The sequence below is a fragment of the Ylistrum balloti genome, unplaced genomic scaffold (assembly GCF_031769215.1).
Source record: "Ylistrum balloti isolate Yb309-2 unplaced genomic scaffold, AGI_CSIRO_Ybal_v1 Utg371646, whole genome shotgun sequence".
In the NCBI taxonomy this organism is placed as follows: domain Eukaryota; kingdom Metazoa; phylum Mollusca; class Bivalvia; order Pectinida; family Pectinidae; genus Ylistrum; species Ylistrum balloti.
Window position 1 is genome coordinate 1 of NW_026782837.1, and position 72,089 is coordinate 72,089.

Genomic DNA, 72,089 nt, shown 5'->3' on the forward strand with positions numbered 1-72,089 from the left:
AATGTTGATAATTACCTTGCCTTTGTCACAGCTATAAATAAATGTTGATAATTACCTTGCCTTTGTCACAGCTATAAATAAATGTTGATAATTACCTTGCCTTTGTCACAGTTGATAATTACCTTGCCTTTGTCACAGCTATAAATAAATGTTGATAATTACCTTGCCTTTGTCACAGCTATAAATGTTGATAATTACCTTGCCTTTGTCACAGCTATAAATTAATGTTGATAATTACCTTGCCTTTGTCACAGCTACCTTGACTTTGTAAATAAATGTTGATAATTACCTTGCCTTTGTCACAGCTATAAATAAATGTTGATAATTACCTTGCCTTTGTCACAGCTATAAATGTTGATATGTTACTTTGCCTTTGTCACAACTATAAATAAATGTTGATTATTACCTTGCCTTTGTCACAGCTATAAATAAATGTTGATAATTACCTTGCCTTTGTCACAGCTATAAATAAATGTTGATAATTACTTTGCCTTTGTCACAGCTATAAATAAATGTTGATAATTACCTTGCCTTTGTCACAGCTATAAATAAATGTTGATAATTACCTTGCCTTTGTCACAGCTATAAATGTTGATAATTACCTTGCCTTTGTCACAGCTATAAATAAATGTTGATAATTACCTTGCCTTTGTCACAGCTATAAATTAATGTTGATAATTACCTTGACTTTGTCACAGCTAAAAATAAATGTTGATAATTACCTTGCCTTTGTCACAGCTATAAATAAATGTTGATAATTACCTTGCCTTTGTCACAGCTATAAATGTTGATATGTTACTTTGCCTTTGTCACAGCTATAAATAAATGTTGATAATTACCTTGCCTTTGTCACAGCTATAAATAAATGTTGATAATTACCTTGCCTTTGTCACAGCTATAAATTAATGTTGATAATTACCTTGCCTTTGTCACAGCTATAAATTAATGTTGATAATTACCTTGCCTTTGTCACAGCTATCTGTATGGCATCCTCTATAAGTTTTCCTTGGCCTGCCTGGTCCTCCGGTACAGGGACGGCTATCAGGACTCCACTCTGAACACCAAGTCTCTCATGGCTATCTAGTCACACAAATCACAAATTTACATTCTGAATCACCGCTATAAGTTGCATGCTGACCACATTAGAAAATATTCAAAATGCAGATGGAAACACTACAGCCTGTTCACTTTTAGATGGTCTTTTTTTAAGGGAGGGGGCTGTGTTTTCTTCTTTGTATACAAAAAAAAGTGACGAGCCATAGTTTAGCTATTTTTGTCTTTCTTCAGCCTTTGCCAAAATACTACTGATTTTTTAAGTCACTGACTATATAATTTCTATACAAATACCATTCAATACCTTTAGATTACATCTAATCATATCTTACTTGTAAACCACAGATTTACTCTTCAACCTTACTTACCTATCAGTCTGGCTGCACTACTTGGGTCCTCAACATTGTATGGGGACAAAAGTCCACTTCGTGGTGAGAAAAAGGCAGGGAAGTCTCTACTAGGACCATAAGTTGCCACACAAACACCTTGTGTCTCCTAAGGAAGAAAATATGAAGACTGATGAAAAACTTCTACTAATACGCAGACAGAATGAATTACCAGGTAAACAATCTGCTGAATACTGATGTGTTCTTGGGAAAATATTTTAATTAAGGGCAAATGACTTCTTTTAGGGTAGAGCTTTGAGGTAAACTTCTAGTATTATGGATTTTAACTTCTCCAGCTAAATGTGAAATTGACAGTAGAATTATACAGAATAGTTAGTTATTTCAATGGTCTTTGGTATATTATTTCCTTCACAATTGAAGTAGTGAAAATTAGAACTCCTCAAAAACACATGTAAGAAGTTTAGGTGGAGTTGTACAGACATGACGTTAAATGAAAGTCCTGTTCATATGACACATTATTTAAGCAATCACACATTTCTTGTTGCATGGACATGATACATAAGTTTAGGAAAACTTGTCCAGACCAAAATTGGAAACAAAATCCTATTTATATTGACTGATTATCATGGCAACCAATATCATGCTAAAAAAAGTAGCATTCACATTTACACATGTACCCAACAATCCATTGTAGTTTCATGAGGTTTAAAATCAATCCAGTAGTTCTGGAGGAGTTTTCTAGACAAACTTTTCTACAGTCAGATGTACAGAGACAATGTGATGCCAGTACAAACCCTCTATCTTTGTTGTGAAGGATATAAAAATGATTTCTGATAAATTTCCCTATTCTGGTCCCAGATTTGTGATCAAAAACAGATGTCAGATTCACTATTCATAAAAATTGCTTCAGACCAAACTTGGACAATATCCTTGTACAGAAGAATTTTTTAAGACATTACCCCAATTGTGCCACACTTTTCCTTCAGCACCAGTGGGGCGGAATACATTGTTTATATAGAACTGATTCCCCTTCACCCAAGAATACTTCAAACTAAGTTTAGGCAATATCCATTCATTCATACAGAAGGAGTAGGATTTTAAAGAACAAAATTTCTCCTTTTGAGCCCAGCCCCTCACCTCCCATGGGGTCATGAACCAACATCCATAAAAAACTGTCTTATCTTCCCAAGGATACTTTTCACCAAATTTGGTCAAAATTTGTTCAGTCATTTATGTCTAGTAAAAAGTTCAGAGACGACAGATGCTGGATGGAGAATAGACGCCTCACCATTGCCTTGGTGAACCAAAAACTGATATATACTTCATCACAATCTATTAACTCTTTATATTTTATCATCACAATCTATTAAATCTATATATACTTTATCATCACAATCTATTAACTCTATATACTTTATCATCACAATCTATTAACACTTTATACTTTATCATAACAATCTATTAACTCGATATATTTTATCATCACAATCTATTAACTCTATATACTTTATCATCACAATCTATTAACACTATATATATTTTATCATCACAATCTATTAACTCTATATACTTTATCATCAAAATCTATTAACTCTGTATACTTTATCATCACAAATTATTGACACTACATATATTTTATCATCACAATCTATTAACTCTGTATACTTTATCATCACAATCTATTAATTCTGCGAACTTTATCATTACAATCTATTAACTCTATATATATACTTTATCATCAAAATCTAATAACTCTATTTACTTTATCATCACAATATATTTACTCACAAGGAATTCTAAAGTCCTGGCAATGTCTAGTATTGATTTAACCCCAGAGGATACTACAGTGACCGGTGTCCGACCCAGCTCTGTCAGGTCAGCACTCACGTCCATAGCTGTATAAAGATAAATAAACAACATATATAGCTAGTTTCCAGGAATGGTAAACAACAGTGTTACATACAAGTATCTTTGTGTATAACAAAACATAAAGAATTGTAAACAACAGTGTTACATACAAGTATCTTTGTGTATAACAAAACATAAAGAATGGTAAACAACAGTGTTACATACAAGTATCTTTGTGTATAACAAAACATAAAGAATGGTAAACAACAGTGTTACATACAAGTATCTTTGTGTATAACAAAACTTAAAGAAAGGTAAACAACACTGTTACATACAAGTAACCTTGGTAAACTCAATGAAATTTTTATATTTCAATGAAAGTATTTTTTAGAAATTAAAAAAAATTCTCTTTGCTATTTCCAAAGTATAGCATAAATATTTACTGTTAGTAGAAAACTGTATATTGATATCTGTTTTTATTGCTTTAATTAATTAGTAGCTTTATCGATTGCCGAGATATCCATTGCCTTCATTATCAAATGATTTTCTCAGACAATATCTGAAGACCTACTGGCTTCCACTCCTCTGTGAACGCCACCAATTCCTCCTGTGACAAATACAGCGATGCCTGCCAAGTTGGCTATGACCATGGTACCAGCGACCGTTGTCCCTCCATCACATCCCTGATTTACATATAAGTTTGTAGTATCTAATTAATCACCAAAATGATAACTTTTGTCTGCTCTAAACTATTGCTTAAAACTTGTTAGTTTTGTAAACAAAGACTTCTACAAGTTTGAAATATGTAATACATTAGTTCATGTATTAATACTACAAATCTAACTAAAACCTAAAGTGCAGAATGAGTTAGCCCACTAACAGGTGTTAGCTATTTGAAATTTCAAATTTAAACCTGAACTAATCTATCAGCTTTTAGTCAATAATGATGATAGTGAATGCTTTCTTAGAACAAATTGATTGTTTTCACTTTGAAGAATTAAATTAAAGCGTCTTATTTGTATTTTATATTGCATCACAAGTCAGAGTACATTGTACATGTGTTTTTGAAGGTTTTTGAACATTTATTCGAACAGGAAAATTATTTGAAATCTCTGTTTAATTAGTCTTGCAATTAACTTGTTGAAGAATCGGAATGAGACTCAATGCAATGTGGCTTACGAGACAAGATCTGGTCAAACATGAGCAATGATATACATCCCCCTCCTCAAAAACATGCATGCATAAATGCACACACACACACACACACACATAACACGCACACACACACATATAAACACACACACACACACACATACATATACACATCCTATGATGGCATAAAAGACAGGTTTCTTTTCCAAAATTATAGTTGATCTAAGAGAGATAACTCTGTGTTTACAAAATTTATCCTCCTTGTGAAAAGACTTTTAAAGAAATCCTAAGCAGATCTAGTGCTATGAAAGTGAGGGACTTACTTCTGATATTACAAAAGGGAGATCTCGTCGGGATGTTTTGATAACAGTTCTGGATGGACTAGCCAAGTGCTCCAGTTCTTCAGTACTTAAACCTAATGAAAATAAAATTTTATCTCGAAGCTCATTCAAAACCTAAACTTCATATATATAAATAAACATGTAAAAAAGTGACTTTATATAAACATATGAATTATATAAACATATGTATTATATAAATATGAGGCTGATACAAATACATCAATTATAGTCAAACTTGATAATCATAGAAAATAATCACACAAAGTGTTCTAACCTGATAATTATAATAACCACACAAAGTGTGTACAAACCTGATAATTATAATAACCACACAAAGTGTGTACAAACCTGATAATTATAATAACCACACAAACCTGATAATTATAATAACCACACAAATTGTGTACAAACCTGATAATTAAAATAACCACACAAAGTGTGTACAAACCTGATAATTATAATAACCACACAAAGTGTGTACAAACCTGATAATTATAATAACCACACAAATTGTGTACAAACCTGATAATTATAATAACCACACAAAGTGTGTACAAACCTGATAATTATAATAACCACACAAATTGTGTACAAACCTGATAATTATAATAACCACACAAATTGTGTACAAACCTGATAATTATAATAACCACACAAATGTGTGTACAAACCTGATAATTATAATAACCACACAAATTGTGTACAAACCTGATAATTATAATAACCACACAACCTGATAATTATAATAACCACACAAATTGTGTACAAACCTGATAATTATAATAACCACACAAAGTGTGTACAAACCTGATAATTATAATAACCACACAAAGTGTGTACAAACCTGATAATTATAATAACCACACAAATTGTGTACAAACCTGATAATTATAATAACCACACAAATTGTGTACAAACCTGATAATTATAATAACCACACAAATTGTGTACAAACCTGATAATTATAATAACACACACAAACCTGTGTGTACAAACCTGATAATTATAATAACCACACAAAGTGTGTACAAACCTGATAATTATAATAACCACACAAATTGTGTACAAACCTGATAATTATAATAACCACACAAATTGTGTACAAACCTGATAATTATAATAACCACACAAAGTGTGTACAAACCTGATAATTATAATAACCACACAAAGTGTGTACAAACCTGATAATTATAATAACCACACAAAGTGTGTACAAACCTGATAATTATAATAACCACACAAATTGTGTACAAACCTGATAATTATAATAACCACACAAATTGTGTACAAACCTGATAATTATAATAACCACACAAATTGTGTACAAACCTGATAATTATAATAACCACACAAATTGTGTACAAACCTGATAATTATAATAACCACACAAAGTGTGTACAAACCTGATAATTATAATAACCACACAAAGTGTGTACAAACCTGATAATTATAATAACCACACAAAGTGTGTACAAACCTGATAATTATAATAACCACACAAATTGTGTACAAACCTGATAATTATAATAACCACACAAAGTGTGTACAAACCTGATAATTATAATAACCACACAAATTGTGTACAAACCTGATAATTATAATAACCACACAAATTGTGTACAAACCTGATAATTATAATAACCACACAAAGTGTGTACAAACCTGATAATTATAATAACCACACAAATTGTGTACAAACCTGATAATTATAATAACCACACAAAGTGTGTACAAACCTGATAATTATAATAACCACACAAATTGTGTACAAACCTGATAATTATAATAACCACACAAATTGTGTACAAACCTGATAATTATAATAACCACACAAATTGTGTACAAACCTGATAATTATAATAACCACACAAATTGTGTACAAACCTGATAATTATAATAACCACACAAATTGTGTACAAACCTGATAATTATTAACCACACAAATTGTGTACAAACCTGATAATTATAATAACCACACAAAGTGTGTACAAACCTGATAATTATAATAACCACACAAATTGTGTACAAACCTGATAATTATAATAACCACACAAAGTGTGTACAAACCTGATAATTATAATAACCACACAAAGTGTGTGATAATTATAATAACCACACAAAGTGTGTGTAACCACACAAATTGTGTACAAACCTGATAATTATAATAACCACACAAAGTGTGTACAAACCTGATAATTATAATAACCACACAAATTGTGTACAAACCTGATAATTATAATAACCACACAAAGTGTGTACAAACCTGATAATTATAATAACCACACAAATTGTGTACAAACCTGATAATTATAATAACCACACAAAGTGTGCAAACCTGATAATTATAATAACCACACAAAGTGTGTACAAACCTGATAATTATAATAACCACACAAAGTGTGTACAAACCTGATAATTATAATAACCACACAAATTGTGTACAAACCTGATAATTATAATAACCACACAAAGTGTGTACAAACCTGATAATTATAATAACCACACAAATTGTGTACAAACCTGATAATTATAATAACCACACAAATTGTGTACAAACCTGATAATTATAATAACCACACAAAGTGTGTACAAACCTGATAATTATAATAATTATAATAACCACACAAAGTGTGTACAAACCTGATAATTATAATAACCACACAAATTGTGTACAAACCTGATAATTATAATAACCACAAATTGTGTACAAATTGTGTACAAACCTGATAATTATAATAACCACACAAAGTGTGTACAAACCTGATAATTATAATAACCACACAAAGTGTGTACAAACCTGATAATTATAATAACCACACAAATTGTGTACAAACCTGATAATTATAATAACCACACAAATTGTGTACAAACCTGATAATTATAATAACCACACAAAGTGTGTACAAACCTGATAATTATAATAACCACACAAATTGTGTACAAACCTGATAATTTATAATAACCACACAAAGTGTGTACAAACCTGATAATTATAATAACCACACAAATTGTGTACAAACCTGATAATTATAATAACCACACAAAGTGTGTACAAACCTGATAATTATAATAACCACACAAATTGTGTACAAACCTGATAATTATATAAGTGTGTACAAACCTGATAATTATAATAACCACACAAACTGATAATTATAATAACCACACAAAGTGTGTACAAACCTGATAATTATAATAACCACACAAATTGTGTACAAACCTGATAATTATAATAACCACACAAAGTGTGTACAAACCTGATAATTATAATAACCACACAAATTGTGTACAAACCTGATAATTATAATAACCACACAAAGTGTGTACAAACCTGATAATTATAATAACCACACAAACCTACAAAATAATTATAATAACCACACAAATTGTGTACAAACCTGATAATTATAATAACCACACAAAGTGTGTACAAATGATAATTATAATAACCACACAAAGTTGTGTACAAACCTGATAATTATAATAACCACACAAATTGTGTACAAACCTGATAATTATAATAACCACACAAAGTGTGTACAAACCTGATAATTATAATAACCACACAAAGTGTGTACAAACCTGATAATTATAATAACCACACAAATGTACAAACCTGATAATAATGTGTGTACAAACCTGATAATTATAATAACCACACAAAGTGTGTACAAACCTGATAATTATAATAACCACACAAAGTGTGTACAAACCTGATAATTATAATAACCACACAAATTGTGTACAAACCTGATAATTATAATAACCACACAAAGTGTGTACAAACCTGATAATTATAATTACAAACCTGATAAATAATAACCACACAAATTGTGTACAAACCTGATAATTATAATAACCACACAAATTGTGTACAAACCTGATAATTATAATAACCACACAAATTGTGTACAAACCTGATAATTATAATAACCACACAAAGTGTGGTCAAACCTGATAATTATAATTTTTTAATTATAATTGAAACCTGCTCTATAACCACACAATTTGTATTTGGTCCTGATAACTATAAGGGTTGAGGAATATACTTTTTATGTACACACAAATTGTGCTTTGATAATTTGAAACACAAATTGTTTACAACAAAAGAGTATTATTTAACTGAAAACACAAAGTTAAGTTTTTATGGTTTTTAAAGGACATCAAGTTTGACAAGACAGCTGATAATTATAATGTCCACACATGTGTACAAATTAATTATAGTTTATTGTGTGTTGATGGTTTATCACAGGGGTCCTAATTATAATTATCATGTACCCTTACTGTAACTATTCTGTACACACTTTTGTGATATACTTTCAAGAAATCAGGTTTGTACATTCTGATAAAAAGGACTAGCCCTCCACAACCCTCAAATAATCATTATGCTTGTTTATGATTTTGTCTCCTTATGAGGTTTGACAGCAAGTTTCCCCTTTTTGAATTGAAACATAAATCAGTTGTCACTCACTAGTTATATAAAGGATTACACATTTTTTTTAGATGTCTAATGCCAAATGTTTATGAGTTATTCCCCTTACACAATTTGTGTTGTTATTAAAAAGAAAACCAACACTTAAGAAGCAGATTTGTCATATGTGTATTTCCTAACACTAGGAAATCACAGATATTCCAAACATCACAACAATATGTGTACACATCAAAATTCACTCAATGTGACATTTTAACACCCATATAACTTACATACACATCAACATGTCTGTCATTTGTTCAGTCTGTCCTAAAACTTACTTTTCCAAACAAAGAATGTGTTTAACTGCATTCAATTATGTTTCAATTAAACACAGAAAGTACAGACATACTTGATACTCAAGGAGTTCGGATCAATTTGATTGGTCTAGAGCAGGTTTGACACAGTTATTAGAAAAAAACTGAACATTAGATTTTGCTATGAAAATCACACACATAGTCCTTGGTGTGGATTTGCTCACTGTTGAAGCTGTTACAAAGTTATTGTGTCTTAATAAATAGCGACACCCAGCTCCAAAGCCAGTAAAACATTGCATTATGTGACCTTGATATTTGTTTGGTGTACATTGTATATCAAAAGATCAGGTTTGCTTTAAACTTTGTGTAGCATTCTAGTATCATCCACAATTTGTCGTTTATTATAAACATGTTACATTTTGCTATGAAATATTTGAGGGTTGTGGAGGGCAATTGTGAGCATAGTCCTTGGAATATTAAATGGTTTGTACAGAGTAATACTGATGGTTGTATTCATTGATAACAATGAGAGAGGGACTTTACAAACATTTGAAATTACATTTTCTTAACTGTTAAATCATCTTTAGATATGACTCCTTGTACACAGGCTGTGATATCTATAATCAGTTACACATTGTGTCTTAATAAATAGGTTTGTAACACTTTCAGTAACAGCATATTCAGGTTTGTACACACCTTCTGTGTGCTTGTAAATCAATTACACACTTTGTGTGGTGATAACATTTGATGTTAATTAGGACTATCTGTGATTTGTACACCATTGTGTGGTTATTATAATTATCAGGTTTGTACACACTTTGTGTGGTTATTATAATTATCAGGTTTGTACACAATTTGTGTGGTTATTATAATTATCAGGTTTGTACACACTTTGTGTGGTTATTATAATTATCAGGTTTGTACACATGTTGTGTGGCATATAAATAGTTTCATCAGCTTTGTGTGGTTCCATTTGATTAATCAGGTTTGAACACACTTATGTGTAATATGCTTTGAATTATTTTGCTGGTTTGTACTTTCATACAATTTGTGTGGTTATTATAATTATCAGGTTTGTAACACAATTTGTGTGGTTATTATAACATCATCATATTGTTATATATATAAACAGTATGTAACTTTGTGTGGTTATTATAATTATCAGTTTGTACACAATTTGTGTGGTTATTATAATTATCAGGTTTGTACACACTTTGTTGGTTATTATAATTATCAGGTTTGTACACAATTTGTGTGGTTATTATAATTATCAGGTTTGTACACACTTTGGTTTTTATAATTATCAGGTTTGTACACACTTTGTGTGGTTATTATAATTATAGGTTTGTACACAATTTGTGTGGTTATTATAATTATCAGGTGTTGTACACAATTTGTGTGGTTATTATAATTATCAGGTTTGTACACACTTTGTGTGGTTATTATAATTATCAGGTTTGTACACACTTTGTGTGGTTATTATAATTATCAGGTTTGTACACACTTTGTGTGGTTATTATAATTATCAGGTTTGTACACACTTTGTGTGGTTATTATAATTATCAGGTTTGTACACAATTTGTGTGGTTATTATAATTATCAGGTTTGTACACAATTTGTGTGGTTATTATAATTATCAGGTTTGTACACACTTTGTGTGGTTATTATAATTATCAGGTTTGTACACAATTTGTGTGGTTATTATAATTATCAGGTTTGTACACAATTTGTGTGGTTATTATAATTATCAGGTTTGTACACAATTTGTGTGGTTATTATAATTATCAGGTTTGTACACACTTTGTGTGGTTATTATAATTATCAGGTTTGTACACACTTTGTGTGGTTATTATAATTATCAGGTTTGTACACACTTTGTGTGGTTATTATAATTATCAGGTTTGTACACAATTTGTGTGGTTATTATAATTATCAGGTTTGTACACAATTGTGTGTGGTTATTATAATTATCAGGTTTGTACACACTTTGTGTGGTTATTATAATTATCAGGTTTGTACACAATTTGTGTGGTTATTATAATTATCAGGTTTGTACACAATTTGTGTGGTTATTATAATTATCAGGTTTGTACACAATTTGTGTGGTTATTATAATTTCAGGTTTGTACACACTTTGTGTGGTTATAATTATCAGGTTTGTACACAATTTGTGTGGTTATTATAATTATCAGGTTTGTACACAATTTGTGTGGTTATTATAATCAGGTTTGTACACAATTTGTGTGGTTATTATAATTATCAGGTTTGTGTGTGGTTATTATAATTATCAGGTTTGTACACACTTTGTGTGGTTATTTATAATTATCAGGTTTGTACACACTTTGTGTGGTTATTATAATTATCAGGTTTGTACACAATTTGTGTGGTTATTATAATTATCAGGTTTGTACACACATTTGTGTGGTTATTATAATTATCAGGTTTGTACACACTTTGTGTGGTTATTATAATTCAGGTTTGTACACACTTTGTGTGGTTATTATAATTATCAGGTTTGTACACACTTTGTGTGGTTATTATAATTATCAGGTTAGAACACTTTGTGTGATTATTTTCTATGATTATCAAGTTTGACTATAATTGATGTATTTGTATCAGCCTCATATTTATATAATTCATATGTTTATATAATTCATATGTTTATATAAAGTCACTTTTTTACATGTTTATTTATATATATGAAGTTTAGGTTTTGAATGAGCTTCAAGATAAAATTTTATTTTCATTAGGTTTAAGTACTGAAGAACTGGAGTACTTGGCTAGTCCATCCAGAACTGTTATTAAAACATCCCGACGAGATCTCCCTTTTGTAATATCAGAAGTAAGTCCCTCACTTTCATAGCACTAGATCTGCTTAGGATTTCTTTAAACGTCTTTTCACAAGGAGGATAAATTTTGTAAACACAGAGTTATCTCTCTTAGATCAACTATAATTTTGGAAAAGAAACCTGTCTTTTATGCCATCATAGGATGTGTATATGTATGTGTGTGTGTGTGTGTGTTTATATGTGTGTGTGCGTTTTATGTGTGTGTGTTTGTGTGTGTGTGCATTTATGCATGCATGCTTTTGAGGAGGGGGATGTATATCATTGCTCATGTTTGACCAGATCTTGTCTCGTAAGCCACATTGCATTGAGTCTCATTCCGATTCTTCAACAAGTTAATTGCAAGACTAATTAAACAGAGATTTCAAATAATTTTCCTGTTCGAATAAATGTTCAAAAACCTTCAAAAACACATGTACAATGTACTCTGACTTGTGATGCAATATAAAATACAAATAAGACGCTTTAATTTAATTCTTCAAAGTGAAAACAATCAATTTGTTCTAAGAAAGCATTCACTATCATCATAATTGACTAAAAGCTGATAGATTAGTTCAGGTTTAAATTTGAAATTTCAAATAGCTAACACCTGTTAGTGGGCTAACTCATTCTGCACTTTAGGTTTTAGTTAGATTTGTAGTATTAATACATGAACTAATGTATTACATATTTCAAACTTGTAGAAGTCTTTGTTTACAAAACTAACAAGTTTTAAGCAATAGTTTAGAGCAGACAAAAGTGATCATTTTGGTGATTAATTAGATACTACAAACTTATATGTAAATCAGGGATGTGATGGAGGGACAACGGTCGCTGGTACCATGGTCATAGCCAACTTGGCAGGCATCGCTGTATTTGTCACAGGAGGAATTGGTGGCGTTCACAGAGGAGTGGAAGCCAGTAGGTCTTCAGATATTGTCTGAGAAAATCATTTCATAATGAAGGCAATGGATATCTCGGCAATCGATAAAGCTACTAATTAATTAAAGCAATAAAAACAGATATCAATATACAGTTTTCTACTAACAGTAAATATTTGTGCTATACTTTGGAAATAGCAAAGAGAATTTTTTTTAATTTCTAAAAAATACTTTCATTGAAATATAAAAATTTCATTGAGTTTACCAAGGTTACTTGTATGTAACACTGTTGTTTACCTTTCTTTATGTTTTGTTATACACAAAGATACTTGTATGTGACACTGTTGTTTACCATTCTTTAAGTTTTGTTATACACAAAGATACTTGTATGTAACACTGTTGTTTACCATTCTTTAAGTTTTGTTATACACAAAGATACTTGTATGTAACACTGTTGTTTACCATTCTTTATGTTTTGTTATACACAAAGATACTTGTATGTAACACTGTTGTTTACCATTCCTGGAAACTAGCTATATATGTTGTTTATTTATCTTTATACAGCTATGGACGTGAGTGCTGACCTGACAGAGCTGGGTCGGACACCGGTCACTGTAGTATCCTCTGGGGTTAAATCAATACTAGACATTGCCAGGACTTTAGAATTCCTTGTGAGTAAATAGATTGTGATGATAAAGTATATAGAGTTATTAGATTTTGATGATAAAGTATATATATAGAGTTAATAGATTGTAATGGTAAAGTTTGCAGAATTAATAGATTGTGATGATAAAGTATACAGAGTTAATAGATTGTGATGATAAAATATATGTAGTGTCAATAATTTGTGATGATAAAGTATACAGAGTTAATAGATTTTGATGATAAAGTATATAGAGTTAATAGATTGTGATAATAAAATATATATAGTGTTAATAGATTGTGATGATAAAGTATATAGAGTTAATAGATTGTGATGATAAAATATATCGAGTTAATAGATTGTTATGATAAAATATAAAGTGTTAATAGATTGTGATGATAAAGTATATAGAGTTAATAGATTGTGATGATAAAGTATATATAGATTTAATAGATTGTGATGATAAAATATAAAGAGTTAATAGATTGTGATGAAGTATATATCAGTTTTTGGTTCACCAAGGCAATGGTGAGGCGTCTATCCTCCATCCAGCATCTGTCGTCTCTGAACTTTTTACTAGACATAAATGACTGAACAAATTTTGACCAAATTTGGTGAAAAGTATCCTTGGGAAGATAAGACAGTTTTTTATGGATGTTGGTTCATGACCCCATGGGAGGTGAGGGGCTGGGCTCAAAAGGAGAAATTTTGTTCTTTAAAATCCTACTCCTCCTGTATGAATGAATGGATATTGCCTAAACTTAGTTTGAAGTATTCACGGGTGAAGGGGAATCAGTTCTATATAAACAATGTATTCCGCCCCACTGGTGCTGAAGGAAAAGTGGGGCACAATTGGGGTAATGTCTTAAAAAATTCTTCTGTACAAGGATATTGTCCAAGTTTGGTCTGAAGCAATTTTTATGAATAGTGAATCTGACATCTGTTTTTGATCACAAATCTGGGACCAGAATAGGGAAATTTATCAGAAATCATTTTTATATCCTTCACAACAAAGATAGAGGGTTTGTACTGGCATCACATTGTCTCTGTACATCTGACTTTAGAAAAGTTTGTCTAGAAAACTCCTCCAGAACTACTGGATTGATTTTAAACCTCATGAAACTACACTGGATTGTTGGGTACATGTGTAAATGGGAATGCTACTTTTTTTAGCATGATATTGGTTGCCATGGTAACCAGTCAATATAAATAGGATTTTTGTTTCAAATTTTGGTCTGGACAAGTTTTCCTAAACTTATGTATCATGTCCATGCAACAAGAAATGTGTGATTGCTTAAATAATGTGTCATATGAACAGGACTTTCATTTAACGTCATGTCTGTACAACTCCACCTAAACTTCTTACATGTGTTTTTGAGGAGTTCTAATTTTCACTACTTCAATTGTGAAGGAAATAATATACCAAAGACCATTGAAATAACTAACTATTCTGTATAATTCTACTGTCAATTTCACATTTAGCTAGAGAAGTTAAAATCCATAATACTAGAAGTTTACCTCAAAGCTCTACCCTAAAAGAAGTCATTTGCCCTTAATTAAAATATTTTCCCAAGAACACATCAGTATTCAGCAGATTGTTTACCTGGTAATTCATTCTGTCTGCGTATTAGTAGAAGTTTTTCATCAGTCTTCATATTTTGTTCCTTAGGAGACACAAGGTGTTTGTGTGGCAACTTATGGTCCTAGTAGAGACTTCCCTGCCTTTTTCTCACCACGAAGTGGACTTTTGTCCCCATACAATGTTGAGGACCCAAGTAGTGCAGCCAGACTGATAGGTAAGTAAGGTTGAAGAGTAAATCTGTGGTTTACAAGTAAGATATGATTAGATGTAATCTAAAGGTATTGAAAGGTATTTGTATAGAAATTATATAGTCAGTGACTTAAAAAATCAGTAGTATTTTGGCAAAGGCTGAAGAAAGACAAAAATAGCTAAACTATGGCTCGTCACTTTTTTTTGTATACAAAGAAGAAAACACAGCCCCCTCCCTTAAAAAAAGACCATCTAAAAGTGAACAGGCTGTAGTGTTTCCATCTGCATTTTGAATATTTTCTAATGTGGTCAGCATGCAACTTATAGCGGTGATTCAGAATGTAAATTTGTGATTTGTGTGACTAGATAGCCATGAGAGACTTGGTGTTCAGAGTGGAGTCCTAATAGCCGTCCCTGTACCGGAGGACCAGGCAGGCCAAGGAAAACTTATAGAGGATGCCATACAGATAGCTGTGACAAAGGCAAGGTAATTATCAACATTAATTTATAGCTGTGACAAAGGCAAGGTAATTATCAACATTAATTTATAGCTGTGACAAAGGCAAGGTAATTATCAACATTAATTTATAGCTGTGACAAAGGCAAGGTAATTATCAACATTTATTTATAGTTGTGACAAAGGCAAAGTAACATATCAACATTTATAGCTGTGACAAAGGCAAGGTAATTATCAACATTTATTTATAGCTGTGACAAAGGCAAGGTAATTATCAACATTAATTTATAGCTGTGACAAAGGCAAGGTAATTATCAACATTAATTTATAGCTGTGACAAAGGCAAGGTAATTATCAACATTTATTTATAGCTGTGACAAAGGCAAAGTAATTATCAACATTTATAGCTGTGACAAAGGCAAGGTAATTATCAACATTTATTTATAGCTGTGACAAAGGCAAGGTAATTATCAACATTTATTTATAGCTGTGACAAAGGCAAAGTAATTATCAACATTTATTTATAGCTGTGACAAAGGCAAGGTAATTATCAACATTAATTTATAGCTGTGACAAAGGCAAGGTAATTATCAACATTTATTTATAGCTGTGACAAAGGCAAAGTAACATATCAACATTTATAGCTGTGACAAAGGCAAGGTAATTATCAACATTTATTTATAGCTGTGACAAAGGCAAGGTAATTATCAACATTTATTTATAGCTGTGACAAAGGCAAGGTAATTATCAACATTAATTTATAGCTGTGACAAAGGCAAGGTAATTATCAACATTTATTTATAGCTGTGACAAAGGCAAGGTAATTATCAACATTTATAGCTGTGACAAAGGCAAGGTAATTATCAACATTTATTTATAGCTGTGACAAAGGCAAGGTAATTATCAACATTTATAGCTGTGACAAAGGCAAGGTAATTATCAACATTTATTTATAGCTGTGACAAAGGCAAGGTAATTATCAACATTTATTTATAGCTGTGACAAAGGCAAGGTAATTATCAACATTTATTTATAGCTGTGACAAAGGCAAGGTAATTATCAACATTTATTTATAGCTGTGACAAGGCCAAGGTAATAATCAACATTTATTTATAGCTGTGACAAAGGCAAGGTAATTATCAACATTTATTTATAGCTGTGACAAAGGCAAGGTAATTATCAACATTTATTTATAGCTGTGACAAAGGCAAGGTAATTATCAACATTTATTTATAGTTGTGACAAAGGCAAAGTAACATATCAACATTTATAGCTGTGACAAAGGCAAGGTAATTATCAACATTTATTTATAGCTGTGACAAAGGCAAGGTAATTATCAACATTTATAGCTGTGACAAAGGCAAGGTAATTATCAACATTTATTTATAGCTGTGACAAAGGCAAGGTAATTATCAACATTTATTTATAGCTGTGACAAAGGCAAGGTAATTATCAACATTTATTTATAGCTGTGACAAAGGCAAGGTAATTATCAACATTTATTTATAGCTGTGACAAAGGCAAGGTAATAATCAACATTTATTTATAGCTGTGACAAAGGCAAGGTAATTATCAACATTTATTTATAGCTGTGACAAAGGCAAGGTAATTATCAACATTTATTTATAGCTGTGACAAAGGCAAGGTAATTATCAACATTTATTTATAGCTGTGACAAAGGCAAGGTAATTATCAACATTTATTTATAGCTGTGACAAAGGCAAGGTTATGTATCATTATCGGACACATTTGTTTATCCCTACCTGATCAATGCACTTGCTCAGATTTTTCCTATTTTACCCATTCAATATTGAAATCTTTATTTAGGCTGTATTAGTTAACATTTCAGATTTTATAAAGGACAAATAAAAGTGATTTTTTTCCAGGATGAAAGAGTATGTCTCCCTGGTAAAATACTATTTTCCAACTGCCTCAGCTAGACAGCTGTAAACATATCATCAACACCTAGGATTTATATGCATATTTCGTATTGCAGAAAATGAAACAGAATTATGACTTCACATCTTTGCTTGTGTAAGATGCATATTTTTTCATTTCAGAGAGGCAGGAATTTCTGGGAGGGAAGTTACACCATTTATACTACAGCAGGTTAACGAGATCACGAAAGGTGTTTCTCTCAATGCCAGTATCCTTTGACAGTGGTAGCTAGGATGATTGTGTGATGAAATCTTGGTTGTTACATTGTAATAATCATGGCTGTTTTGGGGGTCACATTCAATAATTGTAATAATCATGGCTGTTTTGGAGGTCACATTCAATATATTGTAGTAATCATGGCTGTTTTGGAGGTCACATTCAATATATTGTAGTAATCATGGCTGTTTTGGAGGTCACATTCAATATATTGTAATAATCATGGCTGTTTTGGAGGTCACATTCAATATATTGTAGTAATCATGGCTGTTTTGGAGGTCACATTCAATATATTGTAATAATCATGGCTGTTTTGGGGGTCACATTCAATATATTGTAATAGCAATGGCTGTTTTGGAGGTCACATTCAATACATTGTAGTAATCATGGCTGTTTTGGAGGACACATTCAAAATATTGTAATAATCATGGCTGTTTTGGAGGTCACATTCAATATATTGTAATAATCATGGCTGTTTTGGAGGTCACATTCAATATATTGTAATAATCATGGCTGTTTTGGATATTTCATTCAATATATTGTAATAATCATGGTTTGTTAGATATCATATTCAGTATAATGTTTAATAATTTTGGTTTGGTGAGTATAATGTAATAATAAAGTGAATTTGGTGTTACATCCTAAATAATGTAATAATGAAGTGAATTTGGTGTTACATCCTAAATAATGTAATAATAAAGTGAATTTGGTGTTACATCCTAAATAATGTAATAATGAAGTGAATTTGGTGTTACATCCTAAATAATGTAATAATGAAGTGAATTTGGTGTTACATCCTAAATAATGTAATAATGAAGTGAATTTGGTGTTACATCCTAAATAATGTAATAATAAAGTGATTTTGGTGTTACGTCCTAAATAATGTAATAATAAAGTGAATTTGGTGTTACATGCTAAATAATGTAATAATAAAGTGAATTTGGTGTTACATCCTAAATAATGTAATAATAAAGTGATTTTGGTGTTACATCCTAAATAATGTAATAATAAAGTGAATTTGGTGTTACATCCTAAATAATGTAATAATGAAGTGAATTTGGTGTTACATCCTAAATAATGTAATAATGAAGTGATTTTGGTGTTACATCCTAAATAATGTAATAATAAAGTGAATTTGGTGTTACATCCCAAATAATGTAATAATAAAGTGAATTTGGTGTTACATCCTAAATAATGTAATAATAAAGTGAATTTGGTGTTACATCCTAAATAATGTAATAATGAAGTGAATTTGGTGTTACATCCTAAATAATGTAATAATAAAGTGATTTTGGTGTTACATCCTAAATAATGTAATAATAAAGTGATTTTGGTGTTACATCCTAAATACCGGTATAAGTAATACAGTCATTAGGGATGGTTGGGCTTCCCATCTTATTTTTCAAAAGATTTTAAAGATAAATTTTCAAGGTTACTTTCTATGGTTAATATAGGGGGTGCCTGTATGCTTTAATTTTTGCAGTTTTCACCAAAATAGCTAGTTTTTCCAAGATCAAGAAAGAAACCATGATATTTGTTTTTGGGTCCTAAAAATATGATGAAGTGGTGTACCAAGTCAGAATTCAGAATTTACAAATCTGTAATTTGTGGTGATAATTCATTCCAAATTTAGTTGAAATCTACCCAGAAATTCCAGAGTTATATACTCAAGAGTATTACCTTAATTAGCAACCAAAATATGTTGAAATTGTTGACGCTTTTAACAGAATCACAACTATGTTGTCGAAAAAAGCATTCCACAAGCAAAATTTTTTAAAATGTCAAAAAATTGTAAATTGATAGTACAACTATTGATAACAAAGTGTATAAGAACACAAAAATAGATAATCTGGTGGAATTCATTTTATATTGAATTATGTCTTACTTGTGGTCACACATCATTTGCCAGATGGTTATATATTGGCATGAGAAATTTACACAAAATTGACATCTGATAATGTGACAAATCTGAGAAGTATTCCTTAACTTCACTGAAGACATTGCTCTTATCAAAAACAATGCTATGGTTGGAAGTCAGATAGCTCGCCACTTATCTGTCTGTAGAGAGTCATCAACAGATGGTACCACTAACACAGAAAGGGATGATGTAACTATGGTAACAGCACCACGTATAAAATCAAGGTCACAAAGTCAGCAATATACCAAAGGCAAAGGGAGAGTGGTATGAACAACTTCTTTTTTTTGTTTTTAGTGATTATAAATTTAAGTTACATTAAAATAAGTGTAATGTAAACTTCTGGCAGACTGCAATGTCTGTCATCTTTTCCAACATTTCACTACTTGTTATTAACAACTAAGTGAACAGATATTGTTCTAAGTTAGTCAGAAACATCCTTGGGGGAAAAAGATTAATTTTGTATCAATAGCGGGCCTGACTACCCTTAGATATGCAGGATAGGGACCATAAGGGAAATTTAAAGCGACATCACATTAAAACAAATTTCTTTTCTTCTGGTCTTGTTTGTTATTGCATATAAATATCAAGTGAATCCCCTTATGAGCAATGTTTGTTGTTCTTCACTGAAGTATGCACCTGAAGATTTCATGAAATAACATAAAACTGAAATCTCTTACTGTTGATCAACAGACAGGACATATACATTCACATAGTACACACCACCGTTACACAAAATGTCTTCCCATGTCAATAAGCTGTGGTAAAAAATGTTACAGTGGGGGTTTACACAAAATGTCTACCCATGTCAGTAAGCTGTGGTAAAAAATGTTACAGTGGGGGTTTACACAAAATGTCTACCCATGTCAGTAAGCTGTGGTAAAAAATGTTACAGTGGGGGTTTACACAAAATGTCTACCCATGTCAGTAAGCTGTGGTAAAAAATGTAAAAAAGAGCAAATTCTTAGAAGTCCTTCTTTAGGAATGATAGAAATCTGTCCAATTTGATCTGAAGCATTCTTTGTTGAAGGAGAATCAGTTTCTTATTATGGGTTAGTTTTAGCCTACTTGGGCAGGAGGCCCCAATAGGGAACATAGACATAAAACTTTAAAATTCTTTTTCCTTTGGTCTGGATTATACAATATCAGCCAAATAAAGCCAGGTACTCTAAAGGCCTCTTGTTTGAGGGAGGTCTTTTTTTCTAAATATCTTATTTTTTTTTGACATTTGAAATATTAATTAATATATACGTTTTGCATAACAAATGAACACTTTGTCTTATTGTCACAAATTTGTTTTGTTGTTGGTTCTTGGTGCGATCAAGGCTCATGAAATTACTGATGTTTGAGAATTTAGACTTTGAGACTCTTTACAGGTGGTAATAGGGGGATGCAATGTGGATTTTTATGCCGTAGTAGATAAGGACAAATTTGAGGTAAGTACATTATCATTACATTAGATAAGAGTCATTGTTTATGAAATGTTTTAATTTCATATAAGATTATTGTATGTCTGACATGTGTTTATGAGTTATATAAGAGATCTATAAACAGTAGACAGGTATTGTACGCAAGTATGAGTGAGTCTCCTCTTGTGAGAGGACAAGAATGTATCACACTTCATCTATTTTATTGTTGTTGTTTTTAAAGCTGTCTAGACTCGTTTAGACTCAAGTGGAAAAAATCATGACCATGATGTTGATATAATTCACATTCTATCTGTCAGTTTTATTGACATTGGGTTGTCTCCCCTTTTATGCAATTGATTATCAGTTCTCTATAAATTAAGATTGTGTATACTGTTGAAATATTAATTATCATGGGGCATTTATTTTAATTGGTTGGATGAGTATTCTTATAATCCATTAATTCACATGTTGACATATTGTTAAAATTCGGATCACTTAATTTTTTGAGCGGTTTTTATCCATGAAAATTTTCTTTCCCCTTTTCACTAAGGCGTTGTTTCCTATCTTTGTGTATAATTATCTCCTTTTGTACTTGGTTTATGTCTCCAGTGAAGTTTGATAACTTCTCCTTTGTAGGCTGATGGTGGAACTTACCCTGGAGGTGTGCGCCAGTCATTTGGTGGGGTAGGAAGGAACATGGCAGATTGTCTCAGTCGTCTTGGAGTTGACCCATTGTTTATTTCAGCTGTAGGTGACGACTCACACAAGCCTGCCTTTCAGCATTATTGCAATCACATGGTATGACCCAGATGTTACAAGGCCTTGATAAGTCTTCTTAAAAGTATAAATTAGAAAAATCTGTGAAAGAAAATATTACTTGTTCTTGTTGAAAAGCTTCCAAAATAAAACTTTAAAAGTCAATTTTTTTGACAGGCTTTTAAAGGGTATATTTAAATCTATTACTTAGTATATCAGGAATTGAAACAAAGTTTAAATACAAGAGTTAGGTTTTATGAGAATATCTTGGATGTATTGGTGTTGAAAGGTACGAAAATCAAGGAATCGTTGAATTAAACAGAGAAATTTCTGTAGCTAATTCACATAACTTCAAAGCTTCTGTTGAGGTTGAAATGTCTGACAAAATACATCAGACTTCCTTCCTTTGTTTGTGTCCAGTAGACTTGTTTTTAAGGAGCATTTATTAGTTGCACTAATATTCTTTTTTTTTAAACAGCATTGAAATGACATGAAAAACTAAAGTGTGTCTAAAATTTTGAGGTACCTTTTCTAATTCAAAGTCATGAAACCAAATGTGAAATTGTTTGTTCATAAAGTTTTATACTCAGAATGATAATTCAAGAGAAGCTCCTCATCAATACAATACAATGAGACAACATGTGTTACATTACAGGACCTAACTGGTGTTGCTGTCAGGAGGGACCAGACAACAGCTACTTACTGTGCAGTTTTAAAACGTACTGGAGAACTCATATTTGGAATAGGTGATATGGAAATTCACCAAACAGTCACACCTGAGATGGTAAGTTTCCTCACTGACACAAAACAGTCACACCTAAGATGGTTAGTATCATCACTGTCACCAAATAGTCACACCTGAGATGGTTAGTATCATCACTGTCACCACACAGTCACACCTGAGATGGTAAGTATCATCACTGTCACCAAATAGTCACACCTGAGATGGTTAGTATCATCACTGTCACCACACAGTCACACCTGAGATGGTTAGTATCATCACTGTCACCAAACAGTCACACCTGAGATGGTTAGTATCATCACTGTCACCACACAGTCACACCTGAGATGGTTAGTATCATCACTGTCACCAAACAGTCACACCTGAGATGGTAAGTATCATCACTGTCACCAAACAGTCACACCTGAGATGGTTAGTATCATCACTGTCACCAAACAGTCACACCTGAGATGGTTAGTATCATCACTGTCACCAAACAGTCACACCTGAGATGGTTAGTATCATCACTGTCACCACACAGTCACACCTGAGATGGTTAGTATCATCACTGTCACCAAACAGTCACCCCTGAGATGGTAAGTTGGAATCAACACTGTAGTATTTCTGTAATCTGTAACATTTAGCACTCTCATTAACTGACTTTAACGTCCCTGCCATTTTTGGAAGGAGGGGGTGCGTAGTGTTTCCCATGTTTGCTGTCCTGAGTCAACTTTATACCTTGAGAACCAGGCTCAACACATTTGTATCATTGTACCTCATTGTATCATACATGTAAAATCAAGTTCTGACTATACCTAACATGAACAACCATCAAGGTCGGAGGGTCAATTTGACAGTTTCTGTAAATTCAATTCCAAATTACTTAAATGCTTGGTAGTGGGGACATTAGTGTCTACATGTAATAATGAAAAGTGCGGTAGTGGCATTCATATTATTATAACACATATAGTTTATGGATGAAGAACACAGATTTCAGGATTTGAGGAGTAATGTATAAAGGAGATTTTTTACATTTTGTAATTTAGAAAGTTTTTTTTAATACATCCTGTGCGATACACATATCTTGCAGGTCTCAGGATTTGAGGAGGAGCTATCCAATGCTACCCTGGTGTGTGTAGATGGAAACATTCCGGCAGAAACAATCCAACATGTATGTAAGCTGTGCAGCATATCTTCTGTTCCAGGTAGTTATAAAATCACAGGGCTCTACATCTTGGGCTGGGAGGGGAAGATTGTTTAGATATGAGGTCTTAATGGTCTAAATGATCATTTAACTGATTCTTTATAAACATTAACAATCAAGACAGGACAGGGAAACATCACATTGAAGTTGGTCAATTTGAAGGTGGTGGTAGGGGGCACAGAGGAACCTGTCAATTTGAAGGTGAAGGTGCTGGGGGCACAGAGAAACCTGTCAATTTGAAGGTGTTGGTGGGAGGCACAGAGGAACCTGTCAATTTGAAATTGGTGGGGGGCCAGTGGTCAATTTGAAGGTGGTGGTAGGGGGCACAGAGGAACCTGTCAATTTGGAGGTGAATGTGCTGGGGGCACAGAGGAACCTGTCAGTTTGAAGGTGAAGGTGCTGGGGGCACAGAGAAACCTGTCATTTTGAAGGTGGTGGTATGGGGCACAGAGGAACCTGTCAATTTGAAGGTGAAGGTGCTGGGGGCACAGAGAAACCTGTCAGTTTGAAGGTGTTGGTGGGAGGCACAGAGGAACCTGTCAATTTGAAGGTGTTGGTGGGGGGCACAGTGGAACCTGTCAATTTGAAGGTGGTGGTACACACACAGAGGAACCTGTCAATTTGAAGGTGGTGGTAGGGGGCACAGAGGAACCTTTCAATTTGAAGGTGGTGGTAGGGAGCACAGAGAAACCTGTCAATTTGAAGGTGAAGGTGCTGGGGGCACAGAGAAACCTGTCAATTTGAAGGTGTTGGTGGGAGGCACAGAGGAACCTGTCAATTTGAAGGTATTGGTGGGGGGCACAGTGGAACCTGTCAATTTGAAGGTGGTGGTAGGGGGCACAGAGGAACCTGTCAATTTGGAGGTGAATGTGCTGGGGGCACAGAGGAACCTGTCAGTTTGAAGGTGAAGGTGCTGGGGGGACAGAGAAACCTGTCATTTTGAAGGTGGTGGTATGGGGCACAGAGGAACCTGTCAATTTGAAGGTGAAGGTGCTGGGGGCACAGAGAAACCTGTCAGTTTGAAGGTGTTGGTGGGAGGCACAGAGGAACCTGTCAATTTGAAGGTGTTGGTGGGGGGCACAGTGGAACCTGTCAATTTGAAGGTGGTGGTAGGGGGCACAGAGGAACCTGTCAATTTGAAGGTGGTGGTAGGGGGCACAGAGGAACCTTTCAATTTGAAGGTGGTGGTAGGGAGCACAGAGAAACCTGTCAATTTGAAGGTGGTGGTATGGGGCACATTTATTATTCAGAAAATATGTTTTATTGCAGTTTGGTATGAACCAACAGATGTCCACAAGGCTTGTAAGCCTTTTGATGTTAGAGTAAAGACACTGCCGACCTATGTGTCACCTAACCTTAACGAGCTTCAACAGATACACCTGGCAATTACAGGTGCATCACACACACATACAGGTAAGCATTGTCAGTTCAGTTTTTCATACTGTAGAATGGTACTCAAGTGTCTGCCTCAATAAGATGAGAACTGGTGCTGATTCACTATGACTTCTAAACATAATTTACTACTTATCAATTGCTAATGGCCACACAATGACTTTTTACAGGTTGTACATTGATAATTTTTGTATTGTTTACAGTCCAGACCAATACAGACAACTTGGATGTAATCCTAAATGAAAGCATGAGACTTTCCTATCCTGTTCTGGAGAGAATACCTGTCCTCATTGTTACTCTAGGAAAGCATGGAATGTTGCTTTGTCAAAACTCAGAAATGAAAAGATTCCCCACACGAGGAGATCATATACAGGTACAATGTAAATGTATATATTGACAGTGAATGTACATGTATATATTGATGGTGAATGTACATGTATATATTGACAGTGAATGTACATGTATATATCGACAGTGAATGTACATGTATATATCGACAGTGAATGTACATGTATATATCGACAGTGAATGTACATGTATATATCTACAGTGAATGTACATGTATATATCTACAGTGAATGTACATGTATATATCTACAGTGAATGTACATGTATATATCGACAGTGAATGTACATGTATATATCTACAGTGAATGTACATGTATATGTCTACAGTGAATGTACATGTATATATCTACAGTGAATGTACATGTATATATCTACAGTGAATGTACATGTATATATTGACAGTGAATGTACATGTATATATCTACAGTGAATGTCTTTGGGCCAGGTGAGCTAAAAATAATTTGACAGATTCAGTAGTATCTCTGTATTTGTCATTATTTTCATGATTAGATGAACAAACAAATGAAAATTATCAACAAAAATAACATTTTGGAGGTTCCTTTATTCTGGACAGGTGTTATAATTTTGGAGATTCCTATATCCTGGACAGGTGTTATAATTTTGGAGATTCCTATATCCTGGACAGGTGTTATAATTTTGGAGATTCCTATATCCTGGACAGGTGTTATAATTTTGGAGATACCTATATCCTGGACAGGTGCTATAATTTTGGAGATTCCTATATCCTGGACAGGTGTTATAATTTTGGAGATTCCAATATCCTGGACAGGTGTTATAATTTTGGAGATACCAATATCTTGGACCGGTGTTATAATTTTGGAGATTCCTTTATCCTGGACAGGTGTTATAATTTTGGAGATACCTATATTCTGGACAGATGTTATAATTTTGGAGATGAGGACGGGCTAGTTATATATATTGTGTCTGTCTGTAGATGGGTGATGTATCCTTTATACACAACCATGTAGTGGGTTAGTTATATATATTGTGTCTGTCTGTAGATGGGTGATGTATCCTTTATACACTATCCTGTAGTGGGTTAGTTATATACATTGTGTCTGTTTGTAGATGGGTGATGTATCCTTTATACACTATCCTGTAGTGGGTTAGTTATATATATTGTGTCTGTCTGTAGATGGGTGATGTATCCTTTATACACTATCCTGTAGTGGGTTAGTTATATATATTGTGTCTGTCTGTAGATGGGTGATGTATCCTTTATACACTATCCTGTAGTGGGTTAGTTATATACATTGTGTCTGTTTGTAGATGGGTGATGTATCCTTTATACACTATCCTGTAGTGGGTTAGTTATATATATTGTGTCTGTCTGTAGATGGGTGATGTATCCTTTATACACTATCCTGTAGTGGGTTAGTTATATATATTGTGTCTGTAGATGGGTGATGTATCCTTTATACACTATCCTGTAGTGGGTTAGTTATATATATTGTGTCTGTCTGTAGATGGGTGATGTATCCTTTATACACTATCCTGTAGTGGGTTAGTTATATATATTGTGTCTGTCTGTAGATGGGTGATGTATCCTTTATACACTATCCTGTAGTGGGTTAGTTATATATATTGTGTCTGTCTGTAGATGGGTGATGTATCCTTTATACACTATCCAGTAGTGGGTTAGTCTGTAGATGGGTGATGTATCCTTTGTTATATATATTGTGTCTGTCTGTAGATGGGTGATGTATCCTTTATACACTATCCTGTAGTGGGTTAGTTATATATATTGTGTCTGTTTGTAGATGGGTGATGTATCCTTTATACACTATCCTGCAGCCAGTCCACACAGTATGCCTAATGAGCTGGTCAGTGTATCAGGGGCTGGAGACTGGTCAGTAAAAAAAACTTTTGTGTTATTTCTGTGTCGAGATAATGACTCAAATTGTATCAATACTTTCAATTTTACTTGAGATGAATCCTCATTATTTTGTTCACTCACTTGATGAATTTAAACATTTAAAACTGTCTTTGATTAAATTCCAAACCAGAAGTATTACTTTTTCACCCCAAGGCTGTAATCCTATGGTTATAAGTCATGTGTGTTTTTTGTCTTGCTCACAACATTTCACCATTGACAATATGACATATCTTGTAAACAACATACTTATTACTGTTTTATCTGTTTATAGTTTGAATGCTGGTATAATCTCGGGGATCATTCAAGGTCATGACCTTGACCTTTGTGTGAAGACTGGACTTCTTGCTGCACAGTTATCCCTACAGTCTTTTGATGCCGTCCCAGCAACTGTTACTACAGATAACCTTGTTTTATCAAAGGTGATGGCCTGGGCACCATGGCAACCACACAGGATAAAGGAGGTTGTATATGGCTTGGGCACCATGGCAACAAAGTAAGATGTATGAAGCTCTGTATGGTTTTGGCAACATGGCAATCGAACAGGATATGAAATGTTGTATATGGTCTTGGCACCAGGGTACACTCGTGCAGGAGGTTATATATGGTTTGAACATCATGACAACCACACAAGTTGTAGGAGGTTATATATGGCCTGGGTACCATGGCAACCACATAGGATACAGGAAGTTTTATATGGCCTGGGTACCATGGTAACCACATAGGATACAGGAAGTTTTATATGGCCTTGGCAACATGGCAACCCCATAGGGTGTAGGTAGTACAACAGGTTGCAAATGTAGCTGTGGTTCCAATGTCATACTTCTGAGAGTTTACATGCCAAATCATAATTTTTAAAAGGAGATAAAATAAAACAGTAGGGGTGTAATTTTACGATTCCTGTAGGTAAACTATACCTGTGGAGATCATTTTCATTTTCAGTTACCATTTTATCTTGTCTACCAATTTAAGCTTATCACAAAATATTATGAGTGGGCAAATTCTCGTGTTCTAACAATCTTTGCTTAATTGACATAATTTTCCCCTTTGCATCATTTTACAGTACCTACAAGGAAACTGACACTAAAATTTTACTGTCCACTTTATATACAGAAATATAGAGCCGCAGAAATTTTTATACCCCCCGTAACGAAGTTAGGGGGGGTATACTGGAATCAGGTTGTCCGTCTGTCCGTCCGTCTGTCTGTCTGTAGACACATTTGTCCGGCTAACTCCTCCTAAACCTGTGAACCAATTTTGATGAAACTTAAGAGGAATATTAAGGATCATGTGTAGATATGCATGCCCCTTTCTTTTGTTGAAAATTGTGCTTGCCATGGTAACTGGTCACTATAAACAAGTTTTCTAATAAATGTCCATAACTCCTCAGTTATTTGACCGGTTGTATTCAAACTTAGTAAAAAGATGTAATTCAGTAAGGCCAATAATTGGACATATTAGACGTTTCCCAAACTGTTGCCGCGGAAACACAATCCTGGCCTCTGATTGGTCAAAATTTAGACATTGTCCAATTTTGACCAAATTTGGTATATAGGGTTATTAGGAGATGCCAAACATTATAAAATAGGTTTTGTTGCCATGACAAACATGAGTGTTTAGTGTAGATCAAGAACATAACGGCAGACATTTTTTTGTCTCTGTGGCCCTTCAGTGGAAAATATTACTTCAATAAAGATGTAAGTATTGCAAGACTCTCTTGATCATGAACAACATGTATTCCACCCCTTCTGATTTCCAGAAATGCAGGCACATGCAGAATATGTCAATTACTCTCAGAATAACACTTTAACTGATCCATTGACTCGTTGCAGTGTGCAGTATTGGTCAGCCATCTAGGCCACAGTTCTAGTTTTGTTAGATCACATTATATTCTAGCCTGTAAAGGTTATCTCTGATAATATACATTTAGATGCATACAAGTATTGAAGTATCACAACTCATTTAGATTAGGCTGCATTTCTTCATCAAATAACAATCAGTTTAGCGTAAACAATCAAGATTTCACCAGTTTTTTGTTCGTTGAAATTTACAATAGTTGAAATATTTTGAGAATTGAAAAAAAAAGGGTAATGACTATTTGCTCAGTTGCCTTAAAGATTGTTTATTTTAGAATTTGTTTTTCCTGCAATGTTTTGGTTGGTGGTACATAAGCAGAATGCCTTTGACCTTTTCCAATGTACTATGCATATTTTTCTTTCAAATTGATGTGTCAAAGACTCCTACAAATGTGTATCAAAACCAAAATTTTGTTACAACTCATTTACCTGAAGAACATTATTACCTTATTGTAAATTGGGACCAGACATGTTGTGATAGAGGGATCCTTTGATCAATCAAACCTTCATGAAAGGACTTTTAGGAAACAGAGAACGGTGACCTTTACATGTTGGATTATATATTAAATGGTGCTTCATTGGATTTCAAAGTTGTTTGTTATATAAAGATGGTCTTTAGAAGTGACCTTTATAGTCAGGTATATGTTATATAGAGGTGGGCATTGTTACATACAGATGATCTTTATAGTCAGGTTTTTTTACATACAGATGGTCTATATAGTCAGGTTTTGTTACGTTCATGTGGTCTTTATAGGCAGGTACTTTTTATTTAGAGGAAATCTTTATAGTCAGGTTTTTGTTACATGCATATTTCTTTATAGCCAGGTTTTTGGTACATACAAATGGTCTTTATAGTCAGTTTTTTTTTATTTTGAGGAAATCTTTATAGTCAGGTTTTTGGTACATACCAATTGTCTTTATATTCAGGTTTTTGGTACATACAGATGGTCTTTATAGTCAGGTTTTTGTTATGTACAGATGGTCTTTATAGACAGGTATTTTTTATTTAGAGGAAATCTTTATAGTCAGATTTTTGTAACATGCATATTTTCTCTATAGACAGGTTTTTTTTTCAAACAGATGGTCTTTATAGTCAGGTTTTTGTTATGTACAGATGGTCTTTATAGACAGGTATTTTTTATTTAGAGGAAATCTTTATAGTCAGTATTTTGTTACATGCATATTTTCTTTATAGCCAGGTTTTTGGTACATACAAATGGTCTTTATAGTCAGGTTTTTGTAACAAACAGATGGTCTTTATCAACAAATAGTTCTTTTATAGCGAGGCAGCCTTTCTAGTCAGGTTTTTGGTACATACAAATGGTCTTTATAATCAGGTTTTTGTTGCATACAGATGGTCTCTATAGTCAGGTTTTTGTTACATACAGATGGTCTTTATAGACAGGTACTTTTTATTTAGAGGAAATCTTTATAGTCAGGTTTTGTTACGTTCATGTGCTCTTTATAGACATATACTTTTGATTTAGAGGAAATCTTTATAGTCAGGTTTTTGGTACAAACAAATGGTCTTTATAGTCAGGTTTTTGTTACCTGCATATTTTCTTTATAGCCAGGTTTTTGGTACATACAAATGGTTTTTATAATCAGGTTTTTGTAACAAACAGATGGTCTTTATAGACAGGAATTATTTCATTTAGAGGAAATCTTTATAGTCAGGTTTTTGTTGCATACAGATGGTCTCTATAGTCAGGTTTTTGGTACATACAAATGGTCTTTATAGTCAGGTTTTTGTAACAAACAGATGGTCTTTATAGTCAGGTTTGTGTTATTTACAAATGGTCTTTATAGTTAGGTTTTTGTTATGTACAAATGGTATTTCTAGTCAGGTTTTTGTTGCATACAGATGGTCTCTATAGTCAGGTTTTGTTACATACAGATGGTCTTTATGGACAGGTATTTTTTATTTAGAGGAAATCTTTAAAGTCAAGTTTTACTTACGTACATATGGTCTTTATAGACAGGTATTTTTTATTTACAGGAAATCTTTATAGTCAGGTTTTTGGTTCATACAGATGGTCTTTATAGTCAGGTTTTTGTTATTTACAAATGGTCTTTATAGTCAGGTTTTTGTTATGTACAAATGGTCTTTATAGACAGGTATTTTTTATTTAGAGGAAATCTTTATAGTCAGGTTTTTGTTACATGCATATTTTCTTTATAGTCAGGTTTTTGTACATATAGATGGTCTTTGTATTCAGGTTTTTGGTACATACAAATGGTCTTTATAGTAAGGTTTTTGTTACATAGAGATGGTTTTTATAGTCAGGATTTTGTAACATACAGATGGTCTTTATAGACAAGTATTTTTTTTTAGAGGAAATCTTTATAGTGAGGTTTTGTTGCGTACAGATGGTCTTGATAGTCAGATTTTTGTTACATACAGATGGTCTTTATAGACAGGTATTTTTTTTTAGAGAAAATCATTATAGTGAGGTTTTTGTTGCATACAGATCTTCTTTATAGTCAGGTTTTTCGTACATACAAATGGTCTTTGTAGTCAGGTTTTTTCGTAGATACAAATGGTCTTTATAGTAAGGTTTTTGTTATATACAGTGTACATGTCTCTAGATCACTAAGTGTACATGTCTTTTGATCACAGTAGTAGAAATGTGAAGGTGCTAGTGAACTTAACAAACGTATTACATGTAATATACTTTGAGCATGATCAACCATGATGCCAAAACGAGAATTTGTTTGTATTTGTCTATAAGTAAAGGTGCTATATATCGATTGTATTTTATAAACCGTTTTTTTGTATTACAGTAAAGATGGAAATAAGGAATTTGTGTTCTTAGTTATTTTTTCTAAGATGGTGTGAAACAATGTTTATCGAGAATATGTAATTATCACCCTTGGGGACATACCTTTAACCTCCATTGTAAAATCATCATATCTTTAACTGCCACTATTGTAATATCATCGTGCCTTTAACCTTCATTATTGTAATGATATAATACCTTAAACCTCCATTATTGTAACATCGTACCTTTAACCTCCATTATTGTAACATCATCGTACCTTTAACCTCCATTATTTTAACATCATCGTACCTTTAACCTCCATTATTGTAACATCATCGTACCTTTAAATTCTAATATTGTAACATCATCTTACCTTTAACCTCCAATATTGTAATATCATCGTACTATTAGCCTTCAATATTGTAACATCATCGTACCTTTAATCTCTACTATTGTAATATCATAATATCATCGCACCTTTTATCTCCATTATGGTAACATCGTACTTTTAACCTCCATTATTGTAACATCATTGTACCTTTAACATCAACTATTGTTATATTATCGTACACTTAACCTCCAGTATTGTAACATCATCGTACATTTAACCGTCATTATTGTAATATCATCGTACCTTTAACCTATTATTGTAACATCATCGAACCTTTAACCGTCATTATTGTAACATCGTACCTTTAACCTCCAATATTGTAACATCATCGCACCTTTAACCGTCATTATTGTAATATCGTTCACTAAACCTCCATTATTATAATATCAACGTACCTTAAATCTCCATTATTGCAATATCATCGTATATTTAACCTCCAGTATTGTAATAGCATCGTTCACTTAACCTCCATTCTTGTAATATCATCGTACCTTTAACCTCCATTATTGTAACATCATCGTACCTTTAACCTCCATTATTGTAATATCATCGTACCTTTAACCTCCATTATTGTAACATCATCGTACCTTTAACCTCCAATATTGAAACATCATCGTACCTTTAACCTCCATTATTGAAACATCATCGTACCTTTAACCTCCAGTATTGTAACATCATCGTACTTTTTACCTCCAATATTGAAACATCATCGTACCTTTAACCTCCATTACTGTAACATCATCGTACTTTTAACCTTCATTATTGTAATATCATCGTACCTTTAACATCATTTTTGTAAAATGATCGTAGTAAACTAAAGGTAATGTGACAGGGAAAGTTATGCGCGATATGGAGGAGGTTAAGCGAATGAAAGTATAAGATGAGTTGATTGAGGAAGCAAAGGACTACGATATTGGAGTAGAATATATGTTCTTTTAACACAAAGTACGATAAAGGTGGTAATACTCGAGGATATAGTAAGCCAATATTGAGGATGATTGAGGAATCTAAAGGCACAATGATAGAGAAAATTGTAGTCTCGACGAAAGAGGGAGCTAACAGCATGATGTTAGAGGATGCTGAAGGCATGTTAATAAAAGAAACGAAAGGCTCGACGATAGAAGAGATTAAACGCTCCAGAGTATAAGAGACTAAAAATGTTTTGATTCAGGAAGCCGAAGGCACTTCGATATGCGAGGTTAATTGTTGGAGGAGATAGTGAATTAAAAGTACGATTATAGCTGAAACTGAAGGCGCTACAGTCGATGAAGTTAAAGGCATGATAATGGAGGCACTTGGAGAGAAGCTAAATGCATGAAGACAGGATCCTTAAGGTACAATGATAGAGGAAACTTAAGACATGATAATAGAGGAAACTAAAGACATAATGATAGAGGCATGATTGAGGAAATTGAAGGCACAGTGAAGGAAGAAACTAAATGCTCAGTGACAGAAGAAACTAAAGGTACGATGATAGAGGAAATTAAATAACGATGATAATGGAAATTAAATGCTCAATGATAGAGGAAGATGAAGGCACAGCGACAAAGGAAAATAAATGCTCAATTAACGAAAAAACTAAAGGTGCGATGATAGAGATGATGAATACGAGAGACTAAAGTAGATAAGACTGAATTATCGAAGATATCGTAGGCTAATGGAATGATAACAGTTTAAACTAAAGTCACGACATTAGAGGAAAATAAAGCACGCTGATAAAGGAGTTTTAAAACTCGAGGATGTAAGAGACAACATGAGTAATTGAGGATGTTAAAGGTGCAATGACAGAGACAACTAAAGTCACGACAGTAGAGGAAGCTACAGACACGATGATAGGGAGGTTAAATGTATTTAGATTAGTACGATCGCCTTGGTAGACTAAACACCTCTCGTAGATATGTTATGCTTTCTTGGCCACGATCACTATAATTTATCGACTGTTGTTATCTGACTATCTATCGGCACGGTGTCACACGGTCTCACGTCCGTGTTTTGATCATTTCAGCCTCAAAGCAATTGTGACATTAATTGCTCCAATAGCTATGCTGTATATTCCGTCTTGACTTTAGACCTATTTTTTACGAAATAATCTTCAGTACAGTTCATAGCATTTCAACATCACCACCACGCATATATCTATGTTAGGGAAGTCTTTATACCAACACATCGATGCAGGCTTAGTTTGAATTGGTAATGATACATGTAGTATACAGAGTTGAAAAATCATGATATTAAAAATATTCTTCAACAGAGGATTGCGACATACTTGGGTCTAATACTCTATGAATTATCAAAACATCTGAATACCATTTATTCCTGTTCTCAAGTAAACGATACAATAACCCTATTCGACTGTATTAAAATGATGTTAATACGACTATGCGAACAAGCAATATGGATTCTTCTTACGCTTTGGAATCAAATATAAACGAAGAAGGTCTGCATCTTACGCTTGCAATCTCATTCTGAACTATTGTAATGTTTAAGCACGACTATTATTTCGTCTTAGAGTTATTAAGTAAACTAGTTCCTTTTACTATGTGGAAAATGTAATGAATAAAAATGTCTGCAGACAGTGGTTGGGTTTTAAGATGCTTTATCTTCATACACAATCGCGTCAAGTTGAGAGGTCTTCACACCAGGATCATAAATTCATTTTAGATTCCCGTCTACTAATTCGTCGAAGACCGATAGAACGCAATGGTTTATTCTATTATTTAGCTGAGTCCAAAGTGGCATCATATTGGTTAATCTATTGGCACAGCTTACAAAGGAATCCAGAAATTCATATTCCAATAAATGGAAGAAGTTTCATGGTAAAATGTACTTAAGGCTCTTTATGAAATGCTTTTGTAGTTTATAGACGTCTGGATTGTGTGTAGATATCGAGTAAATGCATTTATTCTGAAAACGGTGCTGCAATTTTGGGAATACACCTGCCTCATTTATTTTTAGGTCATCTTTACATTCCAATTACTTCTGTTCAGCAACCAAAAGGCCCAGGGTGCTGATATTGGTTCTGTAGCCCGTTAGGACAAAGGGCCACAAAGTTTGTTAATAATATTGGCCTTTCAAGGTCACGGGTGTCAAATAAAAAAAAAACCCATTTATTCTCAATAACAAAAAATGCTTAGGGTCCTGATATTAGACCTGTAGCATGTCTAGATGAAGGGCTACCAAGTTTATTCATATGTTATGACATATTTTCAAGGTAACACGGGACAAATATATAAAAGTATTCAAACGAATTGTTTTCAATAACAATAAGGCCCAGCATGCTGAAATTTGGCCTGTGGCATGCTGAGATCACTTATTACCAATTTTGTTCATGTGCTTGACATTTTTTGTTCTTTTAAATCACTGGGGCCAATGTGTTAAAATCTTCCAGCGACTTCTTCTCAATAACAGAAAGGTCCAGGCTGTTAATATAAGTCGATGAAGGGATACCGATTTGTTCAAACCACTTACCTTGATATTCAAGATCTTTTCGGTTAAGTGAGTTAAGATCTTAAAATTTATTTTTTCAACAAGCAATAGGTTCGGAGTAATGGCATAAGTGAAGTAGCATGTATAAAGAACACAGTTTCAAGTTTGCAGAAAAATGTTTTATGAACCAACAATGTTTTTTTGTAAGCTGTAGAGTAGCGAGCTATTTTAGACCTATTTGGTCTCTTTCGTATATAGGTCTTTATAATCAGATGACCGATAAATCCCGTGACCCTGTTGTTGCTCTCTTCGGCAGTGAAATAAAAGCTGTATTTTAGCACATGCGTTATTTCGACAGCATCACTCTCTGTATAAATATCGTCACTGTCTCGACTAGGCCTACCGCTGAACCCCGCCCCATTTCCGACAATATCTCAGTAGCAAATGATTTTATACTTGAGCATTGGAAAATCAGCCCCAAAATGTCGCTCAATCGTCTGCATTCACATTTTCACGCGACGAAGCACTACTCTTATCCGCAATAAAATCTAGTTCCAAATTATTCTTTTAAAAAAGATAAATTTGTGTAATTTTGTAACGTGTTTCCAAACAAGATTACTACAAAAATAAGTATTTTGCTTAAAAAATACCGATTTTGTCTCTTTTTGCATATTAATGAGCCAATCAGACAACCTACGATGCATTCTTACGCGAAAGTGTCAATGGGGCGAAACAATGTTGTACACAATATATATATTTGTATGTTAAACGGTTATGGTAGAAAGAAGTTCTACAACTACTGGCAGTTGATTATCATCGTTATCAAACTCGGCAAAGCCTCGTGTCTTTTCTAAATTTGAAAATTAATTAACTCGAATTAGATAACTATGATAATCAACTGCTACTTGTTGAAGAACATCTATTTAAAAGAAAGGGGATATTGATGATCTAGTGTGGGAGAACGGTGACGCTGCCTATACAAACAAGGGAAAAAATCATGGACAATATTTACAATTTATTTACACTAATATACACCAACATACATTTTCCTATACCCCGTCTCTTGGCCACACACATATCTACACTCCTCCTGATAAAGTCTATCACCCGAATGAATATTTACAATGTGTAGTTAAAGAAAATACTATCACTAGAGTTCATTCACCATGGCTGTCGAGTAAGAACACAGATAGAAAAGTTCATCTATCGTGTAGTCGCTGTCGTCGTCGTGGCTACCTATGTCCTTCAACCCGGGCGTGTAGTAAGAGCTCAACACTTCAACGTGACGTAATGACGTTTATGACGTCATAGTATCACGATATATAACCCTGTCCTGCTCAGGATCGTCACCAATGTCGTCACTTAGAATTATCGTAACTGCTTCATCAGATGATGGAAAGTCAACACAGGATACTGAGGCCGCAGCGCTCAGGCCCCCAGGTCTCCAACTCCTACATGCGTTGCGTGCATTATGGTAGGCAGTCCGGCGAGAGCCTCAATGTACCGTGGAACCAATATAGTCTTTCATGACGTATGCTGGTTGTCTTATCCGCAACATGGTAAGGCCGTTCCAACGGAGGTCATACCCACAATGCATAAACCAGACATACCGTTTCTGGGTAGTTTCTGTTTCTCGGGCCGAAAATATGACACGTCTAACCAATTCAATAATCTGTGACTGTGTGTCAAATACCTACACGGCGGTGCCTTATTTCCGGGTCGGGAAATAAAATATCCGGAAATTAAAATACGTACCTATGAAATATGAATCGTGACAGATGATACAAATAATTACAATGGCATCAACCTTTAATGAAAGACTCTCAATTCGGTTTTAAACCTGGTCACTCAACTACTGATGGAATTTTCCTGCTCCATCTTTTTTATATATATTGTAATAATAAAAAAATGTAAGCGATTGTATTGCTCCTAGACTACAAAAAGGCGCTTTATACTATTGATAGAACTAACATATGGTGTAAACTAATAAAACAAGGTGTGAGCGGTAACATAGTAAAAGTATTCAGGCATTGTAAAACTGTGTTTTGAATAAATTTCTGTGAAGAAAAACCCTATTCTTATAAAAGAAAAGGTAGGAAATTTTTATAATATACCGGTATATCATGATCAGAGATCTGGATATTGATGGCCTATCTACCAATTCTTTTGTAATATTTCATCCTGTCTCTCTGCTCCAATGCTTGTTGTTCCGTCATTCTGGCGTGCATTCCATATTGTTCATGTCCGAAGAAAAATGAATAACATACTTCCTGACATTTTCTGAGACAATCACCGTAGGTAATGACCATCAGTAAGTTTACTAAGCTATTATTCCTGATTATTTTTATTACTAATTGTTGCAGTTTTCATTAAGTGTTAGTAATGTGTGTGGTCACGACTGTAGATACAGAAACTGTAAAAAATATATAACCTTACAAATAAAAAAGTGTTCACCACTTTATGATTGACATCCCTATCACTATACTGAGCACTACGCTCCACATCAACACGAACAACATCAACATCAGTGTTAAATCACAAGTTCCCAAATGACAGTTACCAAATACATAAAGTGGAAAAGTATGTTTCCCTGGAAACTAGTACTTGGTAGCTAAAAATAATTGAAGGTTTCACTGCCACGTGATGCCAATTAGCTGCAACATGGCAATTTAGAGTTTAAAGTCAGGCCATCGTCACCCTGCTCAAGCGGGGGATTGGAGGCGGCATCGCATAGCTTTAAAATCCAACCACTCTAGCACCAGAGATCATTAAGAAAAATATCCATTAGTTATCAGGTTGAAATACAGTCCCCTTACGAATCACTACATATTCTAAGCACCCCGATTCTTTGGATGTCTTTTAAGAAAATGTTGCTTCCCACCACCCCTGATATATAGACCCCATCCACGAAAAGGGAATCATACTTCACTGTGGTTGATGCATGTTTTATGTCCCCCACCATTCCCCTCCCGCCCATACTCTATATACATGGCGAGGTATATCAAGGACCATATAATCCTAGAACCATACCAATATCATTACCACCGTGATGTATCAACATAAGTTTTGGGATGTTGTTAGACACTTTACACAATGCAATCAAGTTTATTAAGAGTGAAACCACTGTACCCCTGCCATCAAAGCTTCATGCCAGGCCGTTCCCCAAAGGTAAGTCCACGTCCCCCTGGTCTTCTTAGGGATGCCAAACAGGCCCGTCTAATCAAGAATGACCCTATACACCACACTGAAAGGCTTAAAAACTGGTCCTCAGTTAATGCCATATAAGGTGGATGGAATGGACTTCGCAAATATAAAAAAAAAATATGTTTAATAAACTTAAATATAGTAAAATGAATCCATTTCTCTTCTATTTGGCTTTTAATTTATTTTAGCAGTAACTAGTTAGTCGCTTCATAAGAGTTAGCCCTTGGAATTCTTATGTAAGTTTTAATAGCATTTGAACTCCACTGGCCCACTGCTTGAATATTCGAATCGGAACACCCTGAAACCTCTAATGCCGAGGCCCCTCCAACTCTTAAACTATTGGATTGTTATAAACTATGGGATTGTTATTGACTCGCCTCAACCCCCAAGAAATTTAATGCGTTTTGTTATACAGCGGACAATCAGTTACGAGCGAGAGGATTGCCCCCAAAGTGACACAAAAGTGGACCTGGTCGTACTGACCTACCTGTCAGAAAATTTCGGAGGCTTAAAACTGGATACAAGGGACCTTTACCCTTTTGAATAACCTAATTGTTCTTAGAAAAACGATCAAATAACGCCACGCTTTTTTTCATCAAATGCATTGCACAATCAGATAAGGTGAGCGACCTTTGTTGACAGTTATTTCCCCTACTTGAAATAACCCAAAGAAAGCAATGATGTAAGCAAGCTGGAAAAGGGTAACCTCATACCAATTTTAACAATATTGGAGAATTTGACCTACAGTTTACGAAATAGCATCAGTTATCTCATTAGATAATCCATTTATATGTTGTGCTCTAAAGTTTATATAATATATATTATAACCTTTTGATTTGATATGTTGTCAACCATCCGAACCTGCTTCTTGCGCAATGCTGGTCCCCATAAAAAGCAATGCTAGAATAACCGGCACAAATTCTATATCCCTTCGAACTTAAAGGTCTTCCCAATTTGTGGGCCAACCAAAATATGCTCTCTTCCCTGCAAAGAAAGACCCACACTCCAGAACATCGGAACCTACGTTATCAGTGTACAATTGTATTGTGTTACTATTTGACCAAGTTGACGCAGGGAAAATGTAGCTGACTATCAAGTTGCTCCATTATTCTCAAGCCACATATTCATATCCTCTCTCATGTTTAGATTAAGGGCGAGATATTTTGCCATTTTATCATAAAATCTACATCAAAATGCACGGCCTGGTTTTAAGGCTCAATCATAAAAACACAGACTACCCACTAATGAATCTAATTCCTTCAATGTAGTTTTTACACATTGAACATTTTCAATGAAACAACCCATTTGTAAACGTTTGTCAATGATTATTATTATTATGATTTAAAACCTAACATGTCAAACTCACCTGGATAATCAGGGAGCAATTTAAGGTAGACATTATGTCCATCTTAGATAGCAATACATATTTCCCAGGGAGCTAACCATTTCCATTAACACCATCAAATGATGAATATTTAACATTTGATAGTTCAGGTATGTAACTATTTACACTTTTTCCCGCTGGGTAAGAGAGATAAGTAGCTTGCCGTTATTTACCATCAGATTTTAGGACGACGCCCAATCGTGATACCCTAAGATTAGGGAATGGTTGCCTGGTAAAAGGACCAACCACCCTTCTTGCATCAATCTCCTTACTAATTTTCTCTATCAGCTCTGCATGGGTACTCGTCAACAGATTTAATATTTTTACATTTCGTTGGAAACTGGGGGCTGTGTACTGTAACCTAAAACCAACCTCAACACTCTCAATCAACTCCATGGTTATAGATGGGAAAGGGTATTTTGATAAACATAGATTCAGTCTGTCTACTTTAATAGGGGTTTTACCTACTTTGCCAAGTGTATTTACCTCGGTATCCTGGACAACTCATCCCATGTTGATCAAACCCTTGATCCCACATGCACTGAGTGCTAGGCTGGTAGCCAACAGTATTCCCATGTTGGATATCATTAACAAATCTATAAGTGGCAATATTATACTGCCCTGGTCTTGTAGTAGCACGACAAACTATCATGATGTGACTTCCCCCATATATTTTGCAGGAATGTGCGTAACGACAGGTTGACTTAAAGCATGGCCCCTTAAAATTAAAATCAAAACATTTGTCGTTTTTCGACTGACATACAAAGTAACCACAATTCCATATCAACACATGACTAAGAGTTATCAGTGTCCTTTGCTTTTTCAAACGAAACTGTTCGGCATAACCCCCTAACCTACTTTACATGCTGGGTCGACCCATATATAGAGGCAAATACTAGCAAAGCATCAGTCCAGGCCTCAATGGTTGTACTATTTTCCTTATCTTTAACCATAGTAATGCGTTTTCCCTTACTATTTATCATTATAGTTTGCTCCTGCTGTTCTGAAGGGTTTTGTACTAGTAAAACTCCTAAAGCTACACATTCCCTGGACACAATTTTTGACGATTTGACTGAGAAACGTTGTCATCCAAGGAAGAATTAATGCTAAGTAGTGGCTGTCGACCTTCTAGGCCTCTGGGATAATGGTACCTGGGATCACAATTGTCTCAACAGCCTCAGGTATAGTTTCTGCAGCTCCTCAGGCCCATGCCTCTCCAAGCTAGATTTGTGTTCCCTGATCTTGGATGTAGTCTTGTCCAGACATATATTCCTCATCTGCTACTCCCGGAATATCTGTGATTCCTCACAAAGCAGAGAAACACACCTTAACTTTGCACGCACATAACCTATGTAACACAAAAGTAATTCAAATAACACAAAAAACATTATATAGTGATAAATACACTTAATATCAAAGACATTATTTCTTTTTAACAATCTAACAATATATTATTAAATAACATATAGAGCAAGGTTTTTGTGATTTTTTATTATCCTTGTATATTGGTAGGGGTACAGCCTGTACAAACCTTAACGTTTATCCATTCTAAAGTGTAGATACACCCATTGACTAGTCCGACCTGTTATACTCTTACTTACTACACACATCAAATACACTGTGTATGTATGCTTACCGACTATATCGACCTGGTACTAGTACTTTCTTTTGGTACATTCTTAATACATTATACTTATCGACTAGCCCTACCTTGCACAAGTAGTGTTGTCACACTTACGCGTTTTGCTTCCCGAAGGAAAAGTTCTTCATTATTTTGTCAGCGAACCTGTTGTTTGATAAGAAGTCGCTCATTGCTTTTATGATAATAATATCCTCGGTAGGTTTCTAACAGTGTCTCAATTACAAACACAATATTTATATAACAAGGGAGATAAATAACTAATATTTATTTAACAAGGGAGATAAATAACCAATATAAATATAACAAGGGAGATAAATGACCAATATTTATATAACAAGGGAGATAAATAACCAATATTTATATAACAAGGTAGATAAATAACCAATATCGATATAACAAGGGAGATGAATAACCAATATTTATATAACAAGGGAGATAAATAACCAATATTTATATAACAAGGGAGATAAATAACCAATATTTATATAACAAAGGAAATAAATAACCAATATTTATATAACACGGGGGATAAATAACCAATATTTGTATAACAAGGTAGATAAATAACCAATATTTATATAACAAGGGAGATAAATAACCAATATAAATATAACAAGGGAGATAAATGACCAATATTTGTATAACAAGGTAGATAAATAAGCAATATTTATATAACAAGAGAGATAAATAACCAATATTTATATAACACGGGGGATAAATAACCAATATTTATATAACAAGGGGATAAATAACCAATATTTGTATAACAAGGAAGATAAATAACCAATATTTATATTAAAAGGGAGATCAATAACCAATATTTATATAACACGGGGGATAAATAACCAATATTTATACAAGGGAGATGAATAACTAATATTTTATATAACAAGGGAGATAATTATTAAATCTTCATTATGACTTTAAAATAAACATGCGTTTTATTGGAGAATGCAAATGGAATATTGCTGATCGTTCAAGACCACTATTATCAACAACAACGACGAAAACACATCGATAACAACAGCAACAAAGAGCAAAAACAGGACGCAAACGACAGTAACAAACAACAGCTACAAAACAGCGGTAAGGAACAACAACACCAACAAACTGCAAAAACAGGACAACAACAACAGCAACAAACACCAGAAACAGGACTACAGTAACAAACAGCAGAAACTGTTTGAGTATATGTTTGGCCAATGTACAATGTAACAATATATACATTGTATACTTACCAGTTAATGGTTCCCATTAGTCATTAGTACACATACTTCATTCTCCGTACACGTGTGTTTGCTGCACATGCCTTTAACAAGCTCCTGAGTAGAAATATGCAGAAAAATCGTCAGATTAGGTACATTGTAAAGGCTCTGTTTGTTCCTCTTGAGGCGATTTGGTTGTGAGGTACACCTTTGAGAATTGCCAAACTTTCAAACACGATATTACATCAAAAACAAGTAGATCGTAATTATGATTTCAGTGAAACATACAGACTACCAACTTAACTAAACGATGTACCGTCCATGAATGTACAAGTTCGTAGATAACGGGCAGACAAGAAAATGTGAGATGAATTTATCAACAAAATAGTAGAAATTTCTTTCCGTTTCACCTCTAATACTTCCACAATCACTGTCCGCGTATGAAAGCAGTAACTACATGACAATAAACAAGTGATGCACGTCCTGGAATGGTTGAACATATCACGAGTGCATTATGTATTGGTGTTGCAAGATTAAAATACTAAACATCAAAATTTTGAAATACAAAAAAATCGTTTGGTTGTTAAAAAGAGTTTGTTTGAATAGTCTTTTCTTTGGCTAGGTGGTTTTGGTGACATATTTTAGTTAGAAATTTATTTGAATGTTGTCGTATAAAGGGGCTTCTTTAATTTGATTCTATGATATTTGAGTTTCATACCAGAACGTCGACCAGCATGCTCTTTAAAGCCTGAATACTAAAAGAAAACATTTGTAATATTTTATTTCGGTCAAGTATGACATTTGTTCAAAATATTGTTTCGGTTCTTAAGCCAGGTGTAATACGATTAAGTCTGGTGTAATAGATTAATTCAGGTGTTATCATTCATACGATTAATTCAGGTGTGATCATTCATACGATTAAGTCAGGTGTAATCATTCATACGATTAAGTCAGGTGTGATCATTCATACGATTAAATCAGGTGTGATCATTCATACGATTAAATCAGGTGTGATCATTCATACGATTAAGTCAGGTGTGATCATTCATACGATTAAATCATGTGTGATCATTCATACGATTAAGTCAGGTGTGACCATTCATACGATTAAGTCAGGTGTGATCATTCATACGATTAAGTCAGGTGTGACCATTTATACGATTAAGTCAGGTGTGACCATTCATACGATCAGGTATGATCACTCATACAATAAGTCAGGTGTGACCATTCATACGATTAAATCAGGTGTGACCATTCATACGATAAAGTCTTCATTTTCATCATTTTTTATCATTGTTCAATTTCCTTCTTATATGCAAATCAACATTAACGTCATTACCTAACACTGTAAATTTTGTATTTCCCCTCTGACGTTTCCACTCAGGAAAATTGTTTATTTGTCATATTTCTTATATTCATTTATAGCTTCTGTTAATGTTTTTAATCCATCTAAACTTATTGAAGTATCGTCCACATAATATGACGATATGATAGGTTCTTTGTCGTTTTATATACTTCGGATGTTTTCGTTGTTTCCCATTTTTATTGAACGTCTTGATTTAAAACCTGTTTCATCAGTATTAATTAATTTATTAAAGAAATTGTGCGTTGAGAACATTATCAGAGATCTTGCATAAATTCCTTTTTCATATGCAACGTATGAAATGAGTAAAAGACATTTTACCGAGAAGCCTCTGACCAGGCCAAAAAGAAATGAAATCCCTAGATCTCATATGATATGGATATAAATGAAAGGTCCTTCATTCCGTCATATAACTTAGATATGTTGGCAAGTTTCGAAGAAACAGTGTTTTTATTAAATTAAAATACAAAAATAAAAAAAATACTTTGGTTTCAGCCTTTATTTAGCTAAGGCAGATATTTGGTTTTTAAGGAAATGCGCTGTCGAGACTTAAATTTTCGTTCTTAAAATGCAACTTGCCTTCACAATAAAAACGTCATTCATATAAATGATAATTATGACATTAGAATATGTCAAATTATATTGATGAAAATGAACCTTTAGAATAAGTTAATCAAGTTATTGCTATTTAGAAATTCTCTCGTTTTTGTAGGAGTACAGTTACATAAAAGGTAACTTCTAAGGAACAAACTTTGATGTAGACACTGGACAATAGCGCTTCAACATCTATAAACCACAATTCTGCGGAAACAAATGTAAATTTCTTAGAGAAGACATGTGATCGGAAATTGTTAGGTATTTTAATAGATTTGTATGTTTATCTTCATATTCAAAATCTGGCATACTATTCAGCAAATAACCCCTTAACGTAACAGTAGACAATAGGAAGTTTTTAGTTATTTACCCACGGAGGTTCGCTGTCCATTCTAGAGATCGTGAAGAAGCTTCCATCTGTGTCCACGGTTTCCGAGCGTTCCCTTCCCAACTCACAGTATAAGAATACTTTGTAGTAGGACAGAATTTTGCAGATCTTTCTTGCTAAGCAGGCTTTCACACACTGTCGAAAAGAGAAAGGCGTGTCCTTGTAAATATCGGCCGTCAGTCTTCTGGAAGTTTGTACATTTGGAAGATGGTTAAGCGACAAACATGACTGGCTAGTGGCAGTGGTACCTCCAGCGTACGGAAAGATAACTAAAAGTTGAAGCACGTTGACAAACCCCTTCCATAACAACATTTTCTACCTGTGATCTTTCTACATGCAACCAAGTTACAGACCTGAGAGGTTAAAGACCTTGACGAAAGAAAACACCAAGCACACGGTGATTATTATTCACAGAATTGTCTCCCCTCCAATAGGAGCTCTATAGCTAGAATTGCATGTAAGAGCTATGAAAACAACTGTTTTAGTAAGTGACGAGGTAGACACACCATGCGTTCATCGCGTCATTAAATAATAAACATGAGCGTCAGTGCAATAATTGGAGATTAAAAATAAGAAATTATTTATCTCACTCCATACCACAACGTCAGACACTTAAAGTGATGACTAGCCGAATCGATGTTTGGTGACCTCCTGATATTGGCCCTCTATAGAGACCTTGGAATCACTGTCAATTATTAATCCTGTTAAACCAGATGGAACGTCTCCTGGCCAATGACAACGGCAGAGGGAGGTTTGCCGTAATAATTCATCAATTATTGACAAATACTACAGGTAAAATTTGTAGGTCCTATCCAGTTGTGTCTCTTGTACAATCTTTGAGATTTACACTGCTGCTAGATTTTTAGTCCCCTTCAGTTACCTCAACAATATACACATCTACTTCATCCTCTTTTGAAAGAACAAGATATCTGTTGTTTCTTACATCGTCAAACATTAGGCCTGAAGTATCACTGACGAGACAGGGCGAAACGGCTGCAGGATTAACATCACTGACGAGACCGGACGGAACGGCTGTAGGATGTAACATCACTGACGAGACCGGACAAAACGGCTGTGAGATACCATATCAAAGCATGTACTTGGCATATATCAGAGTTATCAACACAGAAGTGGAACATAAAATCATTACATTACCCATGCCTTCTTATGCCATATGCGTCCTCGCATATCATTCGATTGAAATAAAAGTACAAGTCAACAACTAATCAACAACTACTGGTTTTCGATTCATTCATTACCTAACTTAATGAGTGAATTATGACGATACAATTGTTCACATGAGAACAACAATGAAACAAAAGAAAACAAATAAGAAGAAGGAAAAAGAAACAAAACAAAAACAATCGATGAGTGTCGTGCCTTCTACACCAGTCACACTTCAGGTTATTGCAAACCCAGATGGAACTTCAGGTTAACGCTTCGAAAGATTTTGTCCCTTATAATTTCTTTGATTTTCTTGCCTCCTTCTAGGAAAGTAATTATGAGCTTGATTGATCGCCTATACACAAATGGATCGTGCTTCCTGATAGCCTTTTTGTTTCTTGTTGCAAACGAACACAGGGTACACTTCAACTCTTCAACAGCCTAGGGGCAGTCTTATTAGCAAGGAAACTAATATTGCACATATTTTTTCAACCAGACAGGCTTATGGGCAGTTCATTTTGAGTTTCGAAACCTCGTGTCATGTTCCTCACAACATAACTCGTCAACATCGTCAGGTAAGTATACAGTGCGAGCATCATTAACGTCAGGATTTCGATCGTTTTCGTACCCGAGACATTGCTGATGAATGCCGCGCATGCGTTCTATATGCATCACTTGATGTTTCCCATTTGGTCCACATAGAACCTTGTACTTAACATCACTACATTTCTCCACAACCTCAAACGGACCTCTCCAGTAACTTGTGAATTTTGGAGTTATCCTAGACTGTCTTAGAGGGAAGTAGAAGTAAACTTGTTCACCTGTACTGAAGTTAAGCCATTACAGTCATGGTATCGTTTCTCCCTATGCATGGAACTACTTGTGTTTTGTTGAACAAGTTTGTGTGCTCTTTCCAGTCTGTCTTGGATTTCCCAAACCCATTTGGTCACAGGCAATGATTTTATAGCAGAAGGCATTTTAGTGTGCTAACCTCCCATCTGAGCATGAGTCTGTTTTGCGTGAAACCAGTCGTTTCGTGCTCTGCTGTCCGATAAGCCATCATCACATATGGGAGCTGCAAATCCCAGTCATTGTGATCTTCGTTGACAAACATACTCAACATCGTCACAAGGGTCCGGTTGAAGCGTTCAATCATTCCGTCGGACTGTTGGTGATTTGGTGATGTCTGTGTTTTATTGATAAAGAATAAACGATACATTCCTGAAAGACTTTACTCTCATATTGTCGACCCTGTTTTGAATGGATGAACTCAGGAACACCAAATCGAGCTTTGACTTTCTCCACTATCAACCTGGCAACTGCTGTGGCCTCCATATTAGTTATAGGGAATGCCTCTGACCAATTGCTACGGTAGTCCAAAACTATTAAAATATATCGATTTCCCCGGTCAGTGAGTGGCAGCTCGCCGAGTATATCAGTAGTCAAACGTTGCATTGGCTTACCGACCTGGACCATCTGCATTGGTAGTCTGTTAGTTCTAGGTGGACCCTTCCTGCAGCTACATTTGTGGCATCCAGTGACATAATGGATGAGCCAAGATTGGTGCGTTTGTAAGTTCTAATTTGAACCTAACAAATGACTCCTGGCACTCATCTGTCCAAAGAAACTGTCGACCGTTTTCGGTGAGCTTATAGAGCGGCTTTGCTATAGCGGCAAATAATTCTATGAATCTACGGTAGTATCCACATAACCCAAGGAACGAGCGAACCTCGGATACATTTGTCGGTGCAGTCTACTATTTGATGTCTTCAGTCTTCTTTGGATCTGTTGCACAGCCTTCCTCTGATACTATGTGCCCAAGTAATTCCACCTGTTTTCTGAAGAGTGAGCATTTCTTCGCCTTTAGTTTTAGCCAGGCCGAGAGCAACAGATCAAACACCTCCTTGAGATTTTTTACCATGTCTTCAAATGTTTTGCCTACCACTATTACATCATCAAGATATATTAAGCATATACGCCAGTGGAGTCCGGCCAAAACCTTTCCGAATGGCATTAGTTTGAACTCGAAAAAACCCCGTCTGGTGGTGAGAGCAGTTTCTCTCCTTTTCGTCTAAAGGAACCTGCCAGTACCCAGAACATAGGTCCAATATGGTGAACCATTTTGATCCGGACAAATGGTCTAATGAGTCATCAATCCTCGGCAATGGATACGCGTCTTTGACAGTAAAGGCATTCAACTTTCTATAGTTCACACAGAATCGCGTCGACCCATCTTTTTTCTGACCAAAACCACACCACTCGACCAAGGAAGGTTGCATAATATCTCGGCGTAACATATCGTCTAAATGCTTGTCAACCTCAGAGGCCATATGTGCAGGCACTCTTAAGGGCTGTTTGACGGGCTTTACATTTCCCGTATCGAACCTATGTTTGATGATATCTGTTTTTCCCAGGTCCATGTCTGACTCGGCAAATAAGTCAGGCGATGGCATGACGAACAGCATCGTTGAGATCATGGGGTCATGCTTGTTTGATTAGAATCCGCAAATCCGAATCAACAAGTGCATCCAAGAACTGGTCCTTCGCCAACTGCTGTCTGACATCTGATTGAACCGTCGAATATGATAAATTGGTCAGTCGACGAACGTCGTGTGCTAGTTCAGGTATTGTCTCAGAAACAAACTAAAAGATAGAAGACAAATGTTAAAAATCTTAAATGGGTGTGTTAACACAAAAGATTAAAATGCTACGTCATAGTCTATTATATAGACCAACATCTTTCAGGTAATGTAGAATTTTACAAATCTCAACAGTTTCAAAAAAGGATTTTAGACATGTAATGTTACGATAAAAACACTCTCTAGTAGACAGAAGGTCAATACAGTCCAATAAAAATGTTTAACGGTGAATGTCTCATCACATCCTATGCACAAAGGATTATCTTTGCCTTTCAACATATATGAATGTGTAAGTTATGTATGACCCATCCGAAGACGGGCAAAGACCATTCACCGACAACAGGTTTAACGGAGTGCAATATCTTTCTGGTATAGGTATTCCAATCCTCCTGCCACTGAGCTTTTAAAATTTGTTTAATAAATGGTTTTAAATCGGTAAAATGAAGTTTAAAAACAACAGGTGGTAGCGATAAAGCTTCGGTGGCGCAAACCTGTCCTCTAACGCCTTAACGAGAAGATCATAATTCCGACCCACACTACCCATCAAATTTCCTAGCACACCTTGTGCTTGACCTCGGAGAGCAACAGCTAAAAGCTTCCGCGGTCCAGTTGTTAAGTACAGCACAAGAGTCAAAGTGAGACCTATAGTCCAGCTATGATCTAGAACCGTCATACTTAGTATACTTTGGTAGTAACAAAAGCACCATTGGTTATGTTATCCTCTGGCCGATTCGCTGCCACTTCTGAGCCTAGCCTTTGTGGACCGTTGTCAAAAGATCGGGGTAAATATTACTCATTAATGTCGTCAGATTTGTTTAAGCGTGCTCGAGCTAGTGGTGTAGGTGGTGCCACGCGTAACGTGTGTTTAGGCCGTGCACCTTGTTGCTTAAAACCTACCGATATTGTCAAATTGTCAGAAGTTTCTAAACCAGAATCTCAATGGCGTTTATCAGACACATGTGGAGTTGAGTGAACCCTCAAGGTCTGTTCTTACTGGTTAAACTTGAACGTAATCTCATCAATTTCCTCTTTCATGGACGATGCAGAAACATCCACCTTCAAACAGGGTGTGAGGATTTTCTTTTTGGAATGACTATTCTCTGGGAGTCATAGCAGGAAGGGAAGGGAATGAATACAAGTACTATACAAGCGGAAAAAAAGAAACGCAAGTTCAGTTTTGGTAATGTAACTTTTTTATCCGTTGACCAAATGTTGTGAAATGTGACACATGAATACCTTAGTGTACTGTCTAAATAATCGTCAGTTTAAATTCGGTCAACCGTGACCACGGGCGAAGCTGCACGATCTAAACAGATTTTCCAACAAAGCGTGCGTCTGTAGCACTACCACGTACTATCAACTTGAAAACCATACCAAATCCAAGTTTTGAACAGCACACATCCAGTGCACAACATTTCATTCCAACGCGATTAAAAAGCAGCATGCCGCGAATGTCCGAAGTTGATAGGAGTAGGGCTATTGCCCGAATTCTACAGGGCCAATAGCAACGTCTCGTCGCCAAGCAATTTGGAGTCCATGAGTCAACTTCGAAGTAAGTTGTCGCCCCTGAGGCATGATGGCTGGTTTTACTTCAGAAGAAAATGTGAAAATGAGTGTTCTTGAGGGAACTGGATGGAAATGTGTAAGTGTTAAGCTGCCTAGCATGGTTTTATAATTCCGACTCACTGTCTGGAAGTGTTCATATCACCCCAAATGTTGCCTATATACCGACTTCAAACTGCGTATACTACATTGTGCGTGCGGAGTTCATGATAATCCTGAACTGTGTATGAACTTGGTGACTATTGCACATATTCTACTATCCAGTAACTCAGATTATTCGAACTGTACTATCATGTGTGCATGCTTCGAACTTTTTATTTCCACATTCCATACCATGTTTTAATAATATGCTCGACGACATTCAGAGCATTGTAGAGCGCCAAGTTGCCCCATTGTTTGAACGGGTCAGTAAACTTGAAGCTGAGAACGATGCTCTGCGGTTACAAATATATGACCTTGAGCAATATGGGAGGCGGCCTCTTGTGCGCTTCTCAGATCTTCCGGAAAACCACGGAGAGAATACCAACGACCTCTTGCTAAAAGCAGCCAGTGAATCATCCGTGGATCTCCAACCTGAAGATATTGAAAGATCCCACCGCGTAGGCTGCTCATCAACCGGAAAACCACGCCAGATCATTGCCAGGCTCAAGTCGGTAGAAGTTTCGGCTGCTCAAGAGTAGCTCACGATTCCGGAATAGTGCTACATATAAAAATATTTCCGTTAATGAGGACTTGACGCAGTACCGAAGCTTTCCTTCCTTGCAAGAAAGTTAGTCAAAGAACGAAGACTCTCAAAAACATGGACGACGAATGGCAAAATCTCTGTTCGTGACAATGAGAGGATTTTCAATATACTGCGAGAAAGTGACTTGGTCCAATTTGGTCACTCAGTTTCCACATAAGTGTGTCACATATATATATGTGTATGACCTATATGAATTTGTATATGCACACGCGGTTCTGCTTTATCCTATCATGTACACATTGTGCATTACTGATTTCACATAATTTCATTTTTCTGGTATACGATTATTGTTACACACACACACACAATATATCAGTATATACGCTTCTGTTCTATCATGTACATAACAAAAGAATTCTATAAATATATTATACTGTTCGCTCAAGCCTCAACTCGATGGTCCTGGTCGGACGGTGTGACATACGGACTCTATGTTGTCCGTCCGGGTCCGGTTCGTCGCAAGTGTTTTCAATAACATGTTTTTGTTCATTTACATCAGATGAGCGTAAAAATTCCTTAATAGTCATATTCTTATTATCAAGTTATTAATACTTCTATGCAAATGCTTTCCCCATTTTTATAAACGGCTTACATTGATATGAAAACGAATTTCCAATATAGATATACCTGTACGTTTATCCTAAATCGTGAGTACACTATGTCGTAAGTATCTATGCCAAGTACATTCATACTGTGAAAAAATGTGAATTTCATAATTAAACCATGAAATTCCAGGTACTCATAACAAATTACTTAATTCTGTATCAATTGAATTTAGATGTATATGTTCAATGGTGCGATGTTTTTTTTTTTTTTTTTTTTCAAATCAAAGTACACATACTGTGAGATCACCTATTGTCGCGGGGTTAAGTTTTCGTGGTTTTCTCTGGGGTCGCTGCTTCGTGGGGACATATCCGCAGCAATAGTGTAAAAAATCCCATTTCTCAATTCATTTACAGAGTGCAGTTTTACTTTTTTTACTTTTGGTATAGATGTTATGTCCTTGCCCCTAGTGGTGTCTATACATTAAAAATGCTATCAATCTTGTTACAAACTTCGCGTACCAATATATACTCGGCGCCAATGAAAACGCAACACTAAAATTTTGGACATAAAATATTCTTAACAACAAGGATTAGATTCTTATTCTGCTGTATTTAGCCACAACACAATGCACTACAAAACTAACGAAATAATGGTCGAGTAATATCAACTCCTTGTCGTACCACAGGGAATTGTCGATAAAGCATGAGTTTGCACGTCGGCGCTCTAAAGTGCGTTATATCCTTGCTCAGTCACTACTAGTGAACACTGTAGTTACAGGCAGACATTTTTCCGTCATCAATTTTTTAAATTGTCATCATTATTTGCTACAAATGCCTCGACTGACAGACAATGAAAGACACGAAGCTCGGGGTATGCTGGCAGGAGGGCTTTCTCAGAGGGAAGTTGCCAGGAGAATGGGTTGTTCTGCTTCCACAATCAATCGACTGGCAGAACGAGTGCGACAAACCGGATCCGTGAGAGATCGACCTCGTCCGGGGCGACAGAGAGTGACGACGCCAAACTAGGACCGTTACATTCGACTAAGTCACCAGCGAGATCGTTTTCAAACCGCGACAAGAACGGCTAGACAGACGATAGGAAGTCATGGCAGACGTTCGTCAGCTAGTACTGTGCGCCATCGCCTTCGCACAGCCGGATTGGCGTCGCGCCGTCTATTTAGAGGAAACGAATTTACTCAAATCCGCCGTCAAAATCGTCTAAATTGGACAAAACAGCGCCGAGGATGGACCAACGTCGGTGGGCTGGCGTCCTGTTCACCGACGAATCGAGATTCCGCCTCAGAGGAAATGACGGTAGAATTCGAGTGTGGCGACGTCGAGGTGAAAGGTTTTTGGACTGCTGTGTAACGGAAACGGATAGGTGGGGCGGGGGCAGTGTGATGGTGTGGGGAGGTATCTCTTTTGCATATCGTACCCCTCTAGTAATTATTGACGGCAATCTAACAGCACAGCGCTACATCAATGAGGTCTTAACTCCTGCTGTTGTTCCATTCTTTGCTGGACACCCAAACGTAGCGTTATTACAACAGGACAATGCACAACCACATACCGCTCGTATCACTACAGACTACCTTCAACAACAGAACATCGCAACCATTCCGTGGCCCGCGTTTTCCCCGGATCTTAGTCCGATCGAGCATCTGAGGGACCAATTGGGTAGGACTGTGAGAGAGCGACCACAACAGCCCCAGACGCGTCGGCAGTTTGAAATCGCTCTTCAGGAAGAGTGTAGGAACATTCCTCAAATCAAAATTCAACGCCTTATTCGGTCAATGCCTCGAAGATGCCGCGCTTGTGTCGCTGCAAATGGTGGCCACATTAGATATTGAACGTGGTAATTTTGATTTTGGGGGTATGGACATTGGTCACCGGAAATCAAAGCATTCCCATGATGTAGTGCTGATTGCATTGAGTGAATTTTGTTATGGACATAAACAACTTTTAGGTATTTTATTAAATATTGTATTCAAAACTATAACCGGTAAATTTTGACAGTAATTTAAAGGTGTTGCGTTTTCATTGACGCCGAGTATATATATATATATATATATATATATACACAGTATATACATGTATAACAGAAAAATACCAGAAATACCAGAAAGACAAGTGACTTGCAGATGTATATATACATGTATATAGGTGTCCCTTGTCAATAATTTCATATATATATTTCATATATAAATTCTATTCGGATCATTTACCAAAAAAAAAAAAAAAAAACCCACAGTCTATATCTGCTGTCTATATATACTTGCTCGGTACTGATGAAATGTAAAACTTATATGTGTATGTTTACCGATACCTCCGGTAATCAGTTGGTCGATCATTGTACATAAAATGTAGTACTAAAGGTACGCATGTGGTCTTGTTTCTCAGGAAATTTCCGTATGCCTTTGGCTTTCTTTTGTTTTTTGCTATTATTTTTGTTATTTGTTGGTTTATATTTTTGTCTTCCCCTATCTGATTGTTACAAACACATTGGTCTCTAACATGAATATATGCAAAGTATTCATGTATGGGTGTGTACACTCCTTATTATCTATATATTTCAAGTTTCAGCACCTATTAAAAAACAAATGATTACCTGGTCTTCCCCCTCCTCTCTCATTCTTTTCTTAGATGAACATACTTCCCCTCCTTACAGTTAACGTTTTTATATCCCATTCCTCCCCTGCCCTCCCCCCTCCCCTGTTGCTAAGCGTGCCTCTGACTACGTCTTTTATCATGACCACGACACCTTCTCGAACACTTACTTATCCTCTGTTCCAGTCTGGAATCACATAATGCCTATTGATGTTTTTCTCTATCGTGTTCGAATAGGTGTCTTCAACAATTTCATTCAATCCGCAAATTTTGTTAATTTTGTGACCGTTCCCGACATGTTGTGTATTGCACTACTTTTATTTTTGCTTGATGTCATTATGTTCTATGTAAATGTAGGTATTACACCAACCAGAGAGTGGTTGCGCTCATTTTATCATCCTTCATCTCTTCTAGCAGTTATTCTTACTCTTATTCTATTATACCATGCATTGATCTGTTGGTGTTTGTCAGGTGATGTTCAGCTAAATTCCCAACAGGCCTGCCTCTCTTTCGCCATCCAATCAAAAGTTTCAAGCATCGCCTTTTACGGTGACAGACATTTATATATCCATTCTATCGCCAAAGGTCTCAAATACAAACCCGATATTCATTATGTAAGTGAAAATTTATTATCCTCATCCATTATCATTGCTTCCGACTTTTTGTCACTATCTCTATGCTGTGCACTGGACTATTGGCATTTACTTTTATCTGGGGATATAGAGCTGAATCCCGGTCCCATGTCTTCTAGCTCGTCTTCCTCATCTATACTTTCCGATATTAGTATTCAGCCTGATGTAAAAGGTAATTTTTCATTGTCCATTTAAATGTTCAAAGTATCAAACAAAAACTCGATGTTCTTTACACTGAGTTAAGTAATATTACAATTTTATCCTTTACTGAGACGTGGCTGAGTTTAAGTGATATCTCAACTGACCTAAACCTACCTGGGTACTCTGACCCTTTCTGCTATTGTAGACCCGATAGAATGGGCGGTGGTATAGCAGTTTATGTACAAAATGATATCTCTGCAAAGAGAAGATCAGATTTAGAGATAGCTACCATTGAAAGTGCCTGGTTAGAAATTGTATTAGGTTCAGAAAAAATATTACATGGTACTTTTTATCGGCACCCAAACTCCCCTGTTATCACATGGTCTCATATCTCGCATTCTATAGAAAACGCGTATAATACAGGTATTTCTCCTATTGTAACAACTGGCGATTTTAATGCAAATGTTCTAGTAGATCACCTTTCTTCTCACTTACGCGATATAATTGTTTCTTTCAATTTAACCCAACTCATCGTTTCACCAACTTTTTATACGGAAGCATCCGAGTCATTGTTAGATATAGTCTGCACTAGTAGTAATGACCTTATTCATAAATGCTAATTCGGAGAAAGTTTCCTTGGCCAACCTGTTAGATACCATCGTCCAATTTATTGCTTTTTTAATATTAAAAAACAGTGCAGCAGATGTATAAGAGAAACGTTTGGCTTTTTGACTTAGGAAATTATGATTTATTTAGAGAAAAACTGAGTTCAGTAAATTGGATTTTTTAAAAATGATTTTGTTGATATAAACGATGCTGTTAAATATTTCTTAGACATCCTACTTGATACTGCTTGATTATATATTCCTAATAAAGTCATACAATTAGATCAAATGAACCCCCTTGGTTAACTAATAAAATAAGAAGATTAATTCGTAAACGTAAACGTGCCCATAGAAAAGCCAAGCCTACCCATGCTGATGCTCACTGGGCTAAGTTCCGCCAACTTCGAAACAGTTGTGTTAACACCATTAAGAACGCCAAATTAACTTATTTTTCTAATCTGTGTAGCGAACTTCGCAAACCCTCTAACATTAGTACTAAACAATGGTGGAATATTGTAAAGAAACTTCTACCCAACTCTGGTAAATTTTGTATACCACCATTGCTCCATAATGATAGTATTGTTTCAGACGACCTTGAAAAAGCTTGTTTATTTAATGATTTCTTTTGTGCCCAGTCTACAGTCGATGATTCAAATGTAAATCTTCCTAACATTGCCGATGTCTGTAATTCTTCCTTATCTGATATTAATATCACATCTAATGAAGTCCGAGATGCTATTCTTACCATGGACTGTTCCAAGGTCATTGGCCATGACCTAGTAAATCCTCGTCTTCTGAAAGAATCGGTTAATATTATATGTTTCCCGTTAAGTAAACTGTTTAATATGTCAATTAGATCTGGAGTATTCCCATCTATATAGAAATCTGCTAATGTCACCCCTGTACACAAAAAAGACAACAAGTCAAAATTAACTAACTACAGACCAATATCACTACCCTCTGTCGTTGGAAAATTAATGGAAAGATGTGTTTTCAAATATCTTTACAATTTCTTGCACACTCACTCCCTCCTATCCCCTCTCCAGTCTGGGTTTAGGTCCGGCGACTCACCAACCAATCAACTTCTTGCGATCATCCATGATATATATATTTAGCTTTAGATAATGGTAAGGAAAAACGTTTGGTCTTTTGTGATATTAGTAAAGCTTTCGATCGTGTTTGGCATAAAGGTCTCATTTGTAAATTATCTAGCTTTGGAATTCGAAATTCGCTCTTAGTTTGGTTTGAAAATTATCTTTCTAATCGTAAACAGAGAGTTATCATTAATGGCAAAAATTCTTATTGGTTATATGTAAACGCTGGTGTCCCTCAGGGATCAATTCTTGGACCTCTTTTATTCTTGATATATATCAATGATATTGTTAAAGATATTGAAGCTAAAATAAAGTTGTTTGCTGATGACACCTCTCTCTACGTGACTGTTGATATTCCTAGATTCAGTGCAGAACTCCTCAATAGAGACCTAAATAGAATTCATAACTGGTCTCAAAGATGGTTGGTAAATTTTAATCCTGCTAAATCAGAAACCCTGCTTGTTAGTAAAAAACCATTAAACCTATTCACCCTCCCTTAAATATGAACAATGCTAACATCTCCGACGTGACCTCACACAAGCATTTCGGTGTTTTTCTTTCTAGTACTGGTCAGTGGAATGAACATATCAATTATTTGATAACGAAGATCTCGCCAAAAATAAATATCTTACGTAAATTAAAATTTTCTCTTGACAGATATAGTCTCCAAACTATGTACTTTACTCTTATTCGACCCATATTACATTATGGCGATATAGTATGGACTGCCTTACTAAAGCTCAGTCTGAGTTGCTAGAAAATCTTCAACTAGACTAACTAGTAGAGTTAAACTATATACAGAAACTGGCTGGTTTCCCCTCGAGGAAAGACGAAAACATCACAAACTGATTCTTTTCCACAAAATGGTCCATGGTTTTGCCCCCCGCTATCTTCTTGATATTCTTCGTCAACGAAACAGAAATTTTCATAATCATGATACTCGCACTGGTAATAACCTTTGTAGACCTGTCTGTCATACAAGTCTCTATAATAAGTCTTTTTTGCCATCTGTCATTAATTTATGGAATTCCTTACTCGACCATGTTAAGAATAACCCATCTATTAATATACTTAAAACCTATCTTCGCGAAATGGTTCTCGAAGTTCCGACATTCTATTTTAACGGTACCAGATTGGGACAGATACATCACGCCAGACTAAGAATGGAATGTAGTTCTCTTAAGTTCTATCTATACCCAAGAAATCTTATTGATAGTCCTCTCTGTTCATGTATGTAATCTAACGAAACTAATGAACATTATCTTTTGCAATGTCGGCTTTTCTCTCATCTCCGTTTACGTATATTTAACGAAATTAACCATCCACTCTCCATCGGTCTTCTATTGTTTGGGAATGATCTTACAGATGATGAAAATACTTTAATATTTTCAAGTGTACAGAATTTTATCACCCAATCTAAAAGATTTGTCTAGTAAATTCTTTTCATATATACAATGATCCTTTGCATCTTCCTACTTACCTCTCTTCATATTGTATTTTTGCACAGCAATCTTCTCCTCCTCCCCCCCCCCCCACCCCCCGGCCCCCTTCTATCACTTCTCGTCTTATTTTACTGTAAAATCTAATAAAATATAATTATATATTCCTAATACGCTTTTAAAGTGAGTTCTTAACGTAACCGATTTCAGACAGCGACGGAGACGGCAAGTCATTTTAGGCACTCATAGTCACCGCGTGTGTCCAAGAACAGTTACAGGATTCGTACAGACCTTGTAAAGTGCTTAGTTTTAAGGGGAGTGCTTAGAAAGTACTTAGAAATGGCCATGTCCTTATTAAGTGCTTTGTTTCCACAGGTAGTGCTTGTAAAGTGCTTATTTTTATCATTTATGTTGCATGTTTTCAATTTTTATGTACATGTCGCTGTTTTAACTGTGAAATATTAAAAAGATGTAATAAAAATAAAATTTCCGCTGATAACAAAAGCTTGTCGTGTTCCGTTTATATTTCCGGAAAATCTCTCCGTTTCTAGTATTAGAAACACGAGTCTGTGAAACGCTTGAAAGCAAAGTCGATAGCACAAAGCGCTTTACTGACTACGATGAGATAAACGCGCCATTTACAATGAAAAATGGGTGAACAATGGGGAAGTGTGTTTACAATCCTGAGTGGGGCAGACGCTACAATTGGGTCAAGGCCGGGGCAACCAAGTACAAAGCGATGTGCACAGTGTGTAACAAAGACGTAGACATCGGAAACATGGGCGAAAGTGCACTTAAAGCACATCGACAAACGGAGAGACACGCAGGACTACAAAGACAAATTGATGGATCGAAATGATGGTTTATTAAAAAAGAAGAAACACAAAGTTACGACGATTTAACCGTACCACCACCGCCTCCTGGAACCAATGGACCGGTTCAAGCTACAAGTTCGGCTTCTATTAATAACTTTGTTTGTGGAAATGAATTGTTGAAAGCAGAAGTAATATGGACTTTGCACACGATTGTCACGCATTGTTCATACAAATCAAATGAAAAGATTGAGGAACTGTTCCGAGTAATGTTTTTTGACAGTGCCATAGCAAAAAAGTTTACATGTGGTGAAAAGAAAACATCGTATTTAACAGTGTTTGAACTTGCAGAACATTTCAAAACCGTTTTGATATCTACAATCAAAGGCCCATTTGTTCTCCTTTTTGACGAATCTCTTAATCACAAAATGCAAGAGAAACTGTTTGACGTTCATGTTAGGTATTGGTCAGATGGTGGAGTTTGTACAAGGTACCTCGAATCTGAATTCATAGGTAAGGTCAACCATAAAATATTCAAAAAGTCTATTGCTTGGCATTGACAGACTACTATTGCGTGTTATGTGGTACTTTCTCTTTTATTACAAACAAATCCTGTTATTCACATTATCTGTCAGAATGATTTCATATCAGTTTTCAATGGGTTAAAAGAATTTTTTGAAAAAATCAAATGAAAAAAATACAATAAAATGATTTGGGTAGGGACGTAAACATAGTCCGTCAGTCTATTTCAAACAAAGTCATTATATTCATTATTTTATTGCTCAATTATAGTTACATGGTAACTTGATGGCAATTAAACAAAATAATAAAACAATACTAACGTTACATGATAAACATAAAGGTCATAAACTGGTATTAATGTGTACACAATATATATTGGTTATTAACAAACAAAACAAAGCAAATACTAAAGTTCTTATATATTTTCAGGTCATAGCAAAGCTGTTGATTTGGTGGAACACTTCAAGAAGGCGGCATTTGAGAGTCTCAACACCAGTGACTTGTGGCAGATAAGCATGAATGGACCGGCAGTGAACTGGAAATTTTTTGATGTCATTCAAACCCAGATAAAAAATGACTTTGGACATAATCTTATTAATATTGGTAGTTGTGGTCTTCATGTAATGCACAATGCATTTAAAAGTGGAGCTAGTGCATCAACATGGGATGTACTATTTATTCAAAGATGCCCCGAGTCGCAGGGAAGACTTCCAAGCAGCCTCAAGTTCAACACAGATGCCTCTGAAGTTTGTAAGTCACCGTTGGCTGGAAAATGTTCCTGTTTGCAGGAGAGCCATGGAAATATGGAAGGCTATCACACAGTATGTGAAAGCTGTTGAACAAAAGAAGTTTCCTAAACCTACCAACAAATCCTATGAAGTAGTTCAAACCGCAGTAAAGGATCCATTAATAACAGCAAAATTGGAAGTGTTCTGTTCCCTTGCCAATGTTCTGCAGCCTTTCCTGTCCAATTTCCAAACGGATAGACCTATGGTGCCATTTCTTGCAACTGACCTAATATCTGTTATTAAAACAATCCTGAGAAAATTCATCAAGTCTGAAGTACTGGACGCAGCATCAACAACAGAGAAATTATTGAAGATTAATGTTACATCTAAGGAAAATCATGTGAATCACAGAAAAGTTGACATTGGCATTCCCGTACAAGAAAAGTTGAAGAGTGCTAAAGTAAATGAGCGTGCTGAGCTTGAATTCAAAATGCAAGCCAGAGACTTCATGATAGCGTTGATTAAAAAAATCTTGGAAAAATGTCCAGTATCCTATTCAATGGTTAGGAATCTTGCTTGTCTAAACCCAAAGGAAATGGTGAGGAATAAGGAATCATGTCAGAAAAAGTTCAAGACAGTGGTGAGACTTCTGTTAGGTGTAAAAAGGATTCAGGAGTCAGAATGTGACATTGTGACACAGGAATATGATGCATTTCTCGACAAAGTCCCTGTCATTGGGATCAGTGCTTTTACAGATTTCAATCCATACAAAGATAGGCTTGATGAACTTCTGGTTAAACATATGAGTGAAGCTGGCGTAACCAAGCTTCTAGGTGTGACCAAAGCTTTGCTTATTCTTTCTCGTGGACAGGCTACAGTTGAGAGGGGGTTTTCGGTAAACAAGGAAATCGAGTCAGAAAATATGAAAGCCAAAACTGTAACATCCCAAAGAATTATATGTGAAGAGGTTGTGAAAGCTGGAGGAGTACTTAAAATAGCATTGACACTTGAACTTCTTAAAGCAGCTAGTTCCGCTAGAGGCAGGTACCAACTGTATCTAGATGAAGAAAAAGAAAAAAACAGGAAAGAGACAGAAAGTAAAAAAAGAAAGGCTGAAGAACAGGAACTGAATAATATGAAACAAATGTGTAAACAACTAAAAACTAATTATGATGAGCTTCTTAAATCCGATGATGAAATGTGTGTAAAGGCAGAAAAACAAGGAAAACTTGAACTGTTGGCAAAGGCAAATGCTATGAGAGAAAAATCAAAAGAAAAATTACAGTTATTAACAAAATTGAAAGAAAAGTGTGGTGAAAATTAATTAAAAACAAATGTATTTGATTATTTGTTCTTTATTATCTTTGTGTGTACAAGTCTCCTTGTAAACATTGAACATTTCGGGGGGAACTTTGTAATGTAACTAGTGCTTATAATGAGTTGTAAAAGTCCTTATAAAGTACTTATTTTTGAAGTCATTTTTTCTGTACAAACCCTGAGTTAGGAATCGGTTGCGGGAGTTTAATTTAAGGCCACGATGTCCCTAAGTTGGTCTTGTTGGACTTACATTCAGGCGACGTCAACGTCGAATGCAATGGCTGCGTGTACATGCACCAAATCAGTTTCGATTGGCCTGCTGGAGACGTGTGTTATTCACGGACGAGTCTCGGTTCATGTTGTACAGGCCAGATGGACGAAAACGTTGCTATCGACGTCGCGGTGAGCGATATTTTGATGCATGCGTTAAAGAAAATGGCGTGAAAACACCTCTCGTGATCATCCAAGGCAATCTTACAGCCGTCCGATATCGGGATCAGGTCCTCATTCCTCATGTCCTTCCGTCAATCCAAACGCGAAACCTTACGTTGCAGCAGGATAATGCGAGGCCGCATGTTGCTAGGGTGTGTCGTAACTTCCTCAACCAAAACAATGTCCCAGTACTCGACTGGTCACCCTACAGTCCAGATCTGTCCCCGATCGAGCTGGGACGAACTGAACAGGAGGCTCAGGAAGCGTCCCAAACAACGTCGCTCAGCTCATGCAGGCCCTTCTTGAGGAGTAGAATAACATCCAACAAAGGACCATAATCAGTTTGATGGGGTCAATGGTAAGGAGAGTTAGAGCAGCGACTGCAGCCCGAGGTGGGCACACCCGCTATTGATTTTGATCTGGAAATGGCGTAGGGTATCCACGTTTAAACGCTCTCCATGCCAACGCCGTCTGTGCTAAGACAACAGAACTTATCAAATTTTAATCAGTAATGAGGAATTAATATAAACATCTTAACAATGATATGATCATCCATAAAACATTTGAAATATTTACCACCATACAAAAACTTGCGTTTCTTTTTTCCATTAGTATACATACGATTCACTACACCAGCATGTGCCCTACCAAAATAATTATCAGCTTATCAAATAAATATTATCCCACTGCTACAACCAAATTAGTAACGTGCAACCCTATCAACTATTTGTTATGAGGCTCAGAAACGTGAGCAAGTCTCAGATTACATTTACATTGCTGGGAATCTATTTGAATCAGCTTGACGAATTGAGGAACAACTGACGAAGTAAAATATACAGATATGCATATGAATGGAACACATTATGTACAAACGGATTACACTATGAAAGGTTTAGGGGACTAAAATTCACCAATGAATGAACTCTGATCTTGTATACGTTTATTTAGCATTATTTAAGCAATTATTCCGGTTGCTCAGAATTTCCTACTCTTATGGTTTATAACTGCATGGATATTCAATGCAAACCAAACCGAGTTGCATGAAGGGACTTCTTTAGTTTGAACTAAGCCAAGCGAACTATTGGGTTGAGCAATTAATCTCACTGTCGCCGCAAACTAATCTACACATAGTTCGAAATAGGCCTAAGGAACCAATTCACAGGATCCATATAGCGACTATCTCACTGAGGCAACTTTAATTACATCGGATGAGGCAATCTTTCAGGCCTATCACCAGTAAACCCTATCAGTCCTCTGTTATATTGCATGCGTGCTATACTGCTACTCATACCTTCCATGGTCGTCTCTAGTCGAGTCAGGGGACTCAATTTAAGATGGCAAGGGTATACCATGTGGTAGCAATGAAGTTGGTTTTATCTATGCTCTATCGAGGTTGGGGAAATGTAGACATGATCTCTCACTGCCTGCGGAATATAAGTACCGAGTTTTTTTCAACTAGGGGCAACAGTGACTGTATGTGTGGTGAATCAGTTCATCAGACTTTTAGTGTGCGATATTGAGCGGGTGAATTTTTCGCGGGCTCAAGTTTTCCCCTCGCACCCGTTCTTCCGCCAGATCCGGAAGTTTTTTCAGCGAGTACCGGCGACGAGTAGGTTAGCGATTTTCTATCGTCGGTTGCTACATGTACATGGTGTATGTATTTAGTATGTCTACCTATAAGAGGACATTGATACATCCATATAACGTGGGTGAGTGCATTGTTTTGGAACATTAAGGTACGTGTGTAAACGTGATACTTGTCAACAACTGCCGTGTACTGCTGTAGTACGTTGAGTTTCTGTTACGTAGCCGTAGGTCCACGGAGGACAGTTTTCAGTGTCATGTTTTTAAGATAAGTTCCGATATAGTTATGATTCTATTGTAATTCCGACTGGAAACAAATTAATAGTTGGGGACAGAGAGTAACAAAATGAGTAAAAACTGGATTTAATAGTAACGTTGGAATGGTGTGTATCGTAGAGAGCAGCATCTTAGTTTAAAGTACATAAGGTCAAAAGTCAGTCAATGCTGGAACGAGGTAAAAATCCTGTGAGTGATAGGTAGTGATGAACGCCTGATAACGGGCGGGGTGTGTACCCCATTGTTGAAGCACCGTGGCAGAATATCGCCAGTATGATTGATCAGGACAGATAGATGCTCTCATTTGTATGTCTCGCGCTCTCGAACATATAGGTAAGTAAACAAGATAAGCTATGTACAAGGTAGATCAAAAGGATGTGGAATTGATAACAGGTACTCATAGACGCATGTGCCCTTTTAATTATATGCACAATGGGCGTGATGGTAGGAAAGTGTAAAACCTTAAGTATAGGGGATATTAGGGATTGCGAGAGAGTCGGAGGGAGAGAGTTGAAGCCGGGACACTGAGCAGAGAGGAGAGCGGGGCAATGTATGGGCCCGAGTTAGAGAGCCAGAGAAACATCTATGATGGTTATGTGCTATGACTTTTAATAAACAATTGTGAACAACCAGCCTAGTGTTATCAAATGCATTTGTGTGGTTACAAGAGTCCCAGATATTTATGTTAACACATGTGTTCGGGGGTGATCCTAATTCTGTGATAATTTGATTATTTCTTAAGGTTTCAATGTATCTTACAATGTCTTAAGTAAGCATTTACATATGATATTAGGTAACATGATTTTTAAGCCTATCAAAATCTAATTCATACAGTGTATCTTCCTACTTTGTGTCTTGGGCACTGAGGGGCTTTATCAATACATGTAGATACAATGTACTTGCATCATGACCTTTCTCCAGTAGTCAATTGCTTGGTATTATCCTATACCCACCATCCAGTCAGCATTGGGTTGAGTAGACTATTACACAGGCTTGATGTGATTGACATTTCTATGTCCTTCCTTCTAGAATCATGGTTCTTCCAACGGTCTTCAAAAGAAAACATACTATGAAAGGAGGGAACCTCCTACCAGCCCTGAAATTGGTGACAAGTATGGAGGTACACAGGCCTTTATGATGTGACGGCATAGTACTTTACTGGTTAAGATTATGATGATGTCAGTCATTGTCAGAACAACTCATATATATAGCAACTGAGTACCGTACTTAAAATTCAAAAGTATAGAAAGGATAGCCAAAGAAAAAGGATAACTGAGTGTAGAAGAATGTGTACAGATAGACGATCTCTGTTTGTTAAATTAGGGAATGAAATAGAGATTAGTTTGAATATAATTTTCAACATAAGTATTAGATTATTTAACATATCTTCCATGCTTTCACTCATTTCTAGCTGTCTAGTAGATACAGTTGAAGCTGGGGACAAGTAAAATATATCTGGATATATTTAGAAATTATGACAGTTTAAGTCAAGCGATTTTGTAATAATCAGTGATCCAAAGATATTTTATGGTAATTTGTAGATTTTATTTGGTTTGAGACCATGTGGGTTTCCTGCTGGTAGTTTCATCCCACACTAAGAACCTTGCGCGCTAACATCCAGGCCAACAAGAGTGATTCATATAAGCTGAATAATAGGTTTCATAATTGCTGTGAAATAAATAAAGTTTATTTAGAATGTAACCTCTTTTCTGACACAGGAAGTACAACAACACATCCAAGACCTAACAGGAGAAGATGCCAAGGACCTGTTACTTATGGCAGGGAAAGAGGTGTATGATGGAGTGGCAGCCAGACTGCTGCTCCACCACATCATCATCTTGTGTAATGAAAAGGGCCAACCCAGAGGCCAGGATCTCATAGAGAAGAGTAACCAAGCTGGTGCAGGCCCTTCTCAGGTAAAACCACCAAGGAAAAAAAAGGACTAGGTATTAGCTCTATGCCCTAAGGTGGTCTGAATAAACAGGTTGCATTGTATGGGATTAATACCGAATATATTATGGGTCTTTGATCAAAAAGCAATTAGACTCAGTGAAGCCATTTCATTAGCGACTACTAATAACCAACCAAAATTACTCTTTTTAACACAGTGGAAGTCTAGGTGTTTCATTTCATGTATAACACGGAATGGATCAGGTTTGTATTATTTATTTTGAAAAACGACAAGATTATGAACGTGTCAGAGATCACTGCTATGACAAACACGTGGACTTTTCGGAGAGTATACTCGCAGGATATAGTGCATTGATTTTTTATGAAGTTTCAGAATTCTGGACGATAAGATCATTCTGTACAAGGGAAAGGATAAGAATTACTGGACTTTGCCCGTTAATCGGAAGGTTTGTACTTATGCTATTACATTCCTATCCTTCATAAAACTATGTTACCTTATTCTATTGATCTCCATCTAATATTTAAGTATCATCCATTATAAGGAATACATTCTTTCATCTCTGCTTGGGTTGTCAACTTCTAGTGTGGCTGATTATAACCTATTTGTGGCACTGATATCATTTTAGAGCATAGGCATTTGTCCCAGGTTGGGTATTCAATAGCTATACATTGATTGGTATGACAATGAATATCGCCAAGCTAATCGACTGGGTAATACTTTCGATGTTATGATATATATATTGTGATATCTTCACTTAGGGCATTGCCTATTTCTGGAGTACTGATGTGACTCCTGGTTTTTACCCACCTGTTAGGTACTTGATAACACTTTCAGTGTAACCGTTATATAGAATAATAAAAACAATTTACTTATAGTTATTGTAATGGTGTGATGACAGGTAACACTTTATTTATAACCTAAAATTATGTGATACCTAGTTAACTGAAGCACTTAATGTTTGCCTGCTTATGTAGTAATTTGCAATAATTTAGGTTTATTTAAATATGAGTTAATCTGGTGATGCTATTTAGTTACACATTTATGGGTAGCATTTCAGGTTTTACTTAATTATGTAGGATTGGGTAACACTTCAAGCTTTATTACGTTATGCAGAGAAGGGTGTATTTCATGTTTTATTTTTCTGTAAAGTAATAAGTAACACTTCAGTTCCATTTGCTTATGTTGTAATGAAAATCACTTCATATTTTATTTAGTTTCAAAGTAATAGGTACCACTGGGTACCACCCTTTAATGTTATTATGCAGTAATAGGTAATACTAAAGGTTTAACTTCAGGTTGTATATGGTGTACATTTAAACATGCCTTACCATATGTAAGACGAGTCTTTGAATTATTATGTAATCAAACTGAAGTAAAGAGTATCATTACTATTACTTAGGCTGTAATTGGTGGCATTAAATATCTACCAGTTCTGCAGCATTTAGTAACACTTCACGTAACCCTTGGGTATCACCTAGTTGGGTGTGATAGGTAACACTTTGGGTATCACCTATTTATTGGGTGATAGGTAACACTTTGGGTATCCCTTAGTTATTGGGTGATAGCTAACACTTTGGGTATCCCCTAGTTATTGGGTGATAGGTAACACTTTGGGTATCCCCTAGTTATTGGTGATAGGTAACACTTTGGGTAACAGCTACTTATTGGGTGATAGGTAACACTTTGGGTAACACCTACTTATTGGGTGATAGGTAACATTTTGGGTATCCCCTAGTTACTAAGTGGTAGGTAGCACGGGTAAAACCTAGTTATTGAATGATAGGAAAATACTTCAGGTTTTACACAATATCATTTATGTTTTAACACATTCACATGTATAGCGTAATGTTTTAAACGGTACTTTTTACAGCTCAATATGAGTGAAGTCACTTGTATGGAGGAACTGATAGAGGGCCTGGAAAAGTGTGTGGCCGAGGAAATTGTTCGACTGAAAAGCTCAATAAGTACTCTGGAACACTCTTTGACTACAAAACTAAAGGCCCTTGAACGACAAATCGCGGATGTTACACTTGAGGACGAGTTTACAAAATTTAAGGAATATGTGGAAGGTAGACTGGAGAGTATGCATAACGACATAAAAATTAATGGAAAAATCGTAGAAACCAAGTTGGAGGATTTCCAGAAAAGACAAAACGACATCGATGCAGAATTAAAACAATTACAAACACATATTGAAGCAAGCGTTTCTTCCAACAAACAGACATTGTCAGATGCATTATCCGCAGCAATATCTTACTTAAACGACTCTCGCCCTATGGAACCAGAACCTTCATCATCTTCTGAGTACCCAAATCTTCAGTCACCACCATTGTCATTCATCCCAGCGTCGACTAACGCAACACCTACAAGGGATAATGGGTAAGCAATTACATTTAATCGTTCAATCCACTGACATTTGTTGACGTTATTGATTGTTTAAACATTACATTATAGCAATATAACATTAAAGCAAAATGATGTTGCATTACCTTCTAATAGGTAGGTTTTGAACATTTTACTCTGTATAAAAGGAAAAGAAATCAAAAGGCGCCAGTGTGTATTAACTGATGTATGACTGCTTCAATTGTTAGAACAGCTACTTTCTGGTGGGTATATCGAAATGTTTTGCCTACAACTTGATCAGCATTAATTATAAAAATTATATAAAATTAATGACTACTGACAATTAAATCATTCTTTATTTCAGGGGGTCAACCAGACAGGACAAAGAAGGAAAAGGTTCAGATGTTCTTCAGAAATATATGACGCCGTCAACAACTACGGACAAACTTAATCAAATGCAAAGAGCTTTCTTCAAATATTATGTGGATCAACACCCATCAGACAAAGCAAATGAACAGACAGTACAAAGATGTATAGAGGAAGGAATCGAGATGGGTGTTTGGACAGAGGGCTGGTCGCCAGACGGAGTTGCGGACTTTGAGCTATATCTAAAAGAAAGGATCCGAAACGAACGAAAATACTGCCAACGTATGGCCCTCAAGAAAAACCAGAAAAGCAGGTTCTCTGCGTTCATGAAATCATCCCAAAAGAGGATCAGTGTTCAAACCACAGAACAAGAAATGGACGAAGACTAAGATAATTAATTGAGTGACATGGATTTCGCATTTCCGCGTGATAATTTTTTTGTTAGGCAGGTAGTCTAACCTTGATTTAAACATTCTATAATCAAACACAATTGATAGATCTGACAAAGACCTGACGAAATCAATCATTTTCATTTGTCAATAGCACCGTTAATGACCCGGGGTTAGAGGTCAAAGAGTGTCACCAAGGTAGCTTAACGGGACCAAAAGGTGCTAGTTTGGCTACACAAACTTAAATTAAAGATGACTGTTTTTTATATATGGTTAGTGAAGAATTTAATGAAAGTGCTTAGTTTTATTTGTTTTTATCATTATAAATGAACAAATTACGTAAGAATTACGTAATTAGTGACATTTGAAAAAATCGAGAAAAAAACGCTTTCTTACGTGTTATTAAGTAATAAGTCACGAAATACACATGTATTAATGTTGTTTGATCATTGTAACATTGATTAATGACAATAAATACAATATTACGTAATAATCGGCAGACTTGTTATACTTTGAAAAAAAAAACGTAAAAGTGTTACCAAATTAGCAAGTGCGTGGAGAAATTGAATTTTTGACAGGGGTAGGATTTGACTCGTATTTTCACAAAGGTTTTTTTGTTTAATTCAAAAGTTGAAGAGTTTGCCAAGTAAAATCGAACAGAATCATCTGGATATCGATTTCAGTGTTGGCGTTGTGACTGTTAAAGAGATAAGGACATTTAAATCAAATTCTGATCAAAGTTTAAGCATGTACGAAAACTTGTTTAATGGCATAATTAATATAGGTCTTGTGCTAATTTGGTTACCTTTGAGCTGGGAAAAGGGTTAGATAGTTTCCTTATGCTAATTGGCTACACTTCTTAATTACTTGTTTTAAACGACTTCTACAGATGTATTTGTATCGATTATTTCGATTTCATATAACCAATATCAATCGAATACATATGTGAAATGCTGGTATAACTAATATAATTAATCCCATTATAATATGTTACCAAAGTAGCATCAGCTAAGGGAGATATTCCCTACAACTAAAATTGTAGGGATTGTCTCCCTTGGAAAAATTCAACTTTTATATTACTTATTTCAAACGCTTATAACTCCTTTATTGATGCATATATGATTACAATTCTTCCATAATCACTTAGAGTAACTGATAATTAATATTATTTAATGATTTATAAGTATCTAACATGATAAATGAATGCAGTATGAGCTTTTCCCAGGACGAACTTTTACCATACAAAAGTACCAAGTTTATCACAAGAATTACGTGTCTACCTACTTCAAACGCTTGTAACTCGTTAATTTTTGCATATTTGATTAATAATCTTCCATGATTCGTTAGAATAACTTATACATGACAGTGTTTCATTGTATATTAGTAATTAAACTTGTTATTGGATTCGGTACGAGCTTTCCGCAGTTTGAGTTTTTACAATGCTAAAGTATCACCAGAATTACATGTCTCCCTATTTCAAATGCCTGTAAGTGTTTTATTGTTGAAGATAGCATTAAATAACCTTAATGATCACTTAGATAAACTTGTTATTAAACACATTTAATTATATACAAGTGATTAACATAGTTATTGTAAGCATTGCGAGCTTTTCCCTTGTTATAGTATCATGATATATCATATACATTTCATTAAAAACAAAACAAAAACAACTTTATTTAAAACCAATTATTAAGTGAGCTTTAATATTCACTAAATACATTTAAGTTGGTAACATGTACACTTTTTTCTAACCTCAGTCATTTTCACACAATAACCACTACATCAATCGGTTTTACTCTAATAACGCCTCACATACCAGTTCGATTTTTAATTGAATAGCATGTTTGTAATCACAAACGTCCCCTGTTTATGAATATCTACATTTTTATACGGTCTAAACGCCAATAACAAAATTCCAATTGACTTAGTAGATTTTTTGAGAAGAATTCCAGCCCAACCCTAATCCTAACCCTAACTGTATTCACTTTACCCCTAACCACGAGTCATTTTTACTTTAGTAACACTTTTGGTTTCTTTTTAGTATTTTTGCGTGTTCTTTTTCTTTCTTTCTTTTTTTTTTTTTTTTTTCTTTATCTTTTTATTTATTCCTGTTTTCTTTAAGTCTTTCTTTGCCGTTAGGGAGATGATTCAGATGACATTTAAGTCTTTCTTTCTCGTTG

At 35.2% G+C, this 72,089-nt stretch overlaps 2 protein-coding genes across 2 annotated transcripts; one reads left to right on the forward strand and one right to left on the reverse strand.

Annotated features, from left to right (window-relative positions):
- Window positions 1-959: 959 nt before the first annotated feature.
- Window positions 960-3,898, reverse strand: LOC132563243 (uncharacterized; the record flags this gene model as incomplete). Its single annotated transcript, XM_060227998.1, has 4 exons — window positions 3,820-3,898; window positions 3,189-3,295; window positions 1,422-1,548; window positions 960-1,080 (listed from the first exon to the last, which is right to left on the reverse strand). Coding segments are annotated over exons 1-4 (434 nt in total), but the record flags the coding sequence as incomplete, so codon positions are not given.
- A 5,980-nt stretch (window positions 3,899-9,878) lies between these two features.
- On the forward strand, window positions 9,879-28,339 carry LOC132563244 (uncharacterized). Its single transcript, XM_060227999.1, has 18 exons — window positions 9,879-9,924; window positions 12,220-12,311; window positions 13,104-13,215; window positions 13,740-13,846; window positions 15,488-15,614; window positions 15,956-16,076; window positions 18,107-18,192; window positions 20,198-20,316; window positions 21,492-21,551; window positions 22,161-22,322; window positions 22,936-23,064; window positions 24,092-24,206; window positions 24,911-25,097; window positions 25,170-25,618; window positions 25,801-25,970; window positions 26,901-26,909; window positions 27,727-27,815; window positions 28,114-28,339. The coding sequence occupies exons 1-18, from the start codon at window positions 9,879-9,881 to the stop codon at window positions 28,337-28,339; spliced, it is 2,406 nt and encodes an 801-aa protein (XP_060083982.1).
- Window positions 28,340-72,089: the final 43,750 nt, after the last annotated feature.

Coding starts and splice junctions, on each gene's coding strand:
- LOC132563244 (XM_060227999.1), top strand. CDS start 9,879: ATGTTACATTTTGCTATGAAATATTTGAGGGTTGTGGAGGGCAATT. Junction 13,847..15,487: donor CCAGGACTTTAGAATTCCTT/GTGAGTAAATAG, acceptor TTTGTTCCTTAG/GAGACACAAGGTGTTTGTGT. Junction 16,077..18,106: donor ATAGCTGTGACAAAGGCAAG/GTAATTATCAAC, acceptor TTTTCATTTCAG/AGAGGCAGGAATTTCTGGGA.